The following is a 60,948-nucleotide window of genomic DNA, read 5'->3' on the forward strand; positions in this document are numbered from 1 at the left end:
TGCACTTCAGTTTGAGTATTACTAAGACAGAGCTGTAGAGTAGAAAAAAACCCAAATATTGTTGTGCTGGATGATATAGAGCACTTCTAATTACAGCAGTAGTTTGAACTCTTACAAAACCTTTGCACTCCTGCTTGTATATCCCGACCAGGTTCTTCTAAGAACAATCAATCCCTAAGGATATAATCTGGTTTCTGAATTTACACAACACAAGGGCTGAAAGAAAAATAAAAGCTCTTTATGCCATCAGTTACATAAAGCTTTGGGGTCTTCAAGCTTCTTGAAGCTGCCCCAGAATCTTTGCTTCATTTTTCAACATTAATTGGATTTTGATCTTACATACCTTAGGGAAGAAAAGCAAGACAGAACAGAAAACATGACAAGATTAACTTTCCTAGACGTTTATACATTCAAACTCCAAACCGTCTAGCAGTCAAGCTTTGAATCAGATTTTAAGAAAATTATTTTGTATGTAAAAGCTCCAGAGTGAAAGTACCAGAACATTAATATTAGTTCAAGTTAACTCCTTAGCTTAAGCCCCTAAAACAAGTAAGGCCAATGCCCAAGGCACACACCTGCCATTTTCTTTTTGCAGTTGCTTAAATTCTTAACAGCAGTAAGCACAGGCAGTTCAGTTCAATGGACAACTGCTCAGAACAGCAGGTAAAGGGGTGTAACAGGCACATCAAGGCTTCCTTCCAGCCAAAGGCACATCCCTGAGACCAGATGGGGGTACAAATACCAAACAGTGTCTCCCTTTGCCCCACCATCTTCTGTGAGGTTAAGGATTCAGCAGATGAGGACAGAGATAGCTGTTGCTTTTCTTTGCAGTCTGAATGGAGACTGCCACTGAGTCCATACTGCAGATAAAAAAGCACTTTGAAAAATATTCTTTGACCAATTAATACAATCCCTGATTAACGTTTTTCTTTTCCACTCTCAAGTCCATTTAAAAGCACAAATTTCCAGCAACTTTTAGAGTCCTTCCTGACTGATTAAAAATATTTTTTCACCTGAAAAACAGTACCTTAGGCTTCTCTACCTCATTCATACACCGACACCACACTACTTTCCCAAAGAAACAAGAAGCCATGATGTAACCCAAATCTCCATCACAGTATCTGTCCCCCACAACCTGGGGCTATGAGCACACCTAGACTGTGCAGAACACTACTTCCAGTGCCCATGATCTTCATCACAAAGGGTTAGGATTGGTCGGTCAGTCGGAGAAATGTGGCCTTAAAATGTGATTTGATTCTAATGGCATTTTGGAAGTGCCTTATCCTTTGGAGAAGGGGTGGGGGGGGGAAGGGAAAAAAAAGCAAGCCAAAAAAAAAAGCAGCACCAGAATTAAGGTTTCATCATCACATTCTCCCTCCCTCCCATCCAAAATCAACAAGATCCTGCAGAGGCCTTACCAGCATCCCACAGCTACAGCTCTTTCATGCACTTCTGCTCCCAAGTAGTATAATCACTCCTAGATCCTGTTCCATAAGATGAAAGAGTGAGCCATGGCTGCAAATGGAATTCCTTTCATCACATGAACAATGTGCTTGAAAAACACAGGCAGCTGAAGTGTTCTCATCTTTTCAATTCTAGAGAGCAGCACATCATCACCTTTTAGATGTAAGTACTTCTGCTTAATATGTACATATTACAGTATTTAGCTTAATTAATCAACTCAAAACAACAGACTCAATCCTGAACTTCACACTGTTACTATTATCCATGGCAAAATAAAAATCTAGGGATGCTTAGAACAAGAAAATTCATTTACTAGTGCAAGTGATAGCAATGCTAAGAACATCTTAACCAAAATTAGTGCTCTGTCATACTACAGCAAGCACAAATGGATCTATCATCTTAAGTCTAGCACAGAACAAGGGAGAGTATGAATCATCTTAATATTCAGATGCAGAACAGGATTACAAAGTCATTACAAAGTGACTTGTATCAGAAGCTTCATACTGTAAATTGGAGTGTATCTCTCCAGCTCACTACCTGAACCACCAAGGCAAAGCAATCTTCCTCCCTGTTAAGGTACACAGTGATACATAAACACAGGAATAATCTTACATTGCAGTGAAAAAAATATGCTCCCCTGAAAATGAAAGACTCTTGTTTTCTTGCAACTATTGGATGACAACAGATAATTTCTTATTAAGTCACTGGAATACCACATCACCGAGCTGTTTTGAGAGAGGAGCTGTTGCCAAGTAGTGACAGGAATGACAGATGAAGCATTTGATTTCATATTCATGACTCTTCTGCTGACTCTTTATGCAGCTGGAACAAAATCAAAAGGCACACATTTGCCACACTCTTCCATTTAGTATGGACCCAGCCTTTCCAGTTCAAGGAGCACAACTAATTCATAGAGTGCTTTATATACCAAGTCCAGGATTTTCTTTGATGCCACAATGGTAACAAACAAGAAAAGTGCAGTCAGATGAACGCTGAGGGCTGGAAGAGTCAGAGGATGCCCAATGTGTCCATCTCCAAATCAGTTACAGTAAGAGCCTCAAAAGGAATTCTGGCAGCTGTGCGTATCAGTCTGGACACAGATGGTATTGCAGAATTCCAAGCTTACCTCTGGAAAAGTAAGTGATCTATATCAATCCCATAAAATTTGAGGGTAAGTAGGAGGATGCTTTCTCCCAGATAACCAAGTACATAAAAACCAGCTGTAAAATGGTAATAGCCCAGGAAGGACACCATCTGTCAAAACCCATGATGTAAACAAAGAAAATGCCTTTATGATTTTGCAACTGATCAGAGAAGACAAGACTCCCACCCAAAAGCAGGTAATTTTCGTGAGTACTTTTATCAACAGCAGGAGATGGTGTCACAGTACAGCTGTCAGACAATACTCACAGACCTGCAGATCACAAGGCTTGTCTTAACCTGAAATAGGATTTAGCAAAACAAAGACAGTAACAGAGATTAAAATTTTAATTTAAAACTTTGCCAACAAAACTTGATTACAAAAAGGGAAATTATCTGTACAAAATAAGAAAGGAGGTACTCATTTTAACGAGAGACTGCCATTCCCAATGTATGTGGGAGGACAAGCAGCAGTTCAGGTCAAGTAACAAACTGAGAAACAAACAAACTGAGCATGTAATATGGACTTCTGAAGTGAATTTTCTATAAACAAAGCAAGTTGGCCTGAAGCAGCTCAGAAGCTAATCAAGGTTTATAAGAAGTCTGTTTTCCTTGCAAACCTTTTCCTCTTAATTTAGAGAACATACCAGAAAGCAAGACCCCATGCAGTGCAGTGGGCAAGTACAATGCATTTTGCTGTGCTTTCTCTCATTCAAGCCTTCCTTTGGCCTTCCATGCAGAGATATTCTGCATTTTGAGTGTGCCAGGGTTTTAACTGAGTCACAAACTATTGCACCTTCACTTTTAAGTTGGGTCCTGACTCAAAATGAAGACAAATGCTTTGAAGACTGTGATATTCCTATGACTAAAAACACTCCTATCAAAATGATTCTCAGACTGTTCAAGTCCACCTCAAACAACAACTGTTGTCAATGATAATCTGTATTTACAACAACACTGCACTCCTCTTTTCTACCTACCATTTTACACAAAGAAAGAGACAAGAGCATCTTTAAAACTCATCACCAAATAGACAAAAATGGCAGGTGATTTCTAAACTCCAAGTTCTTGTGAAATGCAATCATTATGATCATTACCAGTTTTCTACATTTCTCCATAAGCCAAATCAACAGAGTTGCAGTGAAGACTTGGAACACGCATTTTTTTAAATTTTCCAGTCTAACTGCTTATTTTCCACTCAGCTTTGCATCACTTAGTATTTACAAGTTTTTACACCTTCAGAACCCAAGTTTAGTGAAGAAACAAAGTAGAAATAAAAATATATCATCCCAGATTCACTTCACCTACTTATATTCACCTGAGATACCTAAGTTGGGGCAGAACAGCTTTCTGTGCCCCACCTACCCAGTAAAACAACAGACAAATGCTAAAGGGCAATTCAGTCAGACTTGAACTTATCCTAGTGACAACACTCTTCCTCCTCCAACTATAAAACACAAAGTGAGCAACTACATTCTGACTTAGCAGTCTTGGCTAAGCTTAGAGTAATTGTGCTCCTAGCTGAAGTGTTGGATTTATGTTAAACCTAAGCCTTACTTGCTCACTAGCAGCTCCCAGCTAGGGAGGTCAGGGACAGCTGTCTTGTAAGAATGCTGTGAGACATGCACAAGTCCTCCTTACAGCTGGGAAAACTGAGATAAGTAAGAAGTTTGCTCAAGAGCATGCAGTGAGTCAGTAACAAGCTGGCATTACAGCTTCCTGGATCTTAGCCATGTGCTCTGCCCATGGGAACCCAGTGCAAGGAAAACTACTGTACAGAATCATTCCCTTTTCCATGTCAAAAATTTTTAACAGAAAAAAAAGTACAGATACTAATAAACAGTGTATGCAATTTCTTATTTGTCAATGAAAGAGTCCTGCAATAACCTGTTATATTGTATCTTCACCCTGCAAAAGATTATTTCCAGCTTTGATTCTTAAACATTTTAAAGCTCTTACGATAAAGTTGAAGATTCAGTTAAACAATGCTGCAGTCAGTACCCTTAACCACAATGTTACATTTTTCTAGTTTAAGCAGTATTTATGCTACCCAATTTGGCAATAAAAGAGAAACCTTGAAGCCAAGAGTTCACAGATCTGGGGGGAAAGAAACATGCCAGACTTCAGTTTCACCAGAACAAGCTATGTAACATGCCTTGAAGAGTTTAGATTTCAATTCCATGAGTATCTGTTATTGTTATTTCAAATGAAATCCTTAGCCTTGCCCAGCCCATGATGTAGCAGGTAGGATAAATGCTGCATGGCAAGAAACAGCTTTGCTCAAAACACAGCTTAATAACGGAAATGAAACATTTGCAATTTCTTTTATGAATGCAGCAGAGAGATATCACTTAAATAATGTTTTCAAAGACCCTGGGACTTAAGCACAGCTATGGAAGAAGTCAGCTTCCTAAACTTGGGGGCTTGTTTGAGACATCTGCCTCATACTAGATTCTTACTTTACTGTGGTCAACAAAGCTTTTTATATACCAGGCAAGACAGAACACCACTAGCTTGTTCCATCACATCATGGAACAGGACAGCCAATGGATCCTGTTGCGACAGGCAATACTGTATAAAGAAGGCTTATTTTTAATGGCAGAATCACACTGGACACTACTGGCTAACCTGGAGCAAGATCTATGTTTTTTCCTTCTGGAGTTTTTTAATTTGCTCTTGAACCAGAAACATTCTTTCTTTCTAATCAGTTAAATCCAAGAGTACTACAGAGAGCTCAGTTCTTAAGCATGCTCTGCACCAGGAACGGTCAGTTCTACGCCCAACTGAAACTGAAGAGTTGCTGTTTTCCAAGGGCAGGAATTCTTCACTGGTCCCCTAGCCGGAAACCTTGGCCCCAGTTGTGTCTTCCACCACCCTGCTGATCTTCTGCAGCCCTTCTCATGCTGGCAGGAGGGACACCAAAGCCCGACACTCCTCCTCTCCTATTTGGCAGCCAGCGGTACCTAGGACAGAGCAGAGCAGGAGGAGTTAGAGGAACAGCTGTACCTTGTGGGTAAATGCCAAGGCTGTGCTTCCTACTTTTCCATGCACTTCCTCTAAGCTGATACACTTTGTAATAAAACTGGCTTTTCCCAGTAGAACTTCAGAGAATTCTTTCCAAATCTAAGACCTCAGCATGCCAAGAAATGGAAACACTGGGAAACTTCCATCCATCTCTGGGATGTACATGCTAACAAGAGAATTGCACAGAACCAACAAGATTGAGGGCTGTTTCAGAGCTGTTACCACCTTGAAAGACATTTTTAAAAACATACTTGTCTTCTAATCTTTATGGAAAATTAGATTTAACAGATGGGCTTGCAAGCACAAAATTAGAATATAAAGCTTTGCTATTCATTCAAACTGGTAACAGAAAGTACAACTGAAATTCAACACTTTATGCTATGAAAAGGGCTGAGTTGCTAACTAGAGTTTGATAGAGGAGGAATATTTGCAGCCCAAAAGGATGAGGACAAGGGCAACTGAACTACAAACTTTGGCTTCTGATCATAGTATTTCAATGCCAAAACAATGAACGTATCTCAGGAAAAAGCACTTCAAAAACCAAGACTTGCAGTCCCAGTGAGGGTGACTAGTACAGACTTCGAAGCAGAATTCATAGCCCCAAACAAGTCACAATTGACTGTTATTGTTAAACACTGCTGAACTGGTAGCTACTATAACAATAGTTATACAGATAGATACAGAAAACAGGTAATTTACAGTGTAAAACTTCTTTCATATACCATCTGATAATTGTTAGGGAGTTCTCTTTATTGCAGCTCAATTCAGCAGCAGAATTATGACATTTTACTCTCGCTCTTAAGAGCGGGTAAAGACATAAGTCATTCCAAGGGGCAACAAAGAACACATGGGCCATTTACAACTCAACATTTTTATGACTCACCAGCTCAGTCAATATGAGAGTCTGAAGAAGGCTGACGTAGCAAAGTATTTTACACTTTACGATCCCATCAAATAAATGCCTGACGAACCATACAAAAAATTGGACCAAACAGTGAGGTAAAGAATTAAGTCAGCTTACAGGAACTGAGGTGTGGACAGAAAATTCCTTCCTCCCAAATCCATCGGATATTTAAACATTAAGAAGAAATACAGGTGTCCAACCAGATTTCCTATCAGCTCATTGATGACTCTGTAAAGTAAAAGAAAGAGAATGTTTCACATACTGTCTTCTCTGAAAATAAATGAGTGACAATCTTCCATTCACCTACCACCAGGCTTTGCCACGGATGTGACACACAGAAAATTTCCCTTCCCTCAGCATTTTTCAGCCGCTTTAGAAGGGCCAATCTCCTGTGCCAACACATCAACGGTCTGTTCCACCCTCCCTTCCAAGCTTTCTCTACATTCTGTATTGAAAACACAACTAAATACTTGTTTACATTGGGGAATTGGACGGTATAGCGATTAGTGCCCAAAATAATCATCTGCAGAACTAGAGAAGTTACTGCTGTTTTCACTGGACAACCTGTCTCCTGCTGTACTGAACTATTTTGTTCCAAATTTTGTAAAAGCACTGCCAACTGGAGGCCCTTGAGCATCTTCTGTCATGCATAGAAACAGCAGGTATCTAACAGCAAGCAGTTTTCACAAGTGACAGATGAGTCAGTAGGAGGCACAGTCAGAAAAGAGAATTTGGTTTTGCTGTGCTATCTCCTCCTTTTATAACTCAACCACAAACTTGTTATTGTTACTAATTATGTTACAGCGGCACCAAGAGGCTCCAATCAATGCAGGCCCCCAATGAGGGGGCACACACTATGCACAGAAAGGATTTCTGCATCAGAGGGTTTAGTAGAAAAAAAAACAACAAAAACAAGAGAGACCAGAAAAATTCAACAAGTGCTAATATGCCACGCTGTGGGCTTATTGCTGTTTTTCCTTGTTTAACAAACTGAAAAAAAGATCAGGTTGGACAAGTCTGTGAGGGAAAGGAGTAACAGCACTATCAGAGTCAAGCTAAATTTGTTTCTAAAACCAGTAATCATGGCTGGTTCCAGGGGAGGACATCTTTCTTTTGTGTGTGCTACTTTCTTAGTATGGAGAAGGCCTAGTGGACAGAGTTACTAGAAAATACACCAAATTCTCATTACTCTTCCCTCACCTACATTCTGTTCTCCAATTCTCACATGCACATCTCCTCTTTGCTTTCATGTTAAATGACCACCATGTGACACTGAGCATTATGAGTCAGATCATACAGTTTTAAGCTATTTTAATATTACTCCTAAATTCAGCAGCAAGTTAAGTAGCTGTAAAAGCTTTTGTAACTACAAATGTGCCATATAAGTAAATACATACGATCCACCAATTATGTAGTTGAATCCCAGAATAACCCATGGAAGGTAACAGGCCTGAAAAAGAATGCAGTGGAGAGAGTAAGTACAAGTTAAGGATGTAAACCTGCTCTCAACTTCCAACTGCACTAATAAACATTATCATAATTTCAATGCTTTAGGTATTACACAGGTCCTGATCTATTAACTAAAGCAGATTCAACCTAAAAAGGTTACTCCAAACTGAGTAACCACTAACATTTTTAGACAAAACATACTCATTCAAACATTATAAGCAAATGTGCCTTTTGCACCCTATGTTCCACAGCAAGCTTGCATCTGGAACAAAGTCCTGAAGTTTTTGATTTTGAAAAGGTCTAGAATTTATCAAAAAAGTTTTCACTAAAAGATCTGACAGAAATAGCCAAGGTCACACAGAAAAAAAACAACTTAAAACACCAACATTTTATCACTGCATTCAGCTTTCATCCAGGCTAACGTTTATCAGGAATTTTTTCCTTCTTTTCAGAACAATGAATTGTCAGGACATCTTTGCAGTAGAGACAAAGAGTGATACCACATGGAAGACTACGAACTTTGCTGCATCTCAAAGAGTAGTTTATGTGAGAGTACAAGACATCTTTAATAAGGGAAAATATTTGTATTTTGCCCCTCTACCCACTACCCATGCACCTTATGAGCAGGAATCTTTCCAATATACTGTCTGACATACCTTAAATCTTGTTCCAAACCAAAATGATACAATCATGTCTCTGTTCAGCTGGGCCCACACATAAAGTACTGACATGATGAGTGGAATCATCAGCAACTGCAATATTTAGAAAATAAAAAGTTACCATTACTTTCACAGAAGCATAAACTCGGGCAGCAGGAGCTGTGTTTCAGAAGTGGTTTGTAAGCATGACACATCACTTAAGTCTTTACAGACTGCCCCAGAGTCTTTTCCAATACATGCCCTGGATCTGTTCAAAAACTATTGGGAAAGTTAAGGAGGAGAACCTACTTGGTCATTCTTTGCATGACCATGCCAAACCACAGAGCTCCAACCTGTGCCAAGTGAAGGAGGAGCTGCAGGGAACTCCTCTGCTCGTACCTATACCTACAGCACTGAGCCCTGTACCTGTGCCACAATCATTTCAGGGCACTAACCCAACACCCTCATCTGGGCCAGGCTGACATGCCAGATGAAATGTCATCCATTCAACTGCCACCTGTGTCCCCATCTTCCTGAGAGAACCACAGGGGAAGGTGCTCCAGTCAATCCCCATTTCAGGGTGTCACAGCCGGCCCTGGTAGAGCTTGGAGTTAACTTGTGCTCCACACCAGGAGCTGAGGCTCTCTCAAGCACTTCTTTACACTGACTCTGTATTAGCTGATTGGACTATTTCTGGTGAAACAAAGACAAAGCACTGCTTTAGCTATCTGAAGATTTCTGCACCAGCAACATTTCCATGAACTGGCTGAATACCGTAAATGGCTCTCGTGTTTGGAAAAGAGGTTAGAACTCATCCCTTCAGGGGTGCTGCTATTTAACAGATTCCACATTAAAGCTGGCATACTGCCATCACTCTAGCCTTTCACAAGCCCCACAGTGCACTCTGACTCCCCACATAAGAACCTTAGAGTCTTCATTAAAACCCTTTTTATTTTACTGAAAAAAAGCAGTATCTAATATCTGAACGCATTTGACTTAGGAATAGAAGCCTAGCTACCCAACCCCATCTTCTGAATTTCAACAAGGGCCACTCAAGACACAAACCCCTTAGTTTTAAGAAAAAAAACACTTTTACAAAAAAAAATTGATTCTTCTTTAATCAATACTTTGTATGCAGATAAAAAAAATAAAGTAGCTCTTTAAAAATATACAAGTCAACACCATCAGTCTAAAATTTGTATAATGCATGGGTAACTCCAGCATGCTTTTCAAAAATTTCTGCCATCTCCCTCACAGGAAAGTGTAAGTATACAGTTATGGACAGCCATTAACACAATTCATTCCAGACCAGAGATGCATGATCACTGGTTTTGACTACCAGGGAGCCAGAGAAGTGATTTAATAAATGCTAAGATAATTCTTTACGGAATACTACAGATATTGGTGCAGTCTTCAGGGGTTGCAGACAGATGAAGATGAGAATAGCAGAGGCAGACTGAAGACAGGCAGTTATATGACACTGCTGTGTCAAAAAACACTTCCCAGTTTTCACCCTTAGTATTTGGGGAGATAATTATTTCACTGAAAGCAGCTCTTAAGACCACTATCTTAATCATTCCTGTGAGGATTTTGTACTTCACAGTTCTGATCTCAAACTGAAGTTGTATTTTTCACCAAAAATAAAAAAAAAATCTTCTGTTGGCAATTAAAAGGCATACTGACCTAAATTTGAGAACATTAAAAAACCCAAGAATCATTTTAAAATAGAAAAATAAGAATGCAGATTCACATTCATTAAGAGAAACAGTGCATAGGTGACATCTTGTGTCCATTTTAGTAAAAGTCTGAGCACCTCCTGACTGCCCAAAGACACAATTTTTACTTCTTGGCTGCCTAACTAGGTTAGGTGGGGCAGTCAGATCCAAGCTTAATGCCTTCAGCTGAGGCTAACCCAATCTGAAAAATTAACAATACACACAGAGCAACCCATTCTGATATAATCTTAACAGCCTAACTTAACTATGTTCTGCAGCTAAGTCAATAATGCTCTCTATGAAGTCATTAAGTAGTAATAATGTTTTGTAAAGTTATTATCTGAGAACCTGCACCACACTTACCTGCATGTCCATTACCAAGCCAGTTATCTGTCATCACACCATGAAGGAAAATGCAGAAAAGACTGACAGACTAAAACAATAAAAAGTTGCAAACACATGGAACACACATGCAAAGATCTTTAATATTCAAAATTAATACTACACTGTTTTAGGTTAAAATTTCCAATGATCTAGAGATGTACAAACTTTGTTTCAATAACTGCTTTTTGGCAGCCTTTCAAGTTCCCGCCTCAACTCATTACCCGAAGGGCTGATGGGTGTGCTGGCTTTTCCTCCCTGATGACACTGGCTAGCTACAGACTCACTCAGTCCTTGCAGAAAGGCACACTGAAATTTAACAGTTGGATTCTTTCATTAGTTTAACACTGGCATTTTGGTTTTCTACCTAAAGAAATACCAGATCATTAAAAAATACCAATATACTGCCAATGAGTCATAGAAAAGAAGCCATTTCTGAAAGTGCATCAATGCAGGCTTTTAGTACTCCTCTACCAGCTGGGAGCTCAAAGAATCTGTTGTAGCAGCTGCTGAGTAGAAATAATCACTGAACGATTTTAATACTATCAGGATGCTTTTAACAGTTCATAAATACATATAAAGTAACAGCCAGCATTTCCCCATATCACACATCCATGTTGGTCCTTACATCCCACAGGGAACAAGCAACTAGAAGCTTTTAAATGACCAGTTTGTAAGTCAGGTCACAATTAGTTTAATTAAACGCTCACAGCTAACAGCCTGCAATCATAAAGAAAACCTTCCATCTTCGTAACGTAACTAAATGCACTTCCTTACAGCTGTGGCTAGACAGGACTATCAGGAATAGCAATTCCCTCCACATAGTGGAATGAAACTAGAGATAATGTACTGATAAAGCATTTCTACACACCAGCTCTCCTGGCTGAATCTGGTTCACACCGATGTCACAGCTCCCTTTTGTGCCACTGCAAATTGCTACAAGGAGGCAGCAACAGCACAGACAGAATGGGAGCATTTCCAAGGATGGAGGTTCCATACCCTCTCTTGCCCATCATGCCAGTGCTTCACTGCCCTTACAGTGAAAATGGTCTTTCTTACATTTAAATGGAATTTCCTGTGCTTCATTTTGTGGAATTGGGTGTCCAGCTCCAGACCCCTCAGCACAGAAAAGACATGCACCTGTTGGAGTGGGACCAGACAAATTACTGGAGGAATGCAACACCTCTCATCTAGGGAAAGGCTGAGAGTTGGGGGACAAACTTTTTAGTAGGGCCTTTTGCAATTGCACAAGTGGTCATGGTTTAAACTAAAAAAGGGTTGATTCAGACTAGGTGTAACAAATTTTTTACTATGAGGGTAGTGAAACACTGACATAGGTTACCCAGAGAGATGGTGGATGCTCCACCCCTAGAAACATTCAAGGTCAGGTTAAATGGGGCTGTAAACAACCTGATTTACTTGAAGGTGTCCCTGCTCATTGCAGGGGGTCGATAATCTTTCAAGGTCCCTTCCAATTCAAACTACTGTATGATTCTATGACAACACCCCAGGCTGCACAATCCCAGCTCTCCCAGCTTCTCACATGACAGATGTTTCAACCCTTTCATAATCTTTGAGATGCTTCACTGGACTCTCTCTAGTATGTCCATGTCTCCCTTGGACTTGGGAACCTAGAGCTGGGTACAGCCCCCATACACCTCTCAAAGGCTGAGCAGAGAAGAGCAATCACCTGCCTCAACCTGCAGGCAATCCTCTGTCTAAGGCAGCCCAGGGGGCTGGTGGCCACTTTGGCCATAATGGCACATTGCTGGTTTGTGGTCAACTTTGTGTCCAGCAGTACACGCAGGGCCTTTTCTGGAAGATGCTTTGCTTTGTCAGTCCCTGGTCTGTCCTGGTGCCCGAGGCTGCTCCTCGCCAAGAGCAGGACTCTTCACTACCCTTTGCTGAGCTTCATTCCTGGCCAGCCCATTTATCCAGCCTCTGAAGATCCCTCTGAATGGTGGCAAACCACCTGGTTTATCAACAACTCCTCCTAGTTTTGCATTTAAGATCTAAAAGAAAATCCAGATGGTACAGCACAGCTCACAGAAATGTTTCCCACCATTCCCAAACCATCAAGCCCAGTTCTTCAGGAAGTTGTCTCAGTGAAGATATCACAACACAGCTTTCACAGACTCAGATGACTTATACCCAGCAGGTAAAGTTCTTCATGAATTTCAGGGAATGGCAGTGATTTGCACATGGCAGCTTGAACACACTAAATTCAGTGCTAGCCCACACAAGAGCAGCTCAGCAAAGCAACCCAACCAGCACCAGGGACACTCACCCAGCACACGCCCAGCTCTGTGCAGGCAGAGCTGGAGTCCCCACACTGCACACTGGTGTGAGCACATTATTAAGTGTTCTCCCTGCAAGCCACTCAATACCTTTTCAGGAAGGTTACATGCTTACAAACTCGCCTGGGAACATTTGCTGCATTTTAAAACTGTTCCTTGACAAAACCTGGTATTTGAATATATTTCAGGCAGAAACTGGAGAAACAAAATATTTCTCAAAGTTTGATGATGAGAAGGATACAACAATGCAGATCCAGTTAAACAGGAGCATGAACATGTAATCTGCTGGCCTTCCATCAAAAGCCCCTGAAAATAAAAAGAACCATTATGAAAGGCACTGAAATTTTGATTAAAAATTAGGACAACTTTTATTTTTCAGTCTAAAAAAGCTCAGTTAATAACAGTTGCTTTGCATGCAGTCTGTGGTCTACGATTTTTTTTTTAATTTTAAAAAGCCTTAGAATAGTGCAACCTACGGACTGAAAAATAAGACATTCAGCCTACTGCATTAGAGCACAAGCAGTGTCTATACTTTAAAAAGAACACACTGACACTGGAGATAAACAGTTTTAACTACATAAGACTTCAAAAATGGAGTTGGACCCCACAGTTCATATGAAACTGTGGGTTAGAAGTACAAAATAATACATATGCACAGCAAAAGCAGAAATACAAAGTTTAATGACTGAGTCATGTGAAAAACAGCCCTTACTTAGGCAAATTGCATCCTCTTTGCATCATCTCATCAGACTCCAGAGATGCAATGGTTTTTATACTCCAGAAAAAAATAGCACACATGAAAAAGAGGGTACACATGTGCAGCACATTCTGTTCCTTCTAAGCTGTACCGCTTGTCTAATTCACCATTCCAAATATGTGTCAATTTTTTCAGGACACTGGAAACAGAAATAATAGAACAACATTCTCTGCAGGTCATATTAAATGAAATGATCTTCAGATGCTCAGCTGAGTTTATGACCTGACAGAGACAAGGACTAAAACATAACACCCTAGCAACTCCTAGCAAACATGAAAAGCTGAGGCTCTCATTCTTGCTAAATGGGGCAAAAGACTGACAGAGACCTCAGCATCTATGCACAACTCCCATCAACTTTCATGCAAACCCAGGCAGGAAAGGAAAGCCTGAGAATATTGCTGAAAAAGACCCAGACCAGTGGGGGTGAAACACAGTGATAATGGGAATGACAGTGACACACACACAGCGTATCACGGACAAACTGAATTACATGCTTCTAATTAAACATCAAAATGCCTAGAAAGAATGCCAGTGCTTAATGTGAGCACTGCTCAGCTTCATACAAGTATTCCAAACAGAAGAAAATCTACTTTTAAGCATTAGCTTTTTAAAACAGCCTATGTAAAACAAAATTACTAAAATCCAGTTTTATTGTTTAAGTTCAGCCATGCAAATTGCATGACAGGAAAAAAAACACTCTTTGAAAAATATAATAGAAAGTTTTACATTAGTAAAACTACAGAAACCGAAGTTTCTTTCTCTACTGTTGCCATACAACAAATAAAAACAAAAAAAAGAAGAAGCTGACTAACGCTGTAGAAATGCCAGCTCAGGAATCTTTCCAAAACAGGAAGAAATCAAAGCTCTTATCACTCTTCTAAATTATTTTTCTTTTCATTATCTACAAGACTGCTAACAAGAATATTAGACAAACCATTTCAGTTGACTTTTTGATGAACATCTAAGCAAACTGGACTACAAACTGCCAGAAAGCTCAGCACAAGTATGGGGGGAGCTCTATCCCATGGGTCCTTCCGTGAGGCCTGGGGTATAATCCAGTCATCTGGGAAGAGCTGAGGACCCATAATCTCGTAATTCATACAGCTGGTGAGTGAAGTCTGCATATTCCGCTCACTCTGCTGATATTTGTTATGTTCCTTTCCAACCACAGCAAAACAAAAACACATCAATCTCCCTTTCTTTTGGAAGTTACAGGTCAGCCTGTTAGGAAAGCACAAGCACAGTACAAAGCCATAGAGATATTTCTGACAGCTAAATTTGAAGCTGGCAGCCAGCAGCAGTGTATGCTCAAAAACCATTCACAATGCTGAAAACAGAAGTTTCCCTTTCTCAGTTTCACAGACAAAAGGAGGCATAGACCAATGCAGACTTCCACCTGTAAACATTATCAGCAACTTATACACCTTCCAATGACAGAATAATTCAGGCCTTCTTCACAAAAAGGAAGGGCAAACCTAACCAAGAACTTCATTTATACCCAGAAAAATGACTGTAACAGAAAAGAAATGCATTGGTTCGAACAACACAGATGATTCCCAGTTTCAAAATCTGGATCTGTTGGACAGCAGAAATTTACTCCCTTTCAAGAGATTTGTCCCACGGCACAGACAACTAGAGCATTTTGTAAGTACATCTACAAGCAGTGAGGTCTTTTAGTTTGCATAATTAACCAGGAACTCTTACTACACCTACCTTTGTCCAGTCAGAACTGCCAGCACTCTCATATGCTCATGAACTACTGTGGAAAGGCTCAAAATGAAGCAGGAACCATTTCTAGCTATTAAACTAGTATTTAACTTTCACTAAGAAAACAACCAAATATAATCTGGCACCACTCCATTTCCCTGCTACTCTTAAGACTTAAATGTGATTCCATAATACTCCCTGGATGGCAGGTCTACCAGGGATCTCTTCTCTCTCATGAGACTTCCCAAACATCATCTTCTAATGCATTCCCTTTTACATCTTCAGCTCTAAGGCTGCATTAGAACTATACTGAAATTCTTGTTCACAAAGGCTTCCAGGAGGAGTTTGGCTTTGTAAATACTTTATTTATTTATGTCAATTGAACCAATTTTTGTCTAGGTTTAATGAACTAGGCAATGCAAAAGGAAACCAGTTTTGAAGCTACCTTGTACCAACAATCCCTTCTTGTGAGGGAAATTATCTACTATCTGATCCCCCTTTTTTAACTTAAATTTTGCCCTTAACTGAAAATCACTCTAGTCTTTTAACTTTTCCACATATCTGCTAGGCAGAGGGGTAGACTTTCTTTGTAGGAGTTGTCTCCCAATTCAACACAGACAACAGAATACCATAAATAAGCATCCCTATTAACACAACAAAAAAACAGATGTTATTTTCTCCCAGTCGATAAACCCATTATTACATTATGCTCTATCATCCTTCTGTGATAAAAAACATCAGATACAAAAAAAACCCAGAAGGAAACATTACCATGACTTCCTTAAATCCAGCAACTAAAAGCATCACACTCTCCTACATCAAGTTCAGATCCTAAATGGCCAAAGGGAAGGAGCCAGCCACAGAAAATCAGTTTTCAGAGCAGTTTCATGTTGACTAACATAAGCTGGCACAGAGAAGAGCCATAAGCTCCAGACAGGGTTCACCAGGTGCATACAATTTAATGGTCAACATACCTGTTTCTAATCGTGATGAATATTGATACAAGAAATACAGATTCACCAAGTAAAGAAATCCTGTTCCAGGTCCCACTGGGAAGAAGAAAGTTGCTGTTATCGGCCGCCAGATCTGTCCAGATCAAAAGAGAAAGATACATTTATAAAGTGCAGAATGAACTCACATGCAAAGGCTTTTAATTTACATTCCTTACTTTATAATGAATGAAAACTTGGAACACCAAGAAGAAGATTAAAAATAGTCCAATTACTGATTGCTGCTGCTTCAGCAGCTTTTATATTTGTGGCTTGTTTTCAATCCAGTAAGCAAAGCTGTTAAGATTACACCAGAAATAACACAGAACTTTTCAAACTGCCTTCCATCCTATCTTTGCAGTAGTGAATCTTTAATGCAGTGCAGAAGTGACAAACTGGCAAGGATGCTACCCTGTCCAAAAAAAAACAGCCATAGAAAACCCATTCTTCCCTGTTGAACGGAGGCCAAGGAACTCACAGCCTTTAGTGTACCATTCCAGACAGCACGTGCTGCCCTGAGCATTTAGGATCTGCTCTGAGACAGTCTCCCAGCTATGAATATTAGGCATATATATATATATACTGCATGGCAGCATGTAGCAAGGACAGAAAACGTCTGATCATTCCTGAACAAGCTCTTTAAGCAGCAACATTTCCAAATTGAGTATCAGGATCCTGAACATCACAGTTCAAGAAGGAATAACAGAACTAGAGAAAAAAACAGTCATTTATGCTACTGAATCTTGGGAACAATACATGAATCAAGGTACAGAGAGCCACAGGTTTTGTTTTTTTTTTCAGTGAGGATATGAGATGATATAAAAGAAATTTTAGAATTGAAATCTCTTCTCTTCCTTTGTTTTCAGTTCCTCCAATGAGTGCTCTCCCCCAACAATGAACCTGTAACATCACAGTGCAAGGAAAAAACACGTCCAGCTTGAGATCACTTTTGATATTGCTATTGCACCCAGAAACACTGCATGTCTAACACCTCAAGGCATTAGCAGTTACTTTACATGGACCGTACAAAAGCAGAGAAGCTGACAATCCCAAACAGAAGCTTTTTTTAAATTCCAAACCAGAAGGTGCAAAAGATGAACTCCGTTACAGAATCACAGAATAGGTCATGTTAAAAGGGAGCACAGTGGGTGATCTGGGCCAACCTCCCTGCTCAAGCAGTCATTCTAGAGCATGTGACACAGGATTGCACTCAGACAGTTCTTGAATAACTCCAGTGAGGGAGATTCCACAGCCTCCTTGGTCAGTCTGTTCCAGTCCATGGTCACCAAGTTTAGATGGAACATCCTGTGCAGCAGTTTCTGTCCACTGGCATTTGTCCATCCTTTGACACCACTCTTCTGATACTTATAGAAACTGATGAGGTCTCCTCTCAGTCCTCTCTCCTCGAGGCTGAACAGGCCCAGCTCCCTCAGCCATTCCTCATCAGAGAGATGCTCCAGTTCCTTGATCACCTTTGTTGCCCCCAGCTGTACCCACCCCAGGAGTTCCATGTCTCTCTTGTAGCTCTGCCTCAAAACCTCCTGGGCCAAATGCAGCCTAGGATGTTTGTACACACTGTAAGCTCCAAGTAACAGCTCCCAAAGTCACGGCCGTACAATGACACAGAACTGGGCAGGTCATCCATAGCCACAGCCATAGAGCTCCTTGACACAACAACCAGGGCCCACCAGAACAATTCCCACCAAAAAAAAAAAAAAAAAAAAAAAAAAAAAAAAAAAAAAGAATCACACCAGAATGAGGCACAAGACGAATACAGGGCTGCCAGGGGCAACAGCCCCTTCTGTCACCCTGGCAGGGATGCGCAGCCCGTCACCGCAGTGGGGGCCCTGGGCCTGGGCCCGGATTTACCCGGCGCTCTGCCCGCAGACCCTGTACAGGTTGCGCGGGAAGGCGGCTCCACTCCCGTTAGAGGGGCTCTAATCATCTCAGTCACCCCGGGCGCTGTCTCGGCGTGCGGCGCTTCCAGCGAGCCCGCGGAGCCGGGGGAGCGGCCGGCCCTGCGCGCAGCCCCAGCGAGGCCCACAGCGCGGCCGTGCACTACAACTCCCAGAAGGCTGCGCGCGCAGCGGGTCACAGTGAGCTGCTGTGCGAGCGCCGCGGGGCACGCTGGGAGCGGTAGTGCGGCCCATACCTGGAAGCGGTGGATGAAGGCGTCAGGCCAGAGGAAAAGGTTGACGGGGCTGACGAGGCCCAGCTTGCCCACGAGCGGCACCGCGATGGACCCGGCGAACCAGTAACGCGTGATCAGAGGGATACTTCGGAACCAGTCCCCCAGGTCCGACATGCTTCAGCTGCGCCTGGCCGCCGCCGAGGCCTCGCCACGAACCGGGCCCTGAAGAAGAGACAAGACGAAGGTTCAGCTGCTCCTGCCACCTGGTCACGGAGGGAGCCCGAGTCAGACGTGGCGCCACCGAATTCGGCCGAGCCGCCGCCGCTGCTTCCGGCCCCGCCCCGGCGGCCGGGAGTCCCGCCCCGGGGGTGGAGCGGGGAGCGAGCCGCCGCTGGTGGGCAACAGGGCTGTCGGGTCGTCCAAAGTTCCCTTCCCCGAGGGGCGCTTGTACTGCGGCGGCGCGGAAAACAGGAGGGAACCGGCAGCAAGTCCTGCGCCTGCGACAGCCTGCAAAAGCCATATTTCGAGTGACCTGTTGTACTGCGTTATAAACATATCAGCGACGACCCGACGTTTTTAGTCGTTCTAACTTCGTTGCCCAGTGCTGGCCGCGCTCCGCCCTCCCGTTCCCACCCGGGTCCCCGCGCGACGCCCGCGAGGGAAACTACAACTCCCAGCAGCCTGCGAGGCCGCAGTTGGAGCGGTTCCATTTCCCGATATCTGGAGGGGAGCGTTCGCCCCCAGTCCGGCTCTTTCCCATTGGTGAAGCGGGAGAGGGCTGTACCACGCGCGTGGCGCCCCTCGGCGCGGAGCGTGGGCGGAGCCCTGAGGGCAGCGCGGGAGCGGCGGCGCCGGGCGGGGATGGAGCGCTGCGATCTGGGCGAGCGGCGGCGGGGGCGCATCTGGACCCGCAGGGCGGGAGCGGCCGCACCGCGGGGGTAACGGGGCCGGGACGGGGGGAGCGGCTGCCCCAGAGCAGCGGGCGGAAGGGGCAGGGCCGGCCCGGGCCCACCTGAGCCTCTGCAGGGTGGTTGAACGGGCAGCCCGGGTTAGATAACGAAAGGAGCACGTTCCCCTTGAATTACAGAACCGCTACGGTTGGAAGGGGCCTCTGGTGATCTTCCAGTCCAGCCCCGCTGCCAAGGCAGGGTCACCTAGAGCAGGTTACATAGGAGCGCGTCCAGGTGGGTTTGGAATGTCTCCAGAGAGGGAGCCCACGACCTCCCTGGACAGCCTGTTTGGTGCTCTGCCATCCTCAACGTGAAGAAGTTCTTTCTCCTGTTGAAGTGAAACTTTTGTGTTTTAGTTCAAGGCCATTGCTCCTCGTCCTGTCGCTGGACACCACCGAAAAGAGCCTGGCACCATCCTCATGGCACCTGCCTTTGAGATACTTATATTTATCAATGAGATGCCCTCTTGAAGGTGGAGCAGGTCCTCAAGGAAGCTGTGAAACTTCTGTGCTCAGGCTGCTCACCTTGACTGGGCACTTAGCCCTTTAGTGCTTCCGTTTTAGTTGTATTGAATAAAATGCCGTGGGGGAATTGCAGGAGATGAATCGCAGTGTGGTATGCTATGTAAATACTGCCTGGTCTAAGCTGAAGAGCAGCAGCACAAATGCTGCTTTGGGGGCCTCTGCCCTGGGGGACTCTGGAGGCAGCCCCTCCTAACTGTGTTCTCCTGGCTTAGTTTAGTGGCAGGGAAACTTGAAAGTCAGAGAGTGACAGCTCTTGAGAAGGTCTTGGGAGGTGCTGTAGCTACAGTGATAAAAGTACTTATGTTTCAGGGTGGTTTTAGAAACAGAAATCATACTGCATTTGTTAGGGTCTTTAATGTCATAATCCCACACAAACATCACTAGATTTCAATTACAATTTAAAATGCTTTATCCTTCTAGTTTCATTTTATGGCCCTTTTATTGAAGAAAAGAACGGGCTTAACAGTGAGGTATAGTTTTATCTCTAGTCTGCACCGTGGCTGTATGACCTTCTTCTGGGGTTCACTCAGACTTTGAAACATACCCCACAGCCCCATGAAGGTGCTGGGTAGCATATTCTGTGTCTCAGAGAGCTATCAGCATCTTATATAACCATAGTCAGAGTGTTTTGCAAGTGCTCTGCAGTCTTTAATCAGCCTGCCAATATCTGGCACAGTTTTGGTGTTTAGTTTACTGTGAATTTACATCCAAGTGATGATACAGAATGATTGGCTTGCTTAGTGTTAGGCAATAAATCCAGGAATAGCAGATCTTCCAAATCTCAATGTCTTGCTTCCTGGAAAAAACTTCCTCTTACAGGTTATTCTGCTCATACCTGCATCTGGCTCCATTTTATGTGGACAGCACCATACAAGGATAGATGTGGAAAACTGGAAACATTTGTTCTGTAATAGCTCGGATGAATAGTAATAAATAAGGCTTTCTTCACAGAAATCATAGAATCATAGAATGGTTTGGAGTGGAAGGGTCCTTAAAGATCCTCTAGTTCCAGCCCCTTGCCATGGGCCTGGACACCTTCCACTAGACCAGGTTGCTCAGAGCACCATCCAGACTGGCCTTGAGCACTTCAGGGATAGAGCATCCAGAACCCCTCTAGGGAGCCTGACTGTGTCACCACCTTCACAGTAAAGATCTTTTTCCTAATGTCTGATGTGAACCCACTGTCTTTCACTTTGAAGCCATTCATCCTTGTTCTGTCATTCCAGGCCTTTGTAAAAAGTCTCTCTCCACCTTTCTTGTAGGCTCCTTTCAGGTACTGGAAGGCCTCATTTGGGTCACCTCAGAGCCTTCTCTTTTCCAAGCTTAACAATCCCCGTGCTTTTTAAGACTGAAAAGTGATATTAAAACTGATTTTCCCCACATCTAATGGGAAATCTAATTAGTGGTTTCTTACACTAATGCACAGCTTCTTAGTTTTCTTGAACATTTCTTTGCAGTGGTAATGATGAGCCAGGTTTCTTGCTGAGTGTTGAGTTGGGCTTTCAGATACATCAGCATATATTAGTGTTACTCCTTAAGAGAAATCAGGTAACTGGGAACCACATGAAAAGGTTGTGAATGGTGAATTTCCCCCATCTGCTTTACATCTCTCCTACCTACCTTCCAACCCAGCGAATTACTTCCTTTCTAGTATATTTTTAATATTAGAAATACATGGGTTTCATAGAAGATTTTTTATAGAACATGGAAAATCAGAATTACAAAATCACGAGATAGAAACATTTTAATCCTATGTCTTGCAGATATAAATGGTAATAAAATTATTTTAAGCATGATTGTTCTGCTGGCTTTCTTCACAGAGTTATAGTGAACATCATTCACAGTGTCCAGGGGTACCATTCAAAGACAGTACATTTTCTGAATGTGGCTTTCAACTGTTCTGGGGATTCTCTCCTCGCTGGAGACCGCCAAGGAAATATATACGTTTTTGACTTGAATGGGAACAGGTAAGAATATTTCTATCAAGACTTTCTAATTGCCTGAGACATCTCTACCATTCAGGGGTATGGAACTTGCCTGGACAGGATCCCACAGATCAGGTTTTAACTAGATACTTTTAAATAGGTAATAATTTGCTCAGGGCTGAAACTTCAACTCAGTGTCTGGTATAGGCTCCCTAAATGTTATTTCATTAGTTCAGCTGCTCAAAAGATCAAAGGTTTGCAACTGTAAACAGAACAGCAATGCCACAGAACTTCAGTGCTACCACCAAGAGTTATTCTTGGGCCAGTACAGATCAATGAATGAGCCACGAATTACAGTAGACTAGACCTAGTGTTTTCATTTGCAGAAATACATCAACCAGTCTACTATCAGTTTACTACCAAGTTTTAAAATATTAGGACTGATTTTTAGATCTATTATAATTGAATATGATTTCTTTACTCCCTTCTTTGGAGTTTATTATTTTCTCTCTGAAATATATTGAAACCAATTAAGTTATTACTTCACTTGACATTAAATGAACCAAAGTTTCCTAACATAATCAGAATGTCTGTTTTTAAATAGGTTCAACCTTGTTCAGAGAACAATGCAGGCTTGCACTGCTTTGGCATTTAATCTTCGCAGAAAGACAGAGTTTCTTGTGGCTTTGGCAGATTATTCTGTTAAGTGCTTTGATACAGGTAAGGAGAAATTTCAAGGCTTACATGCTATCTGTATTGGCACAAAAACTTACATAATTTTAGTTTTGATCTTAATTTTTTGGATAGTTTGTTTTATGGAAATTATACTATGTATTTCGTGCCACCTGTCTGAAAAAGAGAAGTTTGGGGTCATGTTGGTTATAGTCCTTGGGTAAATGAACCTAAATGAACCCTTTGCTTTGCCAAAGTCATTCATTCCCACTGAGTCACACAGGCTTTTGTTTAACTGAAGTCCACCGCAGGATTGTAGTTAGGTATGTTGCCTTTTTTTAAGCAGTTTTTTATATGTTTACTTAGAATGAGGTATTCTAGTAAAATAAAGCCAAAACCAGTTGACAGTATGTTAGTTTGCAACTGAACATGTTCTTAATGATATTTACAGTAAAATACTTGAACAAAGTGACAATGTAGGCTAAAAGAAATGTCAATACTTCTAAGTATTCAAGTAGTTTTATATTCTTATTCAAAAGCAATATTAAAAATTAACATCACAGCTGTGTGTCTGTCTTGATTAGAAGCTAAATGGTGAAGGGCAGTGACAATTCATTCTTCATATATTATTCTTTATCTATCAGAAAATGCAGTTTTAATGTCTCCATTATGTCCAAATATTATCTGGATTTAAATATTTTAAAAGCTGTAGGAATCACTCATCTACAGTTTTATCGTCTGAGTTTAAGATTATCTGTGAAGATTTTAGTGCAGCACAATGTTCCTCAAAAGAGAGGAAGGAGTCAAAGTTAAGGTCTGAAATCCTCTGCACTTTTTCTCTTCCTTTCAACAAGACCTTTCAGCAAGACCAAACTTAGACATTTGGATGCACTTACAGAAATCTTTATTACTCCAGAGAGTACTGAATCTTTATATGGCACTGTTTCCAGATAGCAAGTAATATTGAAGAATGTTCTAAAATATGAATGATGCTCACCTAAGTTGGTCCAGTTCCTTAAGGCACTGGACAATACATACCTGATGGGCTCCATCCCTTTCTTTAGAAGACATACTCTCTAATCCCATGTCACCTGTCAGGTGATGTTAGCTTTAAGCACTCCCCTGTCTGTAAGCACAGCAGAAAGTTTGACTGTTAGTCTTTATGAACTGTTTTACAGCCATTTCCTATCTTTGATGCCACAGCAGTAGCTGGAACCACCCCATGGGCTGCCAGGCAAACCACCCAGTGTAAACAGTGTAATTGCCATGAGTGCAGTTCGGTTGCTGAGGGAAGATTAGTGGTCATGCAGTCACAAGTGGGAGACATTGTAGTCAGAGGAACCATTTCCTTAGAATGCAGTGCACAGCATAAAAATGTTCAAAAAGAATTAATGAGCTGTTGCTTTCTGACTCTTGCCTTTCTGTAGTCATAGCCTGTTGTCATTAAACCTTTCTTCTTTGCACCTGTAAATAATTGTGCAATCATTCACACATTCTGTCCACAAGTAAAAACAAGTGCAGCCTTCTGACTAGAACATTCATTCTCAGTTTCTGTGGGTGTTCACGTCAGATAGTCTGTGAGGCATGGTGAATTTAACTGATCACATTGTTCATGACTTTATAAGAATTATTTTTATTCTAAATTAAACAAGTCTGTGCAAGTTGGCTTTCTGTGCAGAAACTGAAGTAATGCTCATTCTGAGCATAACTTAAAAAATCTGTTATTTGGAGATGAGGAGAAGGTTGTGCCTCTCTAAGGTATAGTAGCTGTGTGACAACTGGTACCTTTGTTGTGTGTTGGGCTGGGATGGCAAATGGTTATATACTAGTTATGCTTAGAAGTCTCTTTCACAGCATAGTGTTGACAATAAATACTAAAGTAGTAGTTGTTCCACTTGTAATTACTTTCATATCTTTTTCACCAACTTCTGCAGTAACCCAGGAGCTAGTTAGTTGGATGAGAGGCCATGAATCTTCAGTGTCTTCCATCTCTGTCCATGGCTGTGGCAAGTATGCCATCACTACTTCCACTGATACAGCTCAACTGTGGGACTTGGACACCTTTCAAAGAATAAGAAAGCTGAATGTTCGTCAGTCTGTAGGTATACAAAAAGTGAGTAAAGAGCAATTGATAAAGGGTGAACAAAGCACACCACAGTAGGTATAATATCACATATTAATATCACATTACTTATAAATAGTCTTTAAAATGCAGGGGAATATTTTTTGTCATCTTCAGGCCTGTCAACTGTCATCCTATCACATCACCCAGACCACTGAAATCATGACTCAGTAGTTGGAGAGATCTGCTGGGAACCTTTAAAAACCTCCATTTTTAGAGATACTCAGAACTTGCTTGGACATGACCTTGACTTACCTAATTTAACTTGGAAGTTGGAACCATCTTCTAGGTTGACCTTGTATTAGCCTAGGGTGGGCTCAGAGGACCTGTGTAAATTGGTTCCAGCCTGAATGGTAGTGAGATTTAGGAGTGTTGTTCAGCTTCTTACTCCAAAGCTCTTCTGTCTGAGCAAGCAACGCGCTGAGTGTGGGAACAAAAAAGGCTGAAAAAAACCTGAGTAAAAAGAAATCACTGCTTTTCAGCCCAGTGTTTTCTTTGCTTCTGTTTGCTGTACAGACACACTGTACAGGGAAGAGCATGGGATGAGAAGGATGACATGTTTGTGTCAGGGAGTGGTTTAAGTAGGTCTCCCTTAGCATTAGACTGTTTTAAACAGGTCTGCCTGCGCCACCAAATGTCACGCTTTGGTCTAAGTACTACAGAAAGTCCTGACCCAGTGCCTGAGCATGGCTTGCACACGTGCTGCCCTGCAGTGAATAGTCTGTCAAACACCACTTCAAACCAAGGTTCTTGTCAGGCTGGCCACTAAAAAGCCATGCTGCTTTTGCAGAGAACAAGGCTATTCATTTGAGTGTCCTCACCCAGTTCTGGGTCAGGCAGAAATTCTGTCAGCTTAAAATAGTTACCTAGCAATTGCTCTGTGAAAGATCATCCATAAATTTTTGTTTGTTTGTTTTATTAAAACTGTTGTGTAGTGCATGTTGCTAAAATAATAAGAACATCTTCCCTCCTAAGATGTGTGCATTTCTGTAGTGGAGACAAGATTTTTCTACTGCTCAGTATCTTTCTTTGTGTAGGCTATGTATAGGGACTTCTTATTGGTAAGTGGCTTTTGGAATTTGGTAGGATCAGGATGTTGCAGTATGGAAACAGCCTTTAAAGGCAAACACTAGTGGTCATTATTGAATTAATAGATCACATTCGGGAATCAAGAGCTTGCTATCTTGATTTGCTGACACCATTCTGTATAGAACGTTATGCAGGTGATCTAGATTACATTTTCCTGTCTTTGGAATAATAGTATTTATTCTCATGCCATGATCTAAGACATCCAGATAATAAGTGCTTTATTGAAGTTCAGATTTATTATTAGACCACAGGCCTGACACTCAGTGTGCAAAGCTGGATTCTTGCTTGCTCTCTGAGCCAGTGTAGCAGTGTCACACCCATTTTGTGTGTGAGGCTTTTTTATGCCTCTTAAGCCCAGTTGTACTCCAACATACACATTCTGTTAGGTTGCTATGGGGCAAAGCTAATTTAAAAAGATACAGACTGAGGTGCAGAGTGAACAGACAGCAGGTGAGACAAATGAGAATACAACACATCTACAATGCTTTGTTTCCAAAGCATCACTGTTTATTCAACAGCTGCTTGTGACCATCTTGTGGTATTTTTCTATGGCAAAGCAGAAAATTAGCAAGCGTTTGGTACTCCAGTTTACCAGAATTCATCTGCTCTCAGTTCATTGTCTAGTCTTCCTCAGGGTCCCTGAAAGAGGACAGACAGCTCAGTCTGTCTGAAGATAAATTATTCTGGTAGCTGAGATGACTCTTTTCCCTACAGGTTACTTTTGCTCCCTGTAAAGTGACTCATTTGGCCTGAATGTCCAGTTTTCAGTCACTAAGATGAAACCCAGCCCACGTACCCATATTTCCAGATTTTCAAGGCCACAGGAGATTATTCTGACCCAAGCTATGAACTTTGTAGCACTGACTTAATCTCAGCCAGTGATATCCCCAGCGTTTATATTACATACACTCTGCACTCATTGCAAATAATAAAGCTTAACAGTCATAAAAACAAGACAGATAAAATTTAACAGTTATTTCAGTGAGTGAAACTGGCTTAGCAAAGGTACAATATGTTTTAACCAGTGCAAGGAAAGGACACCTACTTCTCTCTAGGCTGTCACAGGGGACAGGGACTGGCTCCCTGTGGGATCCAGTAACAGCTACACCTGCCATGTTTTATTTTGCCATGCACTTTGGTTGATTTAAAATGTACTTCCTTGACAACATCCCATTTTTTTTTCTTTTCCATATTCTTCCAGGTTTTTTTTCTTCCATTGAGTAACACCATTCTCAGCTGTTTCAAAGATAATTCTGTTTTTGCATGGGAATTTGATACTCTTCACTGTAAATACCAGTTGCCAAGTCCTGTAGAAGGTTCTGTATTATTTTATAAGGTGTTTGCAGTTACCAGGTAAATTGCTATTTTAAACATTCTAAAGGCAGACTATAAAAACTGTGGTTTAAAATAGGTTCTCTTTCCTTACTTGTAATGTTTTGTGGAAGTATTGATCTATATACTATGATAAGCTTTTAAACTCTGTTGTGACTGATACTTTCAGCAAGGATCAGTAGCAGTTTTCATTACAGTCCCATAACAGTTGAAATAAATTAGGTTGATATTTAGTAAGCACTAAAATAAGGTTTAAACTATCCTTTACTAAAGCAAATTTTTATTATTTAGGAGCTATTTTGTTCTTTCAGGAGAGTATCACAGGAATAATGGCTGATTCAAAAGTGATTTGAGGACATAGAACAAAATGAACAATCTCTCCTTTTAGCTAACACTAACCTAAATTATAGTATGTTGATGGAAGCTTTACCTGTGATCCAGGGATGGTCAGATTTTGGTAGCTGGTGGGAAATCAAATCATCTTCACTTGTGGAGTTTGGAGTTAAAGCAGTTGATAAGAATAATCCAGATGCCTGAGAAAGTGCGAGCTGTCCGTCACCTGGAATTCCTCCCTGACAGTTTTGATGGGGGCTCCAATCAGGTCAGTTTTTCCATAAAGCTTAAAACAGGAGTATTTGGTTTCTGGATTCAACACCTGTACTTGGAGGGCTTTTGTTGGGGCACTGGGGGTATAGGGGTATATGATACAAAAGGAAAGTTACTGTACTGAACCTTTGCACAGTTGCTCCTTTAGCTTAATGGAATGTTGTTGCTGAATTGGCTATTCCACTTTGTTTTACATTGGCATTATTAACAGATGAATCCTTTTAACTTACAGCTCCTTGGAGTGTTAAGTCAAGATAATATTATGAGATTTATCAATATAGAAACATGCAAACTTCTTTTTGACATCGGGAGTCCTGAAGAGGGAATCAGTACAGCAGCAGTTAGCCCCAATGGACGGTATATTGCCTCAGTAATGAAAAATGGAAGTCTAAACTTATACAGTGTCCAGGCTTTGACTCAAGAAGGAAATAAGGTAGAGTATTTTACGTTTCTTAAAATAGCAGTTAGTCCCTTTAAAGATTATATTTGTATGCATATGTTTTGCATCAACAGTAGTTTGCAGACGTGTTGAAGTGCCATATTTAACAATACAAATAAAAAAAAAGTGATTTGTACAGTTTCCTTCAGTTCCTACAGCCTGTCAGGTAATTTGATGTTTTAAGGTATACATGTCACTGTTATTGCTGTTGGAAGAGGGAGATATTATTTCTTTCTACATCAATTTGTGTGTATCAATTTCTTTTTGTAACGGTGTTTTGGAGATGATAGAAAAATTGTGTTTCTGCTGTTCCATTTCCTATAGGAAATGTTTTGCAACTACTGCTCTCAAAATGTGGGCATGAATGGTGTTTTTGTTACTGTGATTTTGTTCTTCCTACTGTGTTATTGGATACCAGCACCCATCATTTATGGCACAATCATGCACTCCTAATCCTTCCTAAATAACAAACATTCTAAATACCAGTTCTTATTTTATTACATTAATTTATTAATGGGAGTCAGGTTTCTAAATACAGAATTCCATATATCTTTAATCACCATGTCTTTGAAGTAAACAGTAACCAGCTCTGGATAATGATGGAGCTGGAGCTGAGGAAGGATGTGTAAAGATGTCACACACATTCCATTTGCACTTTTGCTGACAGTCTGACATGAGCTGGGATATCCACTTTGTCACTTGCTTTCACAATCTCCAGCACTGAATTAATTAATACCTGCCTGACACTGAAGGCTAATTAAAGTTTGTAAAGGTCTTCTGTTTTCTTTTTACTGGTGCTATAGAAATGCAAAGTATTTTAATGACATTGAGAAACACACTAAAGTAAATAACCTGAACAGTACATGATACACATCTATACTACCCCAATTATATTTTTACTGTTTGCTAAGCAGGGAAATAACATGATGTTTGAATTAGCTTGGAAGCTACATAACCTTCTCATAGTTAGAGCAGTTTTATTCATGGAGATTCTTTTTCAGGAGTATACAATCTATATCTGTTTATTTACAGTATAAATGTGTTTCTAGTCTTCTTTTTACGGCCATCAAACTCAAAAATGTGGCATAAAAAATAGACTAAACAACAAATTATATTTCTGCGTAATCTGTCTTACAAGATTTTAACCAAGGTATTTGTACTCAATACTAGCCTCCACCATTCATGTTCAAAGTTGTAGAAGATGGGCCCAAGTACACACCAGAGGCAAATAAACTGATCACAAAAGTGACTTCAGGAAGGTCAGAGGGGCCATGGAAATCCAAACAAAGCAAAATTCAAAGCACATTGCTAAAACTGCAAGAAAATACATCACTTGAAAATAAAGAGGTAAGAAGAAGTTGCACATATTTTGTCCTTCAGTCTGCAGTGTTTATACTTCATTGTCATTTACTTTAAAAAATAAATTCAGGCACTGATGCACTTGGATACTTAAGCAGAGCAGGGATTAAGGAAATTTTACTACCATTTTCTCTCTCTGTTTAGCCCATACTTCTACAGTATGTGACAGAGCCAGAGCTGCCTCTGGTCTGGGGTGCCTCTGCAGTTGTTCAAGCATCTTGTGACACATTTGGTATTTTCTAGATGTGATCTGCTTCCCTGCAGAAAGCACACTGGCACCTCTAAAATATCTGCCTAGAATCCATTTCCTTGTTTTCTTCATTATTTAGAAGATGAATTACTGTTACATTTATTCCCTCTGTCATCACGGCACCTTTTTCTCTCTCTGTCTTTATCTTGTGCCTTTGAAGTGTATGTGTATATATATATATTTTCTTATGGTGGTATACTTCATGGTTTGCTATATCCATCATTTAGTACATATAGTACATAGTACACAGTTCAGTCAGTTTGGGTCTGATCTGCTTCTGACTGAAAAAAATGGCAGCTGTTCTTTGAGTTCATGAGACAATAATGTTCTGAATTATCTTTTTTTGTTGTTGTAGTTCCTAGGACAATGGAACAGACAGCAATATATGTTTGATTCTTTTTTTTTTTAACACTATGTGATAAACTTCAATATTTATCTGCTCTCATCAATTAGAGTGCAAGGAAAGAGAAAATGTTACATTTATTGTTGATGCCCTGTTTTGTAGAACGAATTGCCAGGTGGATTGAACAAGAAACGTCTGCGGGCCTTATTGAAAGGATTTGGAGAATATCCAGCTAAGTACAGGTATTTTTTTGTCTGCATATTCATGCTTGCACAAAATAAAGTTGCTTGTGTTTACTGCCAATGAAAAAGAATTTCCTTGATTAAGGCTGCATTTTAATTGCAGGATGTTTGTTTGGCGTTCCTTATTACAACTTCCTGAAAACCACTTGGCATTCAGTAGCCTGATAGATAGGGGAATCCACAGTGCATTTGTAAATATTCAGAAAGAGTATCCTATCAAAAGTAGGAAACTGCTGAGAGTTCTACAGAGGTAAAATATATATTTCTATTTTTTTAAATATTACAGATTTTTATTTTCATATAATCATCTGAAATGTATCCAGTAGCTGGAAGCAGCTGTAAGAAAAATTCTAAAATTGCATAGTAGTGCCCTCATGCAATTTTGTTTTGATAATTTGTACATCCTGCATGTCTTGAAGTTCACAGTCTTTCTATGTTGTGATTGTAAAGTACATTTTATTTTTTTGTTCCGTTTTTGATCAATGTTTTCTACACATTTGTTTGCCTCTGTGTACAGGACCTTGTCATGTCTAGCTCACTGGTCTGCTATCTTTGCTGAGACACGTTACATGCCTTTGCTAGCATTCCCATTTGTAAAATTATTCCAGAACAACCAGCTGATCTGCTTTGAAGTTGTTGCTACAGTAGTAGGTAAGCAATGATTTTAAAAACTCAAATATGCTGCAACATTTTTAAGCTTTCCAATGCAAAAGAGCTTTTCCTGCTGAAATGAATAAGGTATTTCCTTATTTAGAGGTCACCAAGGTGTTACCAGGAATTAATATGGAGCTTAAAACAAAAACCTCAAAATATGAGATTTCCTTTTGCAGTATTTCTAACAAAAAGTTAGCACTTTTGAAAGTGTTTGTAAAGTCTGATTGAAATACATCCAGCATTTGCAAACTCAAATGTATCTAGCATAATTACAACATAATAATTTAAGTCTCTGAGACATGGGAAAACTAGTCACAGCCACCCACCCCACCTGTAATCTGCTCCCAGTCAATAGGGAATGATCTCTTTCAAGGTTTTACTCTGTTTAGTTGTCGTGAGCATGTGGTAACTCAAAACCAGACATTTGTCTGACCACTGGCTGTGGCTGTCTTCTGAAGAAACATTTATATTAAAGTTGTAGTTGTTGCAGCTGCTGTTAAGTCTCCAGAAGGTCTGTGCTGCCAAGCATACATACCCACTTTGCAACCACATGCTGTTGGTGAATAAGTATCCAAGTTTACAGAAATTATTCTTAGTACATTAAAAATTACTTGATCCTTGCTGTAGCTTTGTGAGACAGAAATACTGGTTGAAGTATTCCCATCTGCCTCCCATGCCTTACTCCCACAGCTCACAGATTTTTTTTCACCTTATATTTGAGCCAGATTAGTTCTTCATTGTGGTTCACAGTGTACTGACACAAAAACTCATGCCAGTACCGCTGGAGGAGCAGTGCACTGTGGGAATGGTTTAGGAATACTCGGAGAGAAGAGCTGGGAGTATCTTAAATAGGTTTTGCTACCTGAAATAACATCTTAAATGTGTCAGCTTTATCACCAAACTTCAAGGTTGTCATGAGTCTTTTGCTCTGGATTACAGTGGATTGTGTTCAGCTTCTTGTTCTCTTTCAGTTAATTTTTGTCAGCACTGGTTTGAGTACTTTCCCAATCCTCCAGTTAATGTCCTTAGTATGATGGAAAATGTATTGGCACATCATGACAAAGAACTACTTCAGCATTTAGTAAAATACAATGTGACTTCACAGGTAATATTCTAGACAGCTTTTGTATACACCGTAGCAAATAATACTGTGCTAACTTTTATTTCCATGTATTTCTAGTTTGGGAGAGTTTTCATTAAATAACAGTGAATTTTGTGAGAGCATAAAGAATATATAATTGCTTTCCTGTTGTTTTTCTTTGTCCAGGATCATATATATGCTACTTTAGTACTTCAGTTCTTGCTTTCAAGTCCACATTGCTTAAAAATCTACTCATCAAATCATAAATGGACCCTTTTTTTAATGGACATAAGTGTGATGAATTAATTTTGTAATCCCTGTTTATCATTAGGGATGATTTTAGCTTCACAAATTTAAACAGAACATTTAGACATCCAATGAAATAAGAAATGTATTTGTAATTACCCCAGATTAACTTTGCATGTTTAGAGTAGATCATGAAAATTATCTTGAAATGTTCTGGTTTATTTCCTCTTTCTTTCATAAATGCATAGATTCTTGGTATAAGGCAAGAAAAATAATTTCTTTAAAAGGGATGGTAAAATTGTACTAATGGATTGCTTTGTCAATTTTCCCAAATAACTTAGGTTTATGCTTGGCCTCTCCTAGAAACACTATTATCTGAGGTTCTAACAAGAGAAGAATGGCTGAAAGTCTTCGACAATATTTTCTCCAACCATCCTTCATACTTTCTAATGGTTGTTGTTGCCTATATTGTATGTTCCAGAGCTCCTTTGCTCCACTGTAATCAAGCAGCAGATTTTGAGGTAAACATTTTTAAGTCAATAATGTGGATGTATCTGTTGTTAGGTTACAAGGAGCTCAATATCCACATTAATATCTGGTACTTGACAAATACACAATAAATTAGTAAAACATTGAGCAATTTCCTGCAGTTTCATGCAAGGAGAACTTAAAAAGCTTTCATAAACTTTCTAGTGTCACTAAAAGCCATTTTTGAAATTTCAATAGTTCATCAAGCACAAGATAATTCTGTCTCTTTTTTGAGGATCTAGTATGGACTTCTGCCTCTGGAGACAATACACAATAGTTCTGTGATGTTGTTTCATTATCCTCTTGTCAGATTTTCAAAATTAGGTAATATTATTGGATGTTCTCTGAAGCTAAATTAAAATGTTTCCTTATATTTAATGTTCCATGGAAAAAATGGCTTCTTATGAAAATACCTCTATAGGCAAACAAAGGGTTCCACCTCTAAAATGTGCTTATGAACAATCAATTTGACTGATATCAAGCAGATAACATTATTGCTGTGTTTAATAATGACCATATGGAGATTTATTGGTGGATAAGATCTTTGCCAGGAAGAATAGTCCTGCAAGAGGAGAAACTTCTGAGTTTCATGGCTGAATACTGAAAGTCGAGGCAGATTTATCCAGTGGTAGGAGTCACCGTTGGACACTCTAAATTGACACCTAAATCCCTTACACAGCTGCCATTTGAAGAGAAGGAAAAGAAACAAAGCATCCTTTCCCACCTTGAAGAAGTTTGGCTCAAGTCACTTGAGCTGATGATGTTTTATGAATTGGTGGGGAAGAGTTGAAAAACTTTTTAAAATAACCTGTTGAAATATAGATCTTGCTAATTTTCCTGATTATTCCCAAATATGTGTATTAAAAATAAATATATATTTATGTAAAAATACATTAAAGTGCATAATCTTGTGTAGAATGTAAATGGCAGCATGTCTCTTACAGTATTTCTTTCATCATCGTAACAACGTGGACATTAATGTTGTGATTAAGGAAGCCTATCATCTTATGGAGGCCACACCACTGGAAATCCATCCACAGCGTATGCTTGATGACTTCACACCACTTACAAAAGGACAGTACCCTGTATTTAATAAATATCCCATGTTCATTGTGGATTATCAAGCTCAGGAACGGGAGAAGATCAGACAGGAAGAAATTGAATACTTGCGAGAGAGGTATTTAGTAGGAAGTCTCAGACTGGGAAGGACAGGTGGACATATTTGCCTTTGTATGTTGTAATGTGTGTGCTTGAGAAGAGAGAAGAAAATTCAGGAAAAGGACTTTAAATAGCTGCTAAAGGTTGAGAGTTACTTGGTTTGACATGTTTAACATTAAATTGTTAGTCTTACCTTAAGTAAAAAATGTTCACTAATTATCCGAATATATCGGTCCACTGGTCACCAAACTTGGAAGCTCATAGCCAGAACCTAAACCTCTGTTGATCTTGTGGGGTCCAAGTTTTGAAGGGCCAGGAGTTCTTAGCTTGCTATTGAAATCAGTGGGTACCATGATACCAAGGCACCCTTAGAAACCAATTTTTGTTCACATGAGGAAGAAAGTATCTGCACTTATCTGTAATGCCCTGTTGTCTTAACAGTCAATATTGTAACTCTTCCTCATGTACTTTGTCACTACAAAGGAGATGCCATATTCTTTCATGTTATCTCATTTCAGCACTTCTTTGCTAGTACTGTCATCAATTTCAAAGTAATCTGGTAATTTCTTGACATTTGATTTGAGTGATTAACATCTGACCTCCTTCCATGTAGACAATTAGCACATGAATCAGAAGCCAAAGCACAGGAACAGAAAGCAGAAGATGAAGTCTGGTATCGAAAGCAGAAATTACTACAAGAAGCTAAAGAACAGAGGCGGAAAATCCTACTGGAAGAAGAAGAGAAGTTGGCAGAACAGAGGCAGAGGTATTACAATGTAGGATGCATTAGGGGTCTGGCTGCTGTGGCCTGCTATTACATTTTTAACCACGACTAAAGGAGAAATAACCACTAATTTGTATAAATTGTAATGTGGGATAACTGTGGTCTGGTGGGTCATATTTTGGTGTGGAAATTAAGTGATCTGGGTTGTATTACTACCTCACCTATTACTCCCTGGAGGGAATACAGAAGATCAGAGGTTAAATCACTTGGTATTTTTGTCTCAGCTCCCAGCCATTTGTCTGGTTCCTTCGGATTGGGAAGTCTCTTAAACAGTCAGTTGCTGTGTGTCCACACATTGAGACTTCAGACTTGCATTGTGGGCAGACCGACAGTGCAGATATGAGAGTTGCTTACAGGATCAGTGACTGTACCCAGTCTTGGATTTCTAGTGGATCTAGAAAAACAACTGCTTTGTGTATCAGTTGATGAGCAAGGAGTTGTGATAGTAATGAAGCTGAACTGTAAGTTTGTACATTTTGCAGTTGTGAAGGTTTAAGGGAATTTCAACATCTCATAGTTACTTAGATGAACTACAGGTAGTCATGGAATAATATAAGTTGAAAATTACCTTTAAGATCATCAAGTCTAATGGTTAACCCAGCACTGCCAAGTTCACTGCTAAACCATGTCCTAACCACCACGTTTTTGAGCATATCTCCTAAACCTCTGTAGCCTAAAGAGTTTTCTGAAAAAAACACTTTCTATTTACAAACTAATCCTTGAGTTTTAGGTTTTGTTCCTTGAAAGAGTTTGATATGTACCAAATAAACTTGGGACTAATTTTGTGCAGCAAGAGGTACCAGGACACTGGCAGTTATTCTAAGGACTAGTTTCCAGTTGTGGATCCTTGCAACATTAAACTAGTGCTTATTAAAGTGGAGCAGAAACAGGGCACAGGACTTCAAAGCTTAATTGGAGATATTGCCATTAGAAGATATGTGTCTGTGTGTTTAATTCTGTCTCATAAGTGAAAACTGGACAATTTACAGGAATGAAAGCAACTGTCCTAAACTTTTTTAAGCTGGAGATGAGCTCATAGTAATGAATGGCTAATTGCATTGCATGTTTGTGCTCTTTGGTACTGATCTTTTACATATACGGTATTATTTCTGTTATTTGTTATTTCTGTTTATTTTGGCCTTGAAGGCTTGCTGTTGTGAAAAGAGAACTGAGAGTAAAGGAACTGCAACTTTTAGATGCTTCAAGAAGGCGTTTCCTGAACTACCAGCAAGATCAGCTTCAAATGGAACTGAAACGTCTTGATAATGAAATTGCAAGAAGGGTTGAGTATTGCTCAAGCAATTCTTTTCTAAAAGGTTTAATTTAGAAACTAAACAAGGAAAAAATGCATAGCTAAAATTTTAGTTGATACACTGTGGTTTATGAGCCCAGAGGTGTATTTAGCATGAAGTAGACTGCTTTATGTGGTAAATGCATAATTTAACAGTTTTATTTGGCACTTAGTATGTTCCACTGGCTTGCTTTAACTGGCAAAACTCCTGAGAAAAGCCAGATTCACCTGATGGCAGTGGCAGTGTTGAAAAATGTAATGAGCTCCTTAAAGGGCTAGTGAATTCTCAGCTGTCTGTGGGCTATCCAGATTGCATATTAACTCTAACATTGATTGAGAGGCTCCACATCACTAACCCAGGCACCATGGTATGCAGGTGCTGGGAATGGAAGCTTTTGCAACTCATGGGCAAATATAGCAGGGCTATTCCTTGTGTCTCAGCAACACATTTGCAGAGCACAGTGCAGCTGGGTGGTTGTTCCTGCAGTCAGGGCACTGTCACACTCCCTAGCTCCAGCTCAGCACAGTTTCTGCCAGGTGCAAAGCACTTTCCCTTCTGCTCAATGTCTTCCACAACATTCTGGCTTCAGAGACTCCTTACTTGATTCAGAGCTGCACCTGGCAGGTTTTTAGCATTGGTTCAAGACTGGTATTTCCCTAACATAGCTTGGCTGGATACAAAACTCTTCTACGTCTGTTCTTCAACTTGCCCTGTGCTTTTGTTATGCAGTGTTTTCCATTATTCATAAGACAGAAAGTCAACCAGAACTTAGGGGCATGGGGGTTTGGACATTCTTTTTGATAATGTTTTTATAAAGCAAAAGAATTCCTTTACTGTATTTTCATGTGTTTCTCTTCTCCACAAGGCATCTATGAGAGAGCAGGAAACAGCTGCTGCTGTTGAAGATGTAGAACTGCGATGGATGGAACTTGAATCACAAAAACAGCTTTTTGAACAGGTAATTATTGGGGAACTATACTAAATAGGAATAACTAATGGTTCTTCCTTTGAAGTTCTTGGATTTGACTTTGTTCATTCAACCACATCTTGTGAGGAGAAATAAAGGCCTGGTTTTTTTTCCTCTCTTTTCTCTTAATCTCTTTAATTTTTTCAGAATAAATCCTCTGTTGATAAAAACATGAACACAACTCACTGTTAGCTTGGGGAGTTGGGGGTCAAAATACTCATATCTTCCCCATTTTATTCTTCTGTGCTGAGGTATCATTTAGTTGCTGCAAGGTTTAGTTGTGGGCTCAGCTGCTTGAGGGAAGTGAGGAACATGTAAATAAGAAGTTAAGTGTATAACAATGTGTTCCTCATCCAGAAACTCCCACCTTTTCATCTGTGATATCCAGACATATCTGCATTTTCTGGAGAGAACAGTCTAGCAGATTGATGTAGGTGATGAAAAAATGTCTAGTTGCCAACAACGTCATTAAGGAAAAAGGAGTGGATGGTTCATCAGAAATGTGCAGTTCCTTTCTGGAATGACTGATTTATTCAGAAATACTGCTATTCAGTAATAAATGGCTTTAATCAGTAATTCTTTTTAAAGTAAAAATTTAGTTAATTATTATAAATAATTATTATAAATTATTGCAAAGCAAGGATGACAATGGAAGGTTTTAGAAATGTTCATTTTGATTAAAAACACACAGTTAACCAGGGGGACTCTGGCAGTTAAGTGTTTAGGAATCAAAGCTACACGTATCTATCTACGTACATCTTGAGTATGTGTAGATGCAGTGGAATAAAGAAGAAATAGACATCCAGCTCTCTGACCCTCATTTTGAAATATGTCAGCTTATATTTGGTTTTTTGAAGCTTTTTGTCATAAACTTTTTATAATCCATACTGAGCATGACTGGGCTAAATTTCTGTTAGCATTTATTTATTCAATACACGGCCAACTGTATTGTGGCTGCATAACACAAACCAGGCTAAGCTCATTTGTATTCCAGTACATGTAAAGTCAGCTCTCTAGGGGAACTAATTCTACAGTGATCATCCTCTCCAGGCTAGAAAGGTAGCAATTATTTAACTAGCTGAGGATCTCTGTTTGCCCACAAGAGTCTGTGCAGACAGGCTTTGCCTGCACTGTTTCACTGCTGTCAGCGAGGGTCCCTACTCCAGTTTCAAAGGATGTTGACTTTGCCTCAGTTGCTCAATAGATTCCTACACACCTGGGAAGGGGTTACTACTTTTGCAGAAAATTGTGTAGATGTGCCCTGGTGAATATGAAGAAAAAGTGGTAAGCTAAAATGCTGTTTCTAGATCTGCTTCTGGGTTGTACTACTTTGGCAAATCATCTCTGTGTTCAAGCTCCAGATGTGTTTATTATAAGTCCCAGGGACATGAAACACAGTTTATAGTGATGAAACATTTTGGGGTTTTGGCTAAAATTTGCCATAAATTGCAGAGTATCTTCATGGTGAATCTAGCTCATTTAGGTTAGAATTCTGCTTTTATTCACCACAGTAATATGGAGAATGGAATTACATCCCCTGTCATGACTCAGGCCACTGTTATGACTCATGCTTCTTCTAATTCCAAGCGGATAAAACAGCAGGGTCTATGACTTCCTTGGACAGTTATGATATGAAGTGGGATGAGATGTGTGGATATATTCTAGTTTAATGAAATTTTAATAAATGTTAAGGAGATGGAATTACCAATGTGAGCTAGTAGCTTAGCAACATTTTGTTTGTGCACTTGGCAGCATCTAATCAAAGACCAAGAGGCAGTTACAAAGGAAATGAAAGAAGAGGTGGAAGCCCATCAAAGAAAGGTGGATCTGGAAGATCAGCGTGTACAGAGATTGATAGAAATAGAAAGAGAAGAAATACAAAAAGCTCTTACAGTAAGATGATTGGATCTTAACATGTGTACTGGAGGGTCTAAATGCTAACATATACAAGTAGTATTGGTTAATAGTATTTTTACTGTAATTAACTAGTTCAAGTTAATATGGAAATATTTTCTAAAGAAATCTAATTTCTAGATACCTATATTAATAGATTAAGATTCTAAGTTTTGAGATTTCCAAAAATCAGATGGAAGTGTCCAAACATCTGTATAATATTGAAATTCTCTGGGCCTGACAGAAATATTAGCACTTTCTTTTCACTTCTCAAAACTTAGAAAACATGTAAGACTCAAAAGTGCTTTCAAAACAAGTCATCCTCCTGATAAGGAACATGTTTTGTTTTTAACCATAATGAAATAAAAGATAGCCTCGAAAGAGATTTCAGTTGGTAGTATTTGGCAGAAAATTCAGCTGTAGAAGCTGTCTTTTAGATCACAGTAATGAATGTGTGTAGCTTGACATTAGGAATTGCTCAGATTTTCAAGCTCAGAACTTGTAATTGCACAGTTGGAAAAATAGTTGCAGCTATCCCACTGCCCATATGCTTGGCATCTGCATTTGTATACTGTCTAGAAATAAACATATGGGTCTGAATTTTTGTAAACAGCATTTGATTTTTGGAAGCAGATGGATGTGGGTGAAAGCATTGACATTCAGGTATCAATCTTATGTCAGCTGCACCTGTTAGTAAGTGACTCTAGCAGGCACATCCGACAAGGATACTGGAGAACACCTCAGTTTGTCTTGCCTGGTGTGTAGGTAAGGCTGTGCAGTTGGAACAGACTGGATTTCTGGTAAGAAAGGTGTTCTATTAGGTGGCTGAAGAAAATTTAGCCAAAGCTGAGCAGAAGCACATTGACACAGACTGGAAGCTGCAAGCACAGCGGAGACTCAGGCGTGATGATCAGGACCGGGAGAAGTCCTACAGAGAGATTGTGAAGCTCCTGCATGACAACAGGGTGAAAGAAGCTGAACTGCTGAAGGCCATGAGGGAGACAGAAGAAAAAAAGGTATTTGCATAATTTCATTTTCTAAGTGGGCCTGGCAAAAATGTAACCGTCTTTTGCCTGTAACAGGGAGTGCAGAAAGCTGAAATGTATTTGAGAAATATTTTGTTAGAACTCTCCTTTTCTGTTTTGACTTTCTGGAAGCACAAGAGTGAATTGGTAAGGATGTTTTAGCCTTAGGAAAGCATAGTCCTATTTCTGTAAGTTCCTCTCATTTTTATACTCTGACCCAGCACTTTCACCTTTCTCCAGATGTTTGAATGAAACATTTTTCAAAATGAAGCCTTCACACAGCTGACTAAAATATTTTGATTTTAGGATGAAGTGTAATCTGTAATAATCACGATGGTTCTATTTGTTGCTTTTTCCTTGCAATACATCTGTTGAAGACATTTAATATTTCTGTTACGCAGTGGGAAGATGTTGTACACAATAAAGCTCAACTGGAGGAAGAGCAGAAGGCAGCTGCCTCTGCAGATGGGCAGAGGAAGCAGTTCTTAGATGACAAAACAAATGATGCGTTAGAATTGGCTGAGAAGCTGCAGAGGGAAGATGGCTGTTTTGGTGAGCATGTAGATAATACAGTTCTGTGTGGATGTTGGCATGAAGCATTCAACAACTGAACACAAATGAACTGTCCAATACTGGGGATAAACTTAAGCATAACTCCTTTACCAAGCACTCCGTAAGTGCTTTTTGGCAATATCCTTTAATGAAACAGATATATCTGTTTTCCAAGGCCAGACTTGGAAAGAAAACTCAGTTTGATATCAATCAAATGCAGTAATATAAATGACATTTTTGGTAGGAGCACAAAAAGAATTGTAAAATCGCATCCATTAGAAATTTTCTGTCAAATAATATTGTCCTGTGATCACATACAGTATTATACCAAGAAGTGGCTTTTCCAAGTGTTTGTTAAAAAAAAAAAACAAACAAGCAAACCCAAACACATTTATGTGCTTCCAGAATTGGCCAGTACATCCTTCTCAAGTGCTGCATTTGTGTGTTTTTGCAGTTATTTCTCCTACCCCCCTCCACCATGCTTCCAAGTCTCACATAAAATTAGTGATTAATATTAGGGTTAGTTGATTAGTATTGCTTTGGGCAAACTTTTTCAGCCTTTGTCCTTATTTACCTAATGTTGTAGTATGGAGTAATTTGCAACTGTGCATAATTAAAATGGGTGGCTCCTAAAACTACAAGCATGAGTAGCCATATTCCATATGATCTTAGTGGCCTATTTGTCAGAAGATTAATTATATAGGAAGAAACAGCACATATAATTTCTTAAAGAGCTGTAATTTCTTAAAGGGAATTTTAAGAAATTAATAAAATTACAGAGCTGTAATTCCTTAAAATGAAATGCAGTGATGCATAGCTTTGACCCGAAGAGTAGAAACATTGACCTCTAATTCTGAGCAAATTGTACTTGCATTAACTGGAGTGGGTGATTGTTGTAGCTTTGCTTCCTGGAGAAAAACTGCTTTACCTCCAGCTAGAAAAAATCACTAGAAACTTCAATATTTTTAATTTACAAGGAACCCTTCTTTCCATTTCCCGCAGAGCGACTGTGTGATTTAAAGTCCAGGTGTACAGAGAGAGGGGTAGAAGTCCAGCAGGTGCCAAGGTCTGGAAATGTCTGTCTCAATGATATGTCTACATTAGCATCATCACCACACAGTAAGTTTCTGAGTTAGGAGTCTCCTTCACATTTAGTTTCAGAGCATTGCTGGAACATCTGGCCTGGCTGTGTGATTGAGTCATTAGTTGTGTAGGTGTTTACTGGATAGTAAACCAGTTTATTGTTTTGTTCTCTTTCACACCTGCAGAAAATGTCTTTGCTACCAGGGGTGGCACAGGTAGGAAGTGCCTGAAGTGTGTTATGAGAATGGTCCTAGTAAACCTCAGCCATCTTCCACGTGCTTTTCTTGTCTTCATAGCTGTTTATGATTTGGGAATGTTAAAAGGGTGTAGAGCTGTCTTTCATCAAAATCTGACTGGGAGTTGCAGAATTAAGAATTAGTCTTATTTCCTCTGGTCTGTCTTAGCTACTCTGGCAGTGAAAGCACAGTTTAAATTCTGATGCACCTTATGTACAAAAGTTTGCAGGCAATGGGAACCTCTGGACTTTCTGTAGCCCCCCATTAGTATCTGACCTGGTACCCAACAGAGGCATTGCTTTCAAAGAACTTGCTCTTACCAGTCTGAGGGCTGCCTTGCATCCCGTGGCACTGAAAACCAGCATTTCTCTGCCAGAGATGTGTTTTCCAACAGGTATTTGTAGTGTTTATGGAAAACGTCTAGTTGCAATGTTAAGTTTCTTGTACTTCAGTGTCTTCAGAAAGAAGACGAGCAGAACTGGCACACCGGGAGCGGGAGCTGATGGCAGAAGTCTGGCAGCTCAGACAAAGGCTCATCTCACAGGCCCAAGCCAGGCACCCTCCAGCACATTTTCCAGCTACAACCTGGTCACCTTGAGATGATTTGGTCTAGACCTCAGCTGTACTTCCAAATTATTAATCATTGAAAAGCTAAATATGTATAGTGTGATTCAGGATGGATCACAGATTGTTTATTAAAGGCTTTTGGAGAATCTTCTATATTTTAATATAAGAATAAAATCCCAGGTAGAAAATTTTTGTTTGTAACCTTCTTGTTATTTTTTTTACTTCTAAAATAAACTCATTTTTTACCATTAAGTTACTGAGTGTGCAGAATTGGTATACTTCATTTTTTCTGGTGGCTGCCCTGACTTGAAGAAACAAACCACTGTTAAAATGTTGGTTTTGTCAATGATGTGTAAGTGGATTCTACAAGTTGCAGCAGGGAAATTTGCAATTATAGAAAAAAAAAAAATCCAGCGAGAGCCAAACGTTGAAACCAAGGCCCAGAGAGAGGGTATGGAGCCTCTGCTGCTGGAGGTGTGTGTAGTTATTACACAAATTGGCAGGTTTATTTCATAAGAAAGAATGGGAGAGAGGTTCTAAACAAATACCTTGCTCTTCATAGTGCCTGTGGTACTGATGGCTAATGCTTTTGACACAAGAGTCAAGAACATTATTTGGTGTTACAGTAAAAAAGAATAGGGCAAAGTAAATTAAAGTGACTCATCCATAATTGCTACACACAGTGCTGATACAGGGGTAGACTTGGCCCTGTGAAAATACAAGGATGGGGACCTTGATTTGTTCTGCCTCCCCTGGGGTTTTGCTGATGCTGTTTGGGGCAGCAGTACTGGAGAAGGATTACCCAGGGCTGGCCCTGGGGGCTGAGGCACCGGGCAGACCCAGCACGATCCCTCTAACCAGCAGCTTTTTGTCACCTGGGGCTGGGAACAGCCTCTGCTTCTCGTTAAATTACATGAAAACCTAAAAGCACAAAGGTACTTAGTTAACCTTGCCTTAGCATCCTCTGCATCTGGAAGTAGAAAGAGTCACATCAGCAGCAACCAGGATTCAAGTATATCTCATTCCAGCCATTTGAGTGTGGAGAAGAGGCATCGTTCCTTTTTAAAGGCAGAAAAATGCTACAAGACAGGTTCATCTTGGAGGCAGAGGGAGTAGATGAGAAAAATTGGGGTTTTTTTTGATGATTGTCTTGGAGTGTACATATGATTGTTTCTATATTTAAAAGGAAATAAACCCACTGAGGTTTAGGCCCATACCATGGGCTGTATGTGTATGTGCGTATGGTTTGCAAAAGGGTGAATCTGTAAATGTGCATAAACTGGAGTGTTCCACCAGTTCCTCCACGCTGGTGTCCTGCCGTGTCCCCACAGCAGCTTCGGGGCGCAGCCTGACCCCGGGAGTGCCCCCTGCCCACCGCAGGAGCCAATTCCCCATTCCTGCATCCCGGAACGGGGCTCAACACCGCCTGCCAGCCCTAGAACACCTGCACGCGTTATCAGCGGGACAGACAGGCCCTCGACCTGGAACTGCCGCTTCGGGAATCACCACAAGCACGCCTTGGAAGTCACCGACCGGCTCGGAGCGCGGTGTCGTGCGAGCCTGTCGCCGCTAAAAGCGCGGGGCAGGCGGCCAAGAGCAAAAGTGATACCCGCCTTTGCCCCGTGTGAGGATCGAACTCACGACCTTCAGATTATGAGACTGACGCGCTACCTACTGCGCTAACGAGGCGGCTGGAAAGATCTTCTCCGTGAGGGTACTCGGTCCTGCCGGCGGCCTCGCTCCCTGCCGCGGCCACGGGAGGACACGGCCCGGCCCGGCCCTGTTCCGCCCGCACCGCTCCCACCGGGCAGGATCCCGCGCTGGCCGTGCGGGGACTCGGAGTGATCATGTGGGACCGCAGGGGGACACTGGGGCTTCGCTATGGTGACAGTGTGAGGCCCCATAGTACAACCTGTGAGGAGCCCCGCCGTGCCCGCGGGGGCAGCAGGGTGACCCTGAGGGACACCGGGGTGACCATGAGAAATCCTGGCCGAGGAGGGGAGGGCCGTCCCTGGCCCCGATCGGCGTTGGCAGGGCACAGTCCTGCATGTCAGGGTAATTAGATGGCATCATTTTCGGCCTAATTGCGCAGAACAGGTCAGGAGATAATTAGTGACTTTCGGCCGCGTCTGGCAGCTGCGGGCGGATGTTGGGGGCGGAGGGAGGGACGGGGTAGTTTTTAAAATCACCCCAGAAGCTCAGGACGGCCCCGCCACCGCCCCTCCTCTGCTTCACGTGGTAGCTCCGGGATTAATATCCGAGCCATTCCATACTCTTCTGTGTTTCGTACATCTTTACGTGTGATTCCCCCCCCCCCCCCCCCCCCCATTCCATAGGGTAACTGACGTAGACCCAGAATCTCTGAAGCTGCCCTGAAAAACTGTCCCAGTGCGTCCCTGAAGATACCCGTGCTCCCGAGGCCAGGGCGGCGGGACGCTCTCCCTGCACTCACACGGCCTCAGCGGCCCGCACCAGAGCCCGGCACATCGCCTGGATCCCGCTCTCCCTCTGGAGCCGTGCTACAGGGTGCGTGGACACGGAGCTGCCGGGGCGAGGGCAGCCCACCCGCGCGAGGGAAGTGTGTCACACGTGGCGCTGCACCCAGGCACGCACGCAGGTATGGACACCTCGGGCAGCTGCTCCCGCCCCGCCTCTCCTCGGTCAGACCGGCCGGCCCGGCTGCCCCCGGGCCCTGGCCTGGCACCCGCTGCAACCCGCGCCTCCATCCGCCTAATGACACAGCACAGAGCTGCCACGGGGACAACGTGACTCCAGAAGCTGCAGCCTGGGAAAAAAAAAAAAAAAAAAAAGAAAAAAAAAAGAAAAAAAAAAGCCTTAAATGTGCACAATCAAGTGATGAGTGTTTGTATTTCTGATGCTTTGAGGCCAGCTCACAACCGTCCCTCCACGTAATACGTAATATTCAGGATGTTTGGGAAGGGGTATTTTTCTTTTAATAGGATGGCATAGTCACAAAGCTTTAAAGAAATAAGTGAGTGAATCGTCTACGGTAATAGCAACATACTCTGGACGGGGCACAGTGACGACGTTCACATCAATTTTTAAGCCTGCCTGGCAGCATGTAGGTGCAGAACGGAGCCCATGACCCTTTTTGCTGTTTTGAAGCCATGGACACGGCTGCTGTCTCTGTTTCAATTCAACATCAGAGCTATCTTTTCTTCCTAACGAATACTATGGGAAGACGGAGAAGCCTCAAGCTGTTTTGAAGATTGTGCAATGATGCTTGGGAGCCTACCTGCTTTTGCTTGAGTGCTTTCCTCACTCATATTTCACAGGATGCGACAGGAAGGGAAATACAATCGGATCCGACGGCCGTGGTAAATTTGACTCGAATCCTTCATATGCCCTGGGGCTGAGGTGGGTGCCTCTCAGATAAGCAATCTAATCAGCTTTGCTCTTGGGTCCCATCTGGAAACAGATTGTTGCCGGAGTACACCCCACCTGAGAAGCAAGCTTCAGGTTCGTTTTGAAGATAATTGTACAGACAAATTCAGGGAGTGTGAATTTGCCTGTGGTAATAAGATCTCTTTATTTTTATTCATAGTTAATTCGTTCGGCCGAGGCGATTTCATGCCAGAATGCAGTCCTCAAACAAGAAGGACGATTGCACTGCCTGTGGCACGCATATGCATGGTGCCTGCCCGGCAGATCGGCTGCTGCGACAAAGAGCCATGAACCACCCCAGACATGTGGGCAAGATAAGGAAGAGGCTGGAAGATATCAAGAACCAGTCCCCGAAGTTGACAAAAGCGGATTTCAGCCACAACGAAAGCATCAGATTGGCCACCGACGCTTTCTTGGATGGTGGGACAGACTCTTACCTCGAAACTCTAAGCAAAGAGGGTGAGGTGGATTTCCTCTCCTCGGTGGAAGCTCAGTACATCAAGGATAACGCTAGGGAGTCTTATTATGCACAGGAGCCCCCAGGTGCCGACGGGGCAGCTGCGCCAAAGCAGATCGATGCCGGGTCACTCCCTTCAGGGACTTACTTCCCCACCATTTCTGACAGCACTGAGTCGGCTCTGCTCCACACATGGATTACAGCAGAGAAGCCCTATTTAAAGGAAAAATCCACTGCCACTGTGTATTTCCAAACAGAGAAGAACAGCAACATTAGAGACATCATACGCCGGTACATCCACAAGACCACTCAGGTATGAGGAGAGAATTGATGTTCCCTCCGCACTCGGTTGTTTCTTGCTCTGACAAGCTCAGGTGAACACGGTGTTTAACCCAAGGCAGCTCAGTGCGTTGCAGCTATCTTTGCTCTTGAAAGTGTCTGTGAAGAGCCTATTATTGAACACAGGCAGTGCTTTTAAATCTATTTTTTTTTAACTCACACCAACTTTTCTTTGTGTTGGTGGCTTAAAAAAAAATAATTCCCTCTCCTCTCTTGTAACCTCCCATTCACCCAGCAGATTAAATGTGCTGTAGAAAGGGCAGCTTGGCTCTGTCCCTTCTCATGTATGCCCAGCAGGATGGTTTGATCTGTTCAGACCACTGCACCATTAATGAGAATTAAGCCTAAGTGAGCTCTCAGCCATTATTGTTCGAGGGGATTTGTGGGAGATGTGGGTGAATGGGAGGCCAAAGAAAGGCAAGTATGTCTGGAATGTCAGCAGCCATTCCCAGAGGAAGGAAATTATTCAGAAAATAGACCTTTCATGCCTAATATGTTGCCTGTATCCGTTCAAATGTCATGTGGGCTCCGTATGGAGACTGCAGCATAACTTGGCAGATGGGAAAGGTGCAAATGATGCCTCTGACTGCATACAGGTGATGGAGGCCACAGAAGTGCCAGCCACAAGCCAAAGCCAGGCTGCCTACACTCTGGGAAGCCAGGACCTGAGGAGCTGGAGGGGGAACAGAAAACTGATGTAATGTGTGTTCTAGGACCTCTCTTGTTTTCCTGAGGAAAAAAAAAAGTGATACTTAAGGGCTGTGTTTACCATCATCGAGGAGTTTTGCCCTTACATAAATTCAAAAGAGGAGCAGCAGTTTCAGCCAGGAATAGTTAGGAGCCAAGCCAGGATGCAGTAGTGCTGCCCAGCACAGACTTCGGAGCCCTCTGGAGCTTTGTTATTGCCCTGCAAGGGCAGGTGCTGGCCCCGATAACACAGAGTGTAATGGCAGGGGAGGAGGATCCCTGTTGGCACCTGCTCTCTCAAAGCCTACAAGTGCTTACCGCACCAGGGGAATTATAGATCAGTCATTTTAAGTTGGAGGCATCAAAAAGATGCAGAAACAGAAGTGCCTCTGGAGTAATAAAACAGGCATCAGATAGAATATCAACCCAGACCACTTTTCTGTCCCAAGAAGAAAAAACTTGTAGGTGAAAAACTGGGAAATGTAACATAAATCCATGGTTCACATGACCTTCTTAATCATCTAATTTACATTACAAGAGTGTGCTGAAGCAATACTAACAGTATAAATTTGTGAACTGCTTTTTGAGCACAGTTTTCCAATGGCACCAGTTACTCATTAGCATCTGGTAAGGGTCCATCTTGAATAGCTTAGTATTTGATATATGCATTACAAAATTAAATAACAGAATAAAGACTGTGTTTATGGATAATCTCAAACTAAAAAAGGATTGGCAAGGGATACTACAATTTTAAATATACTTGTGGAATTACTGCAAATCACAGAATGAAATTTGGGCAAAAGAAATGGGAAGTACTGAAAGTAAGAGAGGAAAGTCAGGTGCACAAATATACGTTGGGAACGGATGGTGAAGAGCAGTACCAGAGAGAATGGTCTAGAGCTGGGGCATTAATAGGAAGTGTGGATGTGAGATATTTGGCATAATTGTGCTTAGCCATGGCAAAGCTCTTTCTGAAGCACCAGGCTTTGGCAGCTGGAGGAAGCTGTGGGATCCTCACTGCTCCACGAATCGCTTGGCTGCTGGCTGTGCAGGATGTGCCTGCTCTAGTAGGATATCCTCATGGTGGCAAGGGGAATGAGATTGCTCTTTGGTGTGGGCATAGGCTTTGGAGTAAGATTCAGAGCAAGATGAAAGCAATTAGTAAGATAGATCCACAGAGATGCTATAAAGTTTGTTTTGATTGAAGGTGGTATCCCATGAGCACAGTTCTCAGAGGTTCCCTCTCCAGTCATGAACAAGCACCTCCTAAGGAGGTAGTAGCTGGGCTGAACTGACCCCTTCCGTGGGCAGCAGCAGATGTCAGACAAGACCAGCACTTTCTACTATGGAACTGGTTTTATATCACATTTACAGTTCCCTTGATCCACACTGGCTGCAGGCTGTGCACTTAAGTAGTTGTCAGGGCTTTTATGCCCAGTCCTGAGACTTTTACATTGTTCTGCCAGTTGTGAATTGGGAAGCGTGGATGTGTGGTCAGATTGTAACAGTTAGTTTATAAATCAGTGTTTTAAAAAAGATGGAGCTGTTAGAGTCTTTTTCACCCCACCAACAAGAGCAGAGTGAGGCTTTTTAAAGCCAGGGCTGTCCAGTTGTAAATCATAACTGAGAAAGCATCATCCAGGGATTCTTGCAGAATGTGTGTGGCTTATGACACCTAGTGAGCCGTGTGGAAAGGGCTATGGTCTTTTATTTAGCTACATCGTTATCATTCTCAGATAAGTATTTCATATATTTCCTAGTGCTGAAATATCACCTACAAATTCATGTGTCATCTTGGGTTATATGTTGTGTGTTATATTGGGTTTATATGAGCAATAAAACAATGAGGCAATATGTTTAATCAGTTTAGTGATTCATGCACTTACAGGGAGAAAACCGAAAAAAAATATCCACACGTAACTTAATATTTATATTTATTGGAATATTTTTTTAACAAACTACATCACAGTGTCCTCATAGCAACCTTAAGTTATGTAAATTGACTCTGCTAATGCCTCTGCTCTTTTTCTGAAGGTGTTAGCTATTGTGATGGATGTGTTCACAGACACTGAGATTCTTTGTGACCTCCTGGAGGCAGCTAACAAGCGCATGGTCTTTGTCTATCTGCTGCTCGATCATGGGAGTATAGATCTTTTCTCCGAGATGTGTGACAAGTTGCAAATTCCTGAGGATCTCTTCAAGGTACTGTGGCTTTGTGAAGCTCTTAGGCTGAGAGTTGTCTGCTTAACTGCAGGCACTCTGAGCTAGAAGCATAGTTATGCTAGGGTCAATACACCTTCTAATTAAAAGGGAGCAAGAGATTCCCTGGGGTAGTGTTAACACCCCCAATTCCTCTTTGAAGATGCCTACATTTTCCCATGGATATTATAGAAAGGTAAGGCATTTCCATTAGGTCCCTAGATGAAACTAATCTTGGCCCTCAAGTCTTAAAACAGGACTTAAATTTCCCTGGTAGAGTTATCTTACATAGGCATTAGAGCTGCTTCTGTTTAATAGCTCTGCAGCAGCTGTGATCTGACAGCCACAGGGAGAAGGTGCACAAAACTCTTTTGCATGGCCATAGCTTGGTTGCACTGTGTGGTTTCTGATAAAATGTGTTAAAGCTCTTTTAAAGATAACACCTCAAATTTAGGTGGCTGCTAGTTTAAACTGCATTCATCTCTGTCAGAGGGAACTGGCTTTAAAAGAACCCCTCTAGGGATTGTTTCAGTTGCTTGAGATGCTGTAGAACTCCTATGGCATCTCCCTGGGGGATAGGTGATACTGCAGAGGCCACAGACCTGTGGAATGGCAGCTGTGGGCACACAGGAGACTTGAAGGCATCTTACATGCACCACACACGTGGTTTTCAGCAGCTGAATTCCATCCCAAATATATAAAGAAGCTGAAATTAATAATCCATGTTCATGACTGTTTGTGTGCCTGTAAACCCTCACTCCTAAGGAGAACAAGCCTGCGCTGTTTATTTTGAGTCTGCTGCTACAGCACATAGGCTTCCACAAGGTGCGAGTCAAATCCTTGGTGCCACTCATTTCCTAAGTTCTTGATTCTGCAGTGTGTGTATGGACAGCAGAGTCAGGGCCTGAGAGGCACTTGCTCAGGTACAAGAACAGTGGAGAGCATCCCACGGGCCAAACTAACCCGCACGCGCCCTCACACGAGTACCTGCATCTGATCCCGAAGAACAGCATTTGTCTGGGCAGCTCCATCTTTGCAGGCCCAGATGGATTGGAGGAGCAGAGGTTTTGCTCTGCTGTGTCATGGCACAGCCAATGTAAATCGAGGGAGTACAGCTACTGCAGACTGTGCCTGGGCTGTCAGTGGAAGGCAGTAGCTGCTTCCAGCTACGGACACATCCATGCTCCTTTTGGCTGGGGTAGGGTTAGTTACTGTCACACAGCACATCTCCACCTGCATGAGTTTCCAGGAAGGTTTATATCCCCAGCGAAACAAGTAACCCCGTGGCAAGTGAAAGACCTTTGATACCAGTTTCACTTGGGGAAGTGAAGGGTGAGGGTGGGGGGGTTAGGAGTTGGGTGTTCTTCCAGTCCAGGGGTTTTCCAGATGCCTTGAGGTCCCTTCTGGGGTGATGCCTTGAACTGATGCCTGGAAAGGCTGACCTGAAACAGAGACTAGGCAGAGCAGAAGGCTGCACTCAGATCAAATCCAAGATGGATCCTGGTCACGAAGTCTTTACACTTTTGTAAGTTTTGGTTCATCTACATATTTGAGGTGAATTATCCAACCACAGCCCCAGGCTGTGAAATATCAGGCCCCTGGCTTGCCCCCTTTCCCTCACTGTTGTTTATACTTTTTGGGTAACAGGTGTTCTTGGTTCTAACTGCCCCGTGAAGAGAACTTTCTAACACCTAATATGAAGTCTCAGACTTAGACACTAAGCAGCAGAGAATATAAAAAATACAAAAGCTAAAACCCAAGGCATCACCTTGACTAGGTTTCCTCTGGACACAAACCTTCAACTATCACATCAGAGAGTCCATGAAGAAATTTGACTTTGGGGCAGTGAAGAGCTAAAGGCAGTGGGGGCAAAGGGTCCTCCCTGTCTTGATTTTTAATTAAAAAGACATGTAACTCAATTTTATTTTTATTTACAGAATATTTCAGTCCGCAGTGTTACTGGAGAGGTTTACTGTGCCAAGTCAGGCAGAAAATTTTCAGGACAAATTCAAGAAAAATTTCTTATCTCTGACTGGAGATACGTGCTCTCTGGATCTTACAGGTGAGATAAGCCATTGCACTTCATTACTAGGTACTCTTATATAATTTTTAATACTTCTTCCCAAAAAAGTGCCATAGAAGTTTTTGTAAGGTAAGAAGCTTTTGTTTAATAAAAAACACCTCATGTTTTCACATAATTCAAAAATTTCAATTTCAAAATTTTAATTTAAATGTTCAGAAACTAATGTAAGCAACTTTGCCAGTGCAGCCCTGGGGCAAAACTAGAAATGTGTACAGCTTAATATTATGCTTTCCTCATTGTTTGGGTTCCCAAGTGTTGTGATCATGAGACATGATGCATTTCTGTCTCCCTCAGGATCCCTTAACGTAGATCCCTTAATGTAGATCCCTTAATGTCACTCAGGTTATCTGAGGATTTGTTCTTCGTATGACAAATTTAGTGGTTAAAGGCAAAACAGAAATACTTAACAGAATTACAGTTTTTCCCTGCATTTCATTAACAGGTAGGCAGTATATATCTAAATAATTGCTTCATGTTTTCCCTTTTTTACAATTTTCTTTCTTTGTTTCTTTGGGGTTTTTTTGTTTTGTTTGTGCTGCTGTAATTATTTCAGGTAGTGGATATAGCATCTCAACAACTGGATTTTTAAGTAAGATCCTAGATCCTCTGGTCAGGGAATTTCAGGAGACTTCTGAGCTTACAGCAAATAAATGAAGTTTCTGAGCATCATGGCTACATAGATATGTTTCACAAATGACCAAGTGTATCCTAGAAATTCAGGTAAAAAAAAGTAAAAGAGGTGATTATTTAATTTAAAGCATGCAATTATTTTTCTTAATCCCAGTTTACAGTTTGGAAGCTTAAATGCCTCTGGTCTGATAAAACTGTGCCACCAGGAAGTTTACAAAACTATAGTAACGAAGGAAAAACTGAATTTTTGGGGATGGGCTGCAGGAACTGAGATGTACACTAACACAGGCACCCACTTTTCATTCCATTTCCAAATGAACCATCAGACGAAACTCAAGGTTGAGGTTTTTTATTGACTGGGGTTTTTTTCTTGTTATTTTGGGTGCCTTTTCATCCCTCACCAATGATGTGTTGAAATCCAACAGTAGACTTGCATAGAGTAGAAGTGAAGAATGTGGAGAAGAGCAGCACAAGATCTATTTTATTTGATCTTTTGGCTTCTCTTTCAATACCAAAAAAACTAAAAACACCTGAAGTCCTGTGCAGTCACTTCTGTTTTTCTCTACTGCTATTGAATATCTTCTAATCTCAAGTACCTTGTCAAACTATGTAGTTCCATATCCAGCACACAAACAGAGAGGGTGGTGAAGAACAAATATATTTAAAACTATGAAAAAAATATTTTACTTCAGCATGTTGAGCACCAATTTGCAATTCACATGGCTTATAGCTGGCTACCATTATGTGGAACTTCTTGCTAGCTCTCACTTCATTAATCTGAGATATTTTTGTTATGCCTAAATCTTACCCATCAACCTCTTCAGGTATAAACAAGAATGATGAGTGAAACAGACTCAAACTCATACAACACCAAATTTCACCAAAGTGCTGAGCTCTGCATGATGTAGTAGTGGTGAGGGGAACAGGCTGAGGAAATAAAACAGTCTTTCAGGACATACTCTCTATTTTTATTGCCAGCGTCCATGGTGAGGGGTTAGAATGCAGTATTTCTTTTAGAATGCAGTATTTCTTTTTGCTGTCTCTGTGTCACTCTATCTTATCCTGTGGTAACTGTTATTCTGTTTTTTAAATGAATTTGAAATTAGTGCATAAACTCAGCATTCCTGAAGAAGGCAAAATGAAAACAGCAGAAAGCACAGACTTTGATCCCCAGGAACAGCTGAGTATTTACCTGGCTGCCACTCTGAAAGCCACTGGCCTCTTCAGAGTCAGCATCCAACAACTAACATGGACGTGCTTTGCCAGGAGCATCAGTTCAGGTGGAGCAGGTTTCTCCCACCCAGGTTATCCACCAGCAGGCAACACTAACATGTAGGGTAACACAAAGCTGAGCCCAGCTGAAAACCCCAGTCCGTCCTTCCTTCCATTTCAGTTCCTCGTGTGTTGTGCTGCACGTTGCTGCAGCACTGCAAACACAGGGATGAGAACATCCCTACTGAACTGCAGCTCCAGAAATGCAGCGACGACACCCATTCTAATACAAGTCCAAAGCTGAACAGGAAAGGTGGGATTTGATTGAGACAATCATAAATGAGAGGGTATGTAACAGGACATAGGACAAAGCCCCAGAAAGATGTCTGAGAAGTATCTATTGGTGACTGAATTTGTGATACAGTGTTAGTTAGCCTCAAGCCAGGCATCATTTCTTTGTGCTTTCTCTTCTTTTGATGGGCCTCACCCAAAAAAACCTGTGAGAAAAACTATCCCTCTGGGCAGGTGGTAACAATAATAGACTTCTCTGAGCCTGTACCAAAGGAACACTCAGAACTGTAAATTAAGGAGCAAAACAAGGCCTAAAACTTAAACAATGCATTTTCTCTTAGAATTAAGCCTATGAAAACCTGTTAAGTCTTTTATGCCAAGTTCTGTGGTGTTCTCCAGCAAAGTGCACAGACTATAAATGCTGGGACTGACTACATGAGTCCACAAGCATTTGTCTAATATCACAAAGGTCTTACTTCGTAATTTTGGGCGGACCCATTTGCCATTAGTTCTTGGAGAAACTGTGGGCTATTCATTTGATCTAACTTTCTTTGTTTACAGGGGTTACAGGTAAAATCAGTGATCCACAAACTATGGACCGTATCTGTCTGTCAGGTATTCCAGGAAGATACACATGGGAGTAAATTATCAGTATTGGGCAGAACAAGTTTTTTCCTCTGATTTTGTTAGGCTTTTAAAGGCCCTTTACAAGTGTAATTGATTTTTGTTTCTGTCTAAATTTCCTTTTATAAACTAGGTGCATCTCTAGGGCATAAAGTATGAACAAGATACTTTAGACCTTTCATGAGTTTGTAACCTTCAATGTAGATATCCTGGAAAAACTGTGTGCGTTTTTGTATTTATTCCTGACCTATTGTCTCTTTAACAGTTAGATGAAGGACATGCAAAGGTTTAGAGAGCATTGCTTAGTGAATAAAGGATAAATAAAGCAATGTTGAGCTGGTACAGTGGATGTTATGATGAACACACCCAGCAGGGAGTTAGCTTGCTGTGCTCCCAAGTTTTGCTTTGGTTCTCAAGTTTTTGTCCATATTTAGAATGATTTGAACACAGTGGATGAGAAGTACCTGTATTCTAGTAACTTTGCGTGTGTTTTCATGTCCAGTCATAAAATGTACAGTATAAATTGTATGGATGCCCAGTGGCATCGAGCTACTGATTTCTTCACTCCTCCCCTTACTCTTGAAGCAACACTGTATACCTCAAACCCAACCCTCTTTAGGAATGCTCTGGACAAGCAGATGTAAATTGTCTGTCTTACTGCCTCAGTATCAGCTCAGGTTGTCAGTCCCTCTGAGCTTCACAGGAGTTTTATCAAAACATGAAAAGATTTTAAGCGCGCACACCTACAGCCAAATCTGGCTCTCAGCAGCCTTTGTGCAAATCCAGAGTAGCTAACAAAGTCACGCGGGAATAACCATGGCAGAGTTTTGCCAACACGGAATAACCTCAGGGTTAAATCCACCGCTGCTGCGTATCCTCTGCTGCACAGCTCAAGCCCTGGTCAGTTCAGGGAGTAATTACATTTCATTCACTCAACTATACTCATTTTATTGGTGCTGCTGCAGCTCAGACAGGGCAGCCTGCGCAACACAATCAAGCTGGCTTCTGGTTTTGTGTTTGCTGAGTGGATTAGGGAAGCACATAAAAGAAAAGTAATGTAAAAGCTGTGGGTTATCCTAAGGTGTGTCTCTAAACTACCAGAATTAAAACTATTGTGGTGTTTCTCCCTTACTTTATAGCAAAGTATTACATTTATTTTTGGAAATGCTGTAGGAAATATTTGTAATTTCATTTTCTCTGTAGTGAAGAAAACAAGCATTTGTCAAGTCTGGCGGCTTGTTTTGTGGTGTGGGACGTGACAGGAAGAAGGTTGGGGTTTTATGCATTTCTCTTGACCAGTGCAGAAAGATTATGGAAAAATTAAAACAAAGGATCAATCTTTTTTCCTAGTCTTTATGTCACTCGGGAGTGGCTGAGAGTTACCAAGTGGCACGGCATGCTGCAGGGTACAAGGTACAATTTATGCGTGTGCAGATAAGATGTTGCAAGACCTTAATTTAAGTACTGTGCATGGAAGAGAGGTCCCCCCCAAAAGAGGGGTCTAAACTCATTTCCATGGAACAGACACCCATACGTACCTTGGGTATTGTATCTGACATTTATCCCTGCAGTGGATCTAGATCACCACTCCCTTGAGGAGGTTGCATAACTTCACAAGGTTTCTTGAAGGTTTTAGAGGCAGCTGCAATAACAAAGATTGATCCAAGTCAAAGAGCACTGATGTGAACTGACCTGAAATTCAACTGCGACACCATCTTCATCCTGTGTTTAGACAAGAAGCTTCAGCAGTAAAACACATTTGCCTTTTGCATCACCCCTGCCGGGGATCTGCAGTTCCTGATGGCATTCACTGTAACCCTTACCTTGTCTCTCGTTCCAGCTTCACGTGGCTGTGTGGCCAGGTTCACCGCAACCTCCTTTCCAAGTTCACGGGCCAGGTCGTGGAGCTGTTTGACGAGGAGTTCCGGCACCTGTACGCGCAGTCCAAGCCCGTGCGGGGCCCCAAGACCCCGCCACGCAGCCTCCCCTTCCTGTTCAGCCGGAGCTGGGCCCCCCCGCGCAGCCTCCCCTACAGCGACGAGGGGAGCGCCAACACCCTCTCTGACCCCTTCAGCAGCCTCTCAGCTGGCAGCACGCACCAGAGCAAGCAGACCCCAAGAACTCTCATATTCAACAGCAACTTCACCCCCCAGTCACCTCTCCACCGAGTCAATTCCTTCCACAGCTATGTCTCATTCACTCCCCCGCCTCCACAGAAGGCCATCCAGCCTAACTACTATCAGCCACACTACATGGCTGAAAACTCCACAGTTCCCTACAACAACATGAACATTTACAGACCTATAAGGCTCAGGCAAGAGGAACCGAACAGGACAGGGTTAAGCTCATCCTGGAGATGCCTCCACAAAGCTAACCTGTTTGCATAATAACCACCTCGTTTGGAAATGCAAGTAAATGTAGTGAGGACCTGTTTAGCAATCGCTTGTGTACTGATGAATATAGAAATTCTGTATAATACAAATGAGGATGATTTCAAGCCTCGTGTTTTGTTGCTTATGGATGCTTCATTTCCCTGATTAAAAAGCCAAGGCTGCTAATGTGTGAACCTCAGGTGCATCAGGATCCCAGGAAGAACACATCTGAATAATGCTGCTCAGTGCAACACTGCTGCTGCCTATCACCTGCCCTTGGGAGCGTATTTGTGTACCAGGACAGTAACTGTTTTTCTTATGTCCAGGCAACTGAAAAGAGGGTAAGGCACAGTTTACTACTATGCATTTTATGCACTTGAATAAAGAGACTGAAGGCTCCTATTTCCACAGCAAACAGAGACAATGCTGGCAGCAGCAGCCTACCTTTGTGCTCTCATCAAACCTTAATCTTGATTTAGGGGGACTGCCTTCAGGCTGGCAGGGAAGCACAGGTCCTGCCACAGCAGTGTCTCTGAGCTCTCTCTGCTTACGCTGCACAGCAAGGATGGCTGTTCCCAAGGATTCTTAGGAAGGGGCCTGGCACCCTTCCATCTCATGGAAGACACCTCACATTCACCATACTTCCACTTCCACTGGTCAGCAACACGGGTGTGTCCCAGAACAATCCCTCCAATCCTACCAGCTCAGGGCAACTTTCCTTACGCAGAGCAGCTGTGAAGGGTCAGACTGAAAAAGGAAGCTGAGTTAAAGAAGTGAAGTCCTTCTCATAACACACCAGGACTGAGTTCCAATTCATTTAATGGATCTTTGAAATCCTTTCTGTGGCCTCTAAGTTTTGAAGATAAACTGGATGTTTGTATTGCCCATGGACTAGAGTTACAAAGGGAGTTACAGAGGTTCAGCAGCTTGAATCAAACCAGAAAAACTTTCTGCAAATAATCCATGAAAACTAAGGAAGCTTACTAAGTAAGCAAAAGTAAGAAAATTCATGAAACAAAGGATTTCCATCCAAAGATGTCTAACAGCTGTTGATTTTTTTTTCCCCACACCTGCTTTGCATCATCTTTTATCTGCCTCTAACAGAAAACAGAACCCTGAACACTTGCACCTCTGGCCTGTTTTCCCTGACTTCTCACCTGCTCAAAAAGGAATACAATTTAATTATGTAGACTGTGGATGATGATTATTGTATGCAGGTGAAGAAGGTTTCTCATCCTTGGAAGAGCAATCATTTTGGAAGCATACCTATAAAGTTTAAAGAACATTGGAGAAGGTACAGGATGGACGCATCCTGCTCTAGCTGCAGTATGGGTGTTTTAACCGATAATACCAAATTTTGGAGTAAATAATAATAATAATGATAATAATAATGATAATAATCAATTATTACATATAATTGTAAATTTTGTACATAGAAACTTTTTTTTGATTCCTCGGGGAGAAAGGAAATTTGATTTTCATTCCTATGATAATTCTACTTCATTATCTGAACATAGCAATCATTCAAATAAAAGACCTTTTTTCTTCATATTCTCTTGCCCTGTACACCTTACTCTATTCTCTTTCAAAAATTGAATGAGTCCCATGCAGTCAAAGCCCAGATGAAGAAGAAACATACTTTGTTTCTTCTGAAATCAAAAGGAACAGAATTAAGGTGTCCTAACAGACTAATTAAGGTTTTCCTTCTAAATGTGGTTCATTTCGCTGATCATGTTGTGGCCCAGCTGGGGTGGTACAGAGGGGAATGTGAGAAGTTTGTAGACCTTGATTTCTTCAGGCCATGTCCTGTGAAGTCCGTGAAGGAGCTCGTTTCACCTCTGTGGGGCAAGACAGTTCGCCTACAAAAGTTTTGGAGAATACAGGTAATGAAAAATAGATAATGTTCAAACTAGTAATCCAGAAGAACCACTGTGAGTTAATTTCAGCTGGATCAGGAAAACAGCTTGTGTTGGTTCAGACAACGTCTGAACTTGAACATCAAGTGAATGAAATTTCAGTTTTGATGGAAAACAGTCAGTTTACAATTTCAGCAATGAGTTATGCTAAAAATCCTAACAGGCCCTCACAACTTAGTGATAAAGGACAAGGTTTATAGGAAGCTGCAGAAACTCATGAAGGCCATGGCAGGTGCTGACCTGCCCTGTCCATCTGCAGCAAGGGAAGGGCTGAGATAAGCTCAGCTACCACACCATGCACCCTCCACAGATCTGAGGGTGACAGCAAGCTGACTGCTGCAGGTGAGTCACTTGAAGGAAGGGATGTTGTCCACAGGGAGCTGGATGGGCTGTAGGCCCACATGAACCCCATGAAGTTCAACAAGGTCAAGTGCAAGGTCCTGCAGCTGGGCTGGGGCAATCCACAGTACCTGTGCAGAGCAGGGGATGAATGGATTCAGAGCAACCCAGAGGAGAACACAGGAATACTGGATGGTTTACTGGACATGAGCTATCACTGGGCACATGCAGCCCTGAAGGCCAAACATGCCCTGGGCTGGATCCAAAGCCCCACGGGCAGCAGGGTAAGGGAGGGGATTCTGCCCCTCTGCTCTGCTCTGTTCTGTTCCAGTGAGACCCCACTGCAGTGCTGCACTCAGCTCTGTGCACACACCCTGCAAAGGCCACTCATTACCCTCCGTAGTGACTCAGGCTCTCATCTGGCCTTTGCTGAGGTTTTGCTGGATTCCCCCTGCTGCCCTCCTATTTTGTCCTATTTTGAAGGAAGATGATCTAGGTGGGGCTAAAAGCTTGATTAAATGTAACCTATACCAACCTCCAGATTATTTACAGAAGTGAATTTATAATTAAGTGGTTTTTTTTGGGGATGTTTAGACTTCTTTAGAATGGGAGGACCTGTGGAGGGCAGAAGGGGCCTCCAATGTGTCCCAGCAAAGCCCAGGTAAGGTCTCAGAGCACTCTGGAGGGCAATTAAGTCCCCATGTGGGCCTCTGCAGAGCCTAAAAGAAGCCCCAGAGCTTTCAGGAGAGCAACTCTACCCTGCCAGAGCACCACTGGTGGTGACAGCGATGAGGACACTTCTGTCAGAGCTGGTTCTGTGCATGTCCTCACCACGGGGAGCAGAGAGTAGGCAAATGCCACTGCCCAAGGCACTGTTACACAGCAGGAAAGGATGTTTTGCAGGGCACCAGGAACCCACAGCTGCCCCTGCGTTCACACCCTGGAACTAAGCTGGATGAATAGGCTGGGCTTGGCTGGGGTTTTCCAGACTGTCCCTGTGTCCCTTCCCCAACCAGAAACAGCCCTGCAGGTCTTCCAGCTGGTCGTGTGAGCAAGTGCTGCCCATTAAGGTGGTTTGGAATGTGCATCCTGGTGCCCAGACATACACCTCCCACTGGATCCCACCAGCAATTGCTGCTCACACTGGAGGCACCCAGAGGAGCCTGTGCTCGAGGACATTCCCTGTATTTGCTGCCTGTGAACCTGGGAGAATTTCACTGATTGTTTATCCCACAGGCTGCTTCCAGTCACCTGGGACTTCACCTGACTTCCATGACTTCAAATACCATGGAGAATGGCTTGGTAACTACACCAGCCAATTCCCTCAGGATTCTTGGATACATCTCACCAGGTCCCAGAGACTTAGGTATGTTCAGGTTCCTCAGGTACTCTTGACCCTGATCTTCTCTTACAGTAGGAGGGACTTTGCTTCCCCAGTCCCTGCCTTGAGAGCCATTGGCTCAAGAGGCGTAAGAGGAGAAGTTGCCAGTGAAACCTGAGGCAGAAAACTCATTGAATACCTCAGCCTTCTCCATGTCCATTGTTACCAGTCTGCCAGTTCTTCCACAGGCTGCTGGTTTTTTGGGGTTTTTTTGCTTTTCTTTTCTTCATGAGACAGACAGTTCCCTGGATCTTACCCTGTTATTCCTCCTAGAAAACAAAGACCATGCAGGTGTTACTCCTCCCTCAACCATTGCACACCATACTCCTTCTCCTTTTCCAGGACCCCTACTAGGCCTGCCAACTGCACCTCCATTGCTGGGGAGGTGACAGAGCAAAAGATCTTGGAAATTATTTCCAGCTTGTCCTGTGATGGACAAGAAGGGGGAATAGTGAACAGGGATTTGCTGGATGAGGCAATTCTGCCTTACAATGTATC

General features: G+C 41.8%; 3 protein-coding genes and 1 non-coding gene across 9 annotated transcripts; 2 read left to right on the forward strand and 2 right to left on the reverse strand.

Moving 5' to 3' along the window:
* Positions 1-2,934: 2,934 nt before the first annotated feature.
* On the reverse strand, positions 2,935-18,920 carry DERL1 (derlin 1). 2 transcript variants are annotated; one of them, XM_062491456.1, is made up of 8 exons: positions 18,618-18,920; positions 16,451-16,562; positions 13,254-13,318; positions 10,698-10,724; positions 8,638-8,733; positions 7,930-7,982; positions 6,650-6,700; positions 2,935-5,567 (listed from the first exon to the last, which is right to left on the reverse strand). In XM_062491456.1, exons 1-8 carry the CDS (start codon positions 18,768-18,770, stop codon positions 5,429-5,431), a joined length of 696 nt encoding a protein of 231 aa, XP_062347440.1. In that variant the 5' UTR covers positions 18,771-18,920; the 3' UTR covers positions 2,935-5,428. The 2 variants fall into 2 exon arrangements, with proteins under 2 accessions (XP_062347440.1, XP_062347433.1); XM_062491449.1 differs by having other exon boundaries at positions 6,650-6,760.
* A 28-nt stretch (positions 18,921-18,948) lies between these two features.
* TBC1D31 (TBC1 domain family member 31) lies at positions 18,949-42,715 on the forward strand. 5 transcript variants are annotated; one of them, XM_062491411.1, is made up of 23 exons: positions 19,331-19,534; positions 21,891-22,037; positions 22,600-22,715; positions 24,602-24,780; positions 27,080-27,231; positions 27,652-27,811; positions 28,049-28,249; positions 29,426-29,602; positions 30,370-30,449; positions 30,553-30,699; positions 30,967-31,100; positions 32,075-32,208; positions 32,772-32,951; positions 33,903-34,135; positions 34,730-34,882; positions 36,047-36,182; positions 37,058-37,150; positions 38,912-39,052; positions 39,874-40,068; positions 40,479-40,649; position 41,148; positions 41,632-41,748; positions 42,401-42,715. In XM_062491411.1, the coding sequence occupies exons 1-23, from the start codon at positions 19,458-19,460 to the stop codon at positions 42,544-42,546; spliced, it is 3,270 nt and encodes a 1,089-aa protein (XP_062347395.1). In that variant the 5' UTR covers positions 19,331-19,457; the 3' UTR covers positions 42,547-42,715. The 5 variants fall into 5 exon arrangements, with proteins under 5 accessions (XP_062347404.1, XP_062347395.1, XP_062347387.1 ...); XM_062491420.1 differs by lacking the exon at position 41,148 and having other exon boundaries at positions 18,949-19,534; positions 40,455-40,629; positions 41,632-41,752; positions 42,414-42,715; XM_062491403.1 differs by lacking the exon at position 41,148 and having other exon boundaries at positions 19,335-19,534; positions 40,479-40,629.
* A 1,416-nt stretch (positions 42,716-44,131) lies between these two features.
* TRNAM-CAU (transfer RNA methionine (anticodon CAU)) lies at positions 44,132-44,204 on the reverse strand. Its single transcript has one exon. It is a non-coding gene; the product is annotated as a tRNA-Met (tRNA).
* Positions 44,205-46,114: 1,910 nt separating this feature from the next.
* On the forward strand, positions 46,115-56,829 carry FAM83A (family with sequence similarity 83 member A). The gene is made up of 4 exons (XM_062503770.1): positions 46,115-46,690; positions 49,438-49,605; positions 51,540-51,664; positions 56,283-56,829. The coding sequence occupies exons 1-4, from the start codon at positions 46,115-46,117 to the stop codon at positions 56,827-56,829; spliced, it is 1,416 nt and encodes a 471-aa protein (XP_062359754.1).
* Positions 56,830-60,948: the final 4,119 nt, after the last annotated feature.

The sequence above is a fragment of the Cinclus cinclus genome, chromosome 1 (assembly GCF_963662255.1).
Source record: "Cinclus cinclus chromosome 1, bCinCin1.1, whole genome shotgun sequence".
Classification (NCBI taxonomy): domain Eukaryota; kingdom Metazoa; phylum Chordata; class Aves; order Passeriformes; family Cinclidae; genus Cinclus; species Cinclus cinclus.

Bases quoted from the DNA above. Each gene is read 5' to 3' on its own strand.
- FAM83A (XM_062503770.1), top strand. From the start codon at position 46,115: ATGCAGTCCTCAAACAAGAAGGACGATTGCACTGCCTGTGGCACGCAT. The intron at 49,606-51,539 runs GTACTGTGGCTT...TTTTATTTACAG, and splicing joins TTCCTGAGGATCTCTTCAAG to AATATTTCAGTCCGCAGTGT. The intron at 51,665-56,282 runs GTGAGATAAGCC...CTCTCGTTCCAG, and splicing joins GTGCTCTCTGGATCTTACAG to CTTCACGTGGCTGTGTGGCC.
- DERL1 (XM_062491449.1), bottom strand. From the start codon at position 18,770: ATGTCGGACCTGGGGGACTGGTTCCGAAGTATCCCTCTGATCACGCGT. The intron at 7,983-8,637 runs GTATGTCAGACA...ATTCTTTTTCAG, and splicing joins GGTTTGGAACAAGATTTAAG to GCCTGTTACCTTCCATGGGT. The intron at 6,761-7,929 runs GTATGTATTTAC...TTTACTTTACAG, and splicing joins AACTACATAATTGGTGGATC to AGTCATCAATGAGCTGATAG.
- TBC1D31 (XM_062491411.1), top strand. From the start codon at position 19,458: ATGGAGCGCTGCGATCTGGGCGAGCGGCGGCGGGGGCGCATCTGGACC. The intron at 19,535-21,890 runs GTAACGGGGCCG...CTTTCTTCACAG, and splicing joins GGAGCGGCCGCACCGCGGGG to AGTTATAGTGAACATCATTC. The intron at 27,812-28,048 runs GTCAGTTTTTCC...TTTAACTTACAG, and splicing joins TTGATGGGGGCTCCAATCAG to CTCCTTGGAGTGTTAAGTCA.